Source organism: Phyllostomus hastatus, unplaced genomic scaffold (assembly GCF_019186645.2).
Source record: "Phyllostomus hastatus isolate PE091 unplaced genomic scaffold, TTU_PhHast_1.1 phas_contig_348, whole genome shotgun sequence".
Taxonomy (NCBI): domain Eukaryota; kingdom Metazoa; phylum Chordata; class Mammalia; order Chiroptera; family Phyllostomidae; genus Phyllostomus; species Phyllostomus hastatus.
Genome location: NW_025333860.1, coordinates 10,793,201 through 10,850,912, shown reverse-complemented (window position 1 = coordinate 10,850,912; position 57,712 = coordinate 10,793,201). Strand labels below are relative to the sequence as shown.

General features: G+C 39.5%; 1 protein-coding gene across 2 annotated transcripts; it reads left to right on the top strand.

Annotated features, from left to right (window-relative positions):
• Positions 1–2,136: 2,136 nt before the first annotated feature.
• LOC123820518 (E2F associated phosphoprotein) lies at positions 2,137–22,778 on the top strand. 2 transcript variants are annotated; one of them, XM_045841290.1, is made up of 6 exons: positions 2,137–2,306; positions 7,791–7,972; positions 9,652–9,747; positions 11,083–11,200; positions 15,921–16,031; positions 22,211–22,778. In XM_045841290.1, exons 1-6 carry the CDS (start codon positions 2,233–2,235, stop codon positions 22,485–22,487), a joined length of 858 nt encoding a protein of 285 aa, XP_045697246.1. In that variant the 5' UTR covers positions 2,137–2,232; the 3' UTR covers positions 22,488–22,778. The 2 variants fall into 2 exon arrangements, with proteins under 2 accessions (XP_045697246.1, XP_045697247.1); XM_045841291.1 differs by lacking the exon at positions 11,083–11,200 and having other exon boundaries at positions 22,211–22,347.
• The last annotated feature ends 34,934 nt before the right edge of the window (positions 22,779–57,712 follow it).

The following is a 57,712-nucleotide window of genomic DNA, read 5'->3' as shown; positions in this document are numbered from 1 at the left end:
TATAGTTTTCAGCAAGATTCTCAAGCTAGTCCACAATGGTTTCAGACCCAAACTTACATCCCAGACATGTGGTGTAGAGTAATCCTTGCCTAAATTGGAGATTTGTGATCAAAAGAGATAATTGTTTTTGTTTCAAAGTTCTTAATTTTGGGGGTAGTTTTTGTGCAGCAATAGAGGAATGGAACAGGGAGACCTAAGTAAGGGATGAAATATAGGTTAAGGGATAGAGAACATGGGATGGAGAGTAGGGGTTGGAGTTGAGGAGTTAAATTTTTTACAGTGTCAGGGAAAGCATCTAGACTTCTCTCTATCTGCTAGATATTCCTGCTTTTCTTTGCTTGCTTACCATCAGTACATAGAACCCTCAAATAGCCACCCCCAAATGGCAGCTTCAGTCTTTGAATTTATGTGTCCTGTTACAAGTCCTAAGATCACAGCCACTCCTTGGAATCTCTCTTAATTTTAATCTTATGAAAGTAGGTAATGTTCCTACTTTTGTGGAATAGAATGAACATGGATGTAAGGGCATACCCCTGAGGATGACCATGATTCCCTGAAAAGGAAAAAATTGGTTCCCCAACAAGGGTTTCCTTCACATTGGTGTGACTCATGGGAGAGTGTTGTATTTCTCAAAAGAGCTGGGTGGAAAAATAGTTGAAAATCAGAGAAATACATGACATGTGAGTGGTACATTATCCTACAAGAGTTCAAAGAGAAAGATTCCATGTAAAGGGAGAAACTGAAAAGGCATACTAGAAAAGGTACAATGTGAATTCCTGTAACTACAGCATCTCATGGCTGAAAGGTGTCCTAAAAGGGTTATTCTGTTTAGGTAACTGGCCCAACTACTCCTTGCAGATGGATTTTGAGTTAAAAGTGGGAGAAAGTGCTCCAGGGAACAGCATAAGCAAATACTGGTGGTGGATGGCACAATACATATTTCTGAATCAGCAAATTATGCTGGATATGTGAAGGGAAATCAGTTTGGCATGATGGGTTGAATCATGCTGCAGAGGGGTAAGAACACTGCAGGATAATGTGAACAGATCAGCAGGTACACATGAAATATTAGGACATTTCAAGAAGAAAAGCATGCAGAACAAAGCTGTGTTGGAAGAGGGTCACTGTGCCAGTAGAGGGTAACATGGATTGGAGAGGGAGCAAAAGCAAAACGAGGTTGTCAATAGCAGCCTGTGTCAATAGTCAAAGTGAGGAGAAGGAAGATGAGATGTGGATGAGGAAGGTGTTGCTAAGAGATCTACAGGACTTGGGAAGAGAGGGCTCACAGAGGCACAGAGAAAGGAGTCAATCAAGAGTCCAAGACTTTCAACCTATTGCAGTTGTAAGGATGGAGGAAGTGACAGAAATCAAGGGGAAAAAGTAGCTATTGGCTGAAGTATAGGAATGAGGTGAAAGATGTTCATTGGATCTGTTATATTGACTTTGAATTGCCAGTGGTGCGGCAGAGGGAGATATCTAGTCCAGGCTACTGGAAATCCGACACAGTACAGAGGAGAGGGCAAGGGCCAAATAAGATAGGGTAGTTATTTGAATGGGATCATGAAGAGGGGAGAGTTGTCCGCAAGGAGGAACTTGAGTATAGGCTGGCACAGAAACAGGGGAGAGATGGTGTCACAATCATGAGGCTGTCTGTCATCTGCCTCAGCTCAAGTATCGAGCGAAATTGGATACGGGCTGAGCAAAGGTTGAAACTGAGAGGAAAGAGGTCTAAAAAGGTAATTCAGAAGTAACTGGTGACAGTCGAGCAATTTTTTGGCAAAAGGTCAGGGCCGCTTTAAGACTGAGGAGTGAATACTGTGAAGGAGAGGCAGCCGCGCGCCTTGAGGCGACGGGGTTGGAGGGACGGTCGGGTGCCCGTGTCTGAGAACCTACAGGCTGCATGCCCTTCAACATCTAGATTTCTGCTTTTTACGTCACAAAATGAGACACTGTACGTGGATTGTTCAGCTCACAGATCTCCACTTAGGAAGGTTTCGACTATTATATCCAGTGTGAAAGTAGCTGTTTCCAGGGAAGCAGAATCAGCGGCGGTCTGTGGCTAAATACAACCCAGCTCCCCGCCCCCTCGCAGGGATAGTGTGCGCAGGCGCGCAGGGGCGGGGCGCGGAAGTGCGAGCGGAAGAGGAAACCGTAAACTTTAGTGAAGGGACCAGCGGAGGAAGTAGATACTGGGCGGACGCCTGTGGACGGCGTCGGAGGGTCCAGGCCACCATGAACCGGCTCCAAGATGACTATGACCCATACACAGTTGAAGAGCCTAGCGATGAGGAGCCGGCTTTGAGCAGGTGGGCCCCTGCGCGCCCCCGCCCCCGCGGCTTCCGGCCGCGGCCTGGCCTCAGCCTTCTCCCTTCGCTGTGCCTGTCCGGCCTGCGTGGACCCTAGGCCCAGTGGGTCCGGCCCCCGTTGCGCTCCATTGTCGCCTGTGGGACGCCGAGGGGAGTCTCGGTGAGGTCTCGCAGCCACGGGGGAGGTGGGGCCCACACCGGCGCGGGGAAGGGGGCTGTTCTGGAATCACACGCGAGCCTTGCAAAGCCGTACGACCGAATCCTGCCTCTGCAACTTACTAAGAGTGTGACCCAAGCCAAGTCGCTTATCCTCGGTTTCTCATCTCTCAACAGGAGATACGATAACTGTATCATAAGTGTGTTGTAAGACTCATGGGACTTGGTGTGAAGCGATGACCTAGAAGACTAATGTGCCATAAACAGAAAGAAGGGGATATTTAACAGACTTTTTTGGAGCACCTTTTCTATGCTTGCTGTGGGCCACAGAAGTCAGTCATAAAATTTTTGCCTTCTTCAGGCTTACAGAATGGTTGGGGAAATAAGATATATACCTCGAAAGGTATATATCTTGGAAATAAGTACGTATCTCTGAAGCATTGTAGACAACGGTGACCTGAGATACGCACAGGTGAAGTTCCGTGGGAATTTTCAAAAGGAAGGGCTTAATCCTACCTGAGAGAAACTTGCAATTATGTTGGCAAGAGATTTCTAGTCACATTTAGCCATTTTTAAAGCCGTCAGATCCTACTTGTAAGCTTTACAACATTCCGTCCGATTGAGCTTTCTGTAAAACTGTCCTACGTTTAATCACAGTATTTCCTTGCATTATCCTGGGGAGGAGTTGTAGGCATAGGAGATCAGGTTGCAGAGAAGATTTCTGTTGTGGGGAGTGAAGATGGCTTCCAAAAGTCCCTGTGAAAGAGTTTCAGTTAATGGGTCAGGTTTGTGAAAGGTATATTGTAGGTTTCGATTAGTAATTTGGTTTGATTGGAATATAGAAGTGTTTCCTGGGCATTTATATTCTGCCACTACTATCACCATATTCATCTGTGTTATTTAATCTTTAAGTCAGTTTACATTTTTGTAGTTAAGTATCTTTTTTTTAAAGGCTTTGTTTTGTTTACTTATTTTTAGAGCGAGGAGAAGGTAGCGGGGGAAAGGAGAGAAACATCAATATGTAAGAGACACATCCATCTGTTGCCTGTTGCATGTGCCCCAACTGGGGACCAGGCCTGCAACCGAGGCATGCACCCTGCTTGGGAATCAAACTGGTGACCTTTGGTTTTGCTGGTGGATGCCCAACCAGCTCAGTGATACTGGTCAGGGTTGTAGTTAAGTGTCTTAAAGAAAGCTTTATAATCCCTTTGAAGTTGTCAGTAGTAACGTAATAAAAGATAAATGCTGTGAAAACAAAACAATGCTTTAGGACAACTTGCCTGGCCAAGGCTCTGAATCTAATGCTTGTTGTTTTAAAAAGGGGGATTGATGTTAGAGAGGTAAGGGGTGTCTGTTAGGATTTGATTTTACCCCACTTAATATGCTAATATTTTATAGGCTGTTACTATTTTATGGAAGCTGGTAGAAGATCTGAGACTCCCAGATTACAGAAAACTCACAGCACAGGAGGTAGCAGGAGCATTATGTTTGTATTGATCCCTCTTCCCAACTTCTATAGTTGGTTACTCAGAGAGAGACCCAGATGGATGCTACACTTTCAGTGGGTTGACATGCTTTTGGAGGACCACTTGAGCTTGGAGAATCCACCTCTTTTGCAGCAGGCGGTAGATAAGCCTTCTCTTTGTTCTGGAAAGGTACATTACCTCATCCATCAAGGTTTTTTTACTGCAAACACAACCCTGAGAAATGGCCTAGGTAAAGAGTGTTGAGAACCTTGCAACCTTGGTGAACTCAACAAGAATATGCAGGGCCTATGATATATTTATTTCCCTGCCCAGCAATGCTAAATGCTGAGACTCTTTAGAAATAATCACAACTGAAGAAAATTTGAGAAATAACTCTCTTGCCTTGTGATTTAATTTTTTTGAATTATTTTTTAAAATTTTGACATTGATTCACATGCAGTTGTAAGAAATAGTACAGAGAGCCCTGGCTGGTGTGGCTCAGTGGATTGAGTGCTGGCATGTGAACTGAAAGGTCACTGGTTCAATTTCCAGTCAGGGCACATGCCTGGGTTGCTGGCCAGGTCCCTAGTTGGGGACGAGTGAGAGACAACTGATCGATGTATCTCTCACACATTGATGTTTCTCTCCCTTTCCCTCTCTCCTTCCCCTCCCCTCTCTCTAAAAATATATAAATAAAATGTTTAAAAAAACCCAGATATGTCCCTTTTACTCAGTTTCCTCCAGTGTTAACATATTGAAAAACTAGTATGATATCATAACTGGGATATTGACATTAATACAATCAAGTTACAGAACATTTCATCAGCACAAGGAACCCTTATATTCCCCACTTCCTGCCCACATGCTCTACTTATCCTCTGATAACCACTAGTCTATTCTCCATTTCTATAATTTTGTCGTATTCAGAAAATAGGTAACTGGAATCCTGTGGTTTATAACCTTTTGAGATTGGCTTTTTTGTTGTTAATTTATTTTTAGTTCACAGAACGATACCCAATTCCCTGAACCACATCAGTCAGGGCTTATTTCTTTATTTTTAGAGAGTGAGGAAGGGAGGGAGAAAAAGAGGGAGAGAGACATCAATTTGTGGTTGCCTCTCATGTACCTCCTACTGGGGACCTGGCTTGGAACCCAGGCATGTGCCCTGATTAGGTATGGAACCCGCGACCCTTTAGTTCATAGGCCAGCAGTCAATTCACTGAGCCACACCAACTAGGGAAAGGAATTGGTATTTTTCACTCAGCATAGTTCCCTGGAGATATATTCCCATTGTCATAGGTATCAGTAGTTCATATTTTCCTTATTGCTGAGTGATATTTTGCATTTAACCATTCACTCGTTGAAGGGCATCTGGTGGTTTCCATTTTTGACTGTTGTGAATAAAACTGCTATAAACGTTCATGTATAGGTTTTTGTGTGCCTGTACATTTTTATTTCTCTGGGATAAATGCTCAGGAGTTCAGTTGCTAGTTTGTATGGTAATTGCATACTAGTTTTATTTTAAGGAACTGCCAAAGCTGTTTTCCATGGCACCAATTTACATTTCCAGTATCAATAGCTTCACTGTTATTTAATGGGCTGTCATCTATTCTGCTACTCCTTAAAATAGTCTCCTACACCCCACACTTCAGAAACACTGGAATATAGAATAGATCAGAGAGTTTCTCAACCTCTGCAGCATTGACATCTTATGTCAGATATTTCTCTGCCGAGGGGGGCTGTCCTATGCATTGTAGGCTGTAGATGCCAATAGCTCCTCCTCTAGTCTTCAGTTATGACAATCATAAATGTCTCCAGGTATGCTAAATGATTCCTGGGGGGCAAAATTGCCCTAAGTTGAAGACCACTGAGATAGTTCAAGGTTGAAAGGATAAGCTGAAACTAAACTGTAGAAAGCTCTTTTGAATGTTGTGCTCAGAGGTTTGGCCATGGACAGTTTCTTTCAGAGCAGGGTAGTGGTGAGATGAGAGTTTTTTAGGAATAACATTCTGGCAGCAGGGTTAAGGGTGGAATGAAAAAGAAGAGTTTGGAGGCCTGGAGATCCTTAGAATATGGTGTAAATTTAAGGGGACCTGAGTAAATAGAGTGATGATGAAGAAAGAGGAAGTGCGCTGGTCAGGATGAAGAATGTCATATGGGAAATTTCTTGGAAGGAGAAGCCTCTATCATTAGCAAAACTGATTTTTGATTGTTGTGAATTGGGTTTTTCTGATTTCCCTTCTGCTGGAGGTTCTAGAAGACAAAAATAGAGAAACTAAAACCAAGAGTAGTCTGTAACTATATCAGACCATGAGTAATTGAGTATTACTTATGTACTATTGATTGTATTAGGAATGTCTTAGGCATTTCAGATATTCCTGCTGATATTTGGTGTAATTTTGTCATACTGTTATTGATGAGGAAATCCAGGCACAGCAGGCCAAGTAAATTGGCAGAAATTGCTCTGGAGAATTTAGATATATAATTTAGCTTTCTCTGTCTTTATAGTTCTCTGTAGCACTGTGCCTTTTAAATTGTAATGTTTAATTACTACCTGTTAACGTTTTATGTGGATATATTAGTTATATATTGATGGGGGGTATGCCTCCAGCAGAACTCTTCCAGGTCATTACAGATGAGAATTAAAATGCCCAACGTGTGATCTGCTTTTGGAGCAAAGGTGACCAGTCCCTCAAAGGAGAAAGGTCCTGAACACCTTCTTCCCTGTGTTTTTATTGAGTTCAGCTCACACAGAGATACAGAGTATGCACATAAAGCTCATCAACCAATGCTCAAAATGCTACTGACATGATTTACAGATAATAGTTGAAGAAACACAGGGATTGTCTCAGATCAAGGTTGGCTTTAGCTCAAGTGTCTGTTTCATAGCAACAGGGCAGAGCAAACTTCGAAGGAAACAATGTATATTCTTTCTGTGGCCAGATTTGCCCAGGGAGCCATCTGTTCCAGTACAAGGTCGCAGCTGCCTCTGGCATAGTTCCCAGGCTGAGTCAGGCAGGGAGAGCAAAGCAGCCAAGAGACTAGGAGACTTTTAAAGAAAGACTGAGGACTCAGGTTATGACAAAGCCAAGGGGTGAAGGTCTTTCTGCCCCTTCTCTGAAGACCCCTAAGTCCTTCCCTGATGGCCCATTGGGACTGTGCGACTGTGTCTTAGGTCATCCCTCCCTTGGGGTCTTACTGGTCGTTGGCTAACCTGTCACCCGCCCAGGCCAAGCAGGGGGAAGTGAGTGAGGCAGGGGCTGTGCTCCTGCCAGGAGGAAGTATTCTGTTTCCTTAGTGGCTCATGTTCCCAAGGCCTTTTCACTCAGCTCTAGCTGTGGGACCCTTATTGTTTGTTAATGAGGCTACAGTCCCTGAAACCAGGCAGGATGATTCCCAACAATATATTTTTAGGTTTTATTTAAGTGTCCAGAGTTTTAGAAAACTCCTAGTTCTGTGGAGTAAACTTTTCATTGCTGATGGAATTATGAATTGGTGCAGTACTTCTGGAAAGAGGTGTGGTAATTCAAGAAGTCAGAAAGAGGTTTATATCTAATTTTAGACATTTAGTCTGAGGAAATAAAAAATTGACATGTACAGAGATGTTCATTGTAGTGTTTAATTTCAAAGAGCTAGAAATAAATGTACAGTATTTACAAGAAGAAATGTTATACAGATATTAAAAAGTATATTTGGAAATATGCAGAAATGGTTCATCTAAGTGAAAGTAGCTCTCTAATATGCCAGATAAATCTAATGCAACCTTATAAAACTTAAAATTGTTGGGCAGTGAGATAAAGGGGGTTGTAAGTTATTTCAATTCTTTAATGATCATATTCTTTATGCTTCAAATATATATTAGTTCTGAAGATGAAGTGGATGTGCTTTTACATGGAACTCCTGACCAAAAACGAAAACTCATCAGAGAATGTCTTACTGGAGAAAGTGAATCATCTAGCGAAGATGAATTTGAAAAAGAAATGGAAGCTGAATTAAATTCCACTATAAAAACAATGGAGGACAAATTATCCTCCCTGGATACAGGTACACTAAGCTCCATATGGGCAAGAACCATATTTGTGCTCTTTTGGTCCCCAGCACCTTCAGGGTACTCAACAAATATTTATTGAGTGAATGAATAAATGTATTGGGCAACCTGAGTATAGTTTCCTTTGATGACTAGTGAAATTTCCTGTGTTGTTGGAGGTTATTTAGTACTGTTTACTTACATGATTTCCTTTTGTAATTTTTATCCCAGGATTAGCAACAACAACAAAACAGACAATCCTATAGAAGTATTTTTAGGGTTATGTAGCACTTATATGGCAGGTTGAATGATGTGTCTGCATAAATTCCTGCCTTGTTTTAGTAAGTAATGAAACATACTTCATTTTGATACTTGGTCTTTATGTAAAATGTACCTCACTCAGAAACTGGTTCATGATAGTAGGACTCCTCAGCATTGGTTTCCATGTTGATATGCTATGTATTAATTGTTAAGAATCAAACCATATATGATGATAATAAAATAAGCAAAAGTAGGTTTTTTTAAAAAAATTTTTTAGAGAGAGGGAGAGGGAGGGAGAAAGAGGGAAAAAGAGGGAGATAAACATCAATGTTATGCCCTGGCTGGTGTGGCTCAGTGGGTTGGGCACCGGCCTACGGACCAAAGGGTCGCTGGTTCAATTCCCACTCAGGGCACATGCCTGGGTTGTGGGCCAGGTCCCCAGCTGGGGGGTGCACAAGAGGCAATCATGCATTGATGTTTCTCTCCCTCTGTTTCTCTAAAAATAAATAAATATTTAAACAAACAAACAAAAATCATCAATGTTGTGAGAGAAACATTGATCATTTGTCTCTCGAATGTCCCTGAGTGGGGACCTGGACCGCCACCCTGGTATGCACCCTGATCTTTTAGTTTGTAGTCTATGCTCAACCCACTGAGCAACACCAGCCAGGGTGCAAAAGTGGGTTTTAATGAAGAAGAAAAATTAGCGGTGCAGGCATGTGACATAAGTATAGGTAAGATCATGGCATTGGGCACAAATGAGCTCTTGAGTCATTCTTCTGCCTCTGTGGAGCTCTTATCCTCTTTCCCCTAAAATCCCTTTAAAACAAGATGTTTATTGCACATTCTCCACAGTATATGGCATGGCTGAAAGGTAGAGATGTAAATATTGGTAACCTGAAAATATGGCTATTTTATTTAATTAGATTTGTGGGAAGAGAGAGAAAAATAATGTCATATTTTGGACTATTATTGTTTTAAATCCTCACTTGAGAAAATTTTTCATTGCTGTTTTTAGAGAGAGAGGATGGGAAGGAGAAACATTGATGGAAGAGAGAAGCATCAGTCATTGCCTCTTAATGTGTGCCTGTACCAGAGATCATACGCTCCCTGACTGGGGATTGAACTCACAACCTAGGCACGTGCCCTGACCAGGAATTGAACCCGCAACCTTTTGGTTAGAGGACAATACTCCGGCCAATTGAGCCACACCAGCCAGGGCATGACTTGGAACATTTAGTCAAGTAGGGGCAGTTCTCTGTAATTGCATAGGGCACCAATCCAGTAAGTTATTAATATGAAAGTATTTTTCTATCTGAATGTGATTGGGAATCAGTCAAAATTACTTTGAAGAGATGGAAGAATATATGGAGATTTTTTTCTTCTCAGTTATATATGGTTTAGTCTGTATAAACTTCCCTTGTGGTTTGAACAGGGTCTTCCTCAGGAAATGGGAAAGTTGGAACAGCTCTGACAAAGTACTATGATGATATATACTTTGATTCTGATTCTGAGGATGAAGACAAAGCAGGTAAATAAAATGTTTACCAGGCTTAGGAGTTATATTTTATGAAAAAAAGTTTACCTAGGAGTTACTTGGTATTAGGTTTTTCCTCTATGTTTGATTTTTTTAGAAAAGAAATTGCATTCTGTTGATGTGAAAACAAAAGCAGGACCAATGAATAAGAACAGATGTTTATAAAAATATTGAATGAATTATAGTGTTGTACACCTGAAGTATATATGACCTTGTATACCAATTTTACTACAAGAAAAGTAACAGAACAGACGGGAATGCATACATGTGAGGACATGGGACCAGCAATGGCACTGCATAGGCACAACTGGAGAGAGGGAGAGTATGTCCTGACTCAGTACCTATCTCCTCTGGGCTGGGCACTTGGCCCACCTCTTCCTTCAGATTCCTTTGCACAGCAACATTTGCTGTCACACCTGCAGATAGTTTCTATACTTTTACCCCTTGCAGAATTTGCCCTTACTTCTTGCTTTTTTAAAAAAAATAAGCCCCTCTATTCTTTGGAATTGATTTAATACAAAATCTGAGCAAAGTTGAACATGTTGACAAAGCCTAAAACTAATTTAATTATATCAGTTATTACACTGGGATACACAAATAACAAGTTTATATGGTAAAGAAATAATTTTATATTTTATATATTATTAAATATTCACCAGTTCAAGTACATTTTAAAAGTCTAGTGTATAGGGATGACCATAGGTTTTTTTCTTTTTTTAAAGATTTTATTTACTTATTTTTGGAGGGAGGGAGAGGGAGGAAAGAAAGAGAGGGAGAGAAACATCAACGTGCCAGAGAAACATCAATTGGTTGCCTCTCACACTCCCCCCCAAGTGAGGACCTGGCCCACAACCCAGGCATGTGCCCTGTCCTGGAATTCATCCTGTGACCTTTTGGTTTGCTGGATGATGTTCAACCCATTGAGCCAACCTAGTCAGGGCGATGACCATAGTTCTTTTTTTCATTCATTTTTGAAACATTTTCTTCTGATTTCAGTAGCATTTCATATATGGGAACTTGTGGAGACTTTAGATATCAAGCATAGTTTCTCTTCTTAGCTTGCTTTCAGTTTGGACTCTGAATTTCATTATGTAAACTCTTGAGATACCAGTTTTTGGTGAAAAAAAGTTTTGCCACTTTGGTCTTCTTCATTTTAACCCATTTTATTGTTAATTGGACAAGAAGTATACTTGGAGGAATAGTTAAAATATTTTTAAAGGAATATAAAAAAAGTATGTAGCTTAGGAAATTGGATTTTAGTTCTGTATTAAAAAAAGTGTGAACTTCAGGCATGACACTTAGCCATATCCTTAACATTTTTAAAATTAGCTCATGTGACCAAGAAAAAAAAGAAGAAACAACACAGGATTCCAACAAATGATGAATTACTATATGACCCTGAAAAAGATAACAGAGATCAGGCCTGGGTTGATGCACGGAGAAGAGGGTAAGAATTTAAATTTAATATTTAGAATCTTTAGAGAAAACGATTAAAAGACGATTTTCACCACATTCACATTTTGAATGCATGTGTATATGTTTGTACAGACATACATAAACAGGTTTGAGGAAAAACTGCTGAGTACTTTATTTTGAAAATAAAGCACATTTCATTCAGACAATTGATCTTTTAAAAACTTTTGAGTTCCAACTGTTGTAGTCAGTCTCTTCATTCAAGAACCAAAGCTGCATTAAAAAAAATAGACACAATTTAAAACTAGTTGGAGATTAAGAGTTCATGCAGAGGAAGAGTGGGTGTTATGTTTTACATTTAAATTGTTCTTTTTAACTGTGTACAAATTGGATTTTTAAACATTGAGGTGAAATTCCATATAAAACTAACCATTTAAATGTGAACAATTTAGTGCCAATTATTATATTCACACTTCTATTTAATTTCAAACCATTTTCATCATCCCAAGAGAAAACTCTGTACTCATTTGCATATTTGATTTTATAAAGGCTGGTACGTTAAAAAAGTAAAAACTGGGCAACTTGCCACTATTAAATTGTACTTCCTTAAGCTGGCTGTGCTTCATAGTCACTTGGGAAGAATGAAATGCAAACCCTTGAGTTGTACTCTAGGAGGTTTTGATTCAGGTAAGGTGGGATCCAGGAATCTGTATTTTTCAAGTCCAGATGTATTTTGATGTTGTGTGGGTCTTTATACACCGCCTTTCAGCCTTTATTCTCCCACTTTGTCCTTTTTTCCTCTTTGTTTCACCCATGTACACCATTTCATCCACCTATCTCTTATATTTATTTAATGAATATTTTTTGATCACCCACAGTGTGAAATGAACATTTAAAAAACCAGTTTTTTAAAAAAGAATATGCATGGGATTTGTAATTTTTAAAGATTTTATTTATTTGTTTTTAGAGAGAGGGGAAGGGAAGGAGAAAGAGGAGGGAAACATCAATGTGTGGTTGCCTCTTACATGCCCCCTACTGGAGACTTGGCCTGCAACCCATGCACGTGCCCTGATTGGGAATGGAACCAGGAGCCCTTTGGTTTGCAGGCCTGCGCTCAATCCACTGAGCTATACCAGCCCAGGGTCACAGTGTGAAATGAACATTTTAAGTGCTATGAGAGATATATAGTCAAGGAGTTTACAGTCTAGCTCCTGATTCTGGTGACAGAATTTGTCAGTGAAGAAAGATAGAATATATTTTCATTGTTACATAATTTTTAGAAGAAATAACATTTTCTGACTCATTGACATTCCTGCATTAAGTGGTAGTTGCTTTTTAAGACCATGGAAACCACTTTCAAATAATGAATTCCCTGAATTGTAAGCACCATGAGGGAAGTGTTCTTGTTCAATGCTTGTATCCCAAGCATCTTGCACATTGTTAAATTGGCACTTAGTAAGTGTCTATTGAATGAAAAAGTTACTTTCTTGAGGTTTGTGTTTTGAAATTTGCTAAACTTTGAAGAATAAAATGGGGGGAGGTGGAAAAGGGTATAAGGAGGATAAATGGTAATTGAAAAAATACACACAAAAAAGAATAAAATATATACCACATGTTTTCAGTATTTTTCCCCATAAACATTTTAAAAGTTTAGGAAGTTAATATTAAAGGATTTGCTTTAAAATTTATTTATTTATTTCTTGATTTGAGAGAAAGAGAGAAACAGAGAAACACTGATTTGTTGTTCCACTTACTGATGCATTCATTGGTTGATTCTTGTAAGTGCCCTGACTGGTGATCCAACCCACGACCTTGGCGTTTTGGGACAGTGCTCTAACCAACTGAGCTACTTGCCTTTTGTTGTTCACTTTTCAGGAGTTTACCATAAGCCCCTTTTAAGAATATATCCTTTAGCCCTGGCTGGTGTGGCTCAGTGGATTGAGTGCTGGCCCGTGAACTGAAAGGTCGCTGGTTCAATTTCCAGTCAGGGCACATGCCTGGGTTGTGGGTGACCTCCCCAGTTGGGGGAGGGTGAGAGGTAACGGATCCATGTTTCTGTCACACATTGATGTTTCTCTCCTTCTCTTTCTCCCTCCTTTCCCCTCTCTCTCAAGTAAATAAAATAAAAGAATATAGACTTTTGTACTTTAGTGCCTTGATAAGTAGATCCATGCTTTATTCTTTCAGTCAGCAAATATTTATTGAGTACTTACTGTTAGCCAGACAATGTTCTTGACTCTTGAAATACAACAGGGAACAAAACAGACAAAAATCCTTAGGCACTTAGAGCTTACTTGCTTCTTTTTAAATGTAGCTTTACTGTGTTTTTTAAAATTAATAGACTTTGCTTTTTAGAATAGTTTTAGATTTACAGAAAAATTGAACTCATAATATAGAGAGTTTCTTTTTTTTTTAAAGATTTTATTTATTTTTAGAGAGGGGGAAGGGAGGGAGAAAGAGGGAGAAAGGGAGAGAAACGTCAATGTGTGGTTGCATCATGCATACCCCCTACTGGGGACCTGGCCCACAACCCAGGCACATGTCCTGACTGGAAATTGAACCTGCGATCTTTTGCTTTGCTGGACAGCATCCAAACAACTGAACCACACTGGTCAGGGCTGACTTTCGTTGGTTTTGATGACCTTAACAGTTTTGAGGAGCAATGGTCAAGTATAGTTATGTGCCACTTAATGACAGAGATACATTCTGAGAAATGCGTTATTAGGTGATTTTTGTCGTATGTGAACGTCATAAAATGCACTTACACAAACCTAAATAATACATAACCTTCTGTACACTTAGGCTATAGAGTGTAGTGGTTACAAACATGTACAGCATGTTACTGTACTGAATACTGTAGATAGTTAAAACACAATGTAAATATTTGTGTAGCTAAACATATTTAAACATAGAAAAGTTACAGTAAAATACAGTATAAAAGATAAAATGGTACACTTGTATAGGCACTTATTACACATGAAAGGAGCTTGCAAGACTGGAAGTTGCTCTGGGAGAGTCAGAGAGAGCCTGGTGAGTGAATGTGAAGGCCTAGAACATTCCTGTACACTATATAAACACTGTACACTTAGGCTACACTAAATGTGCAAAACAACGTGACATTATATCAAGCACAAGAGAAAATGATACTATCAAGAGACTTGGTAAGCATGAAACAAATGAACAAACAAGACAAACAAACAAAAACCCATAGGCATAGACAGTATGGTGATTACCAGAGGGATGGGTAAAGATGGTCAAATACGTATATATTTTTAAAGATTTTCTTTATTTATTTTTAGAGAGAGGGGAAGGGAGAGAAACATTGATGTGTAAGAGAAGCATTGATTGGTTGCCTCTAGCATGCCCCCAGCTGGGGACCAAAACCCGCAATCCAGGCATGTGCCCTGATTGGGAATAGAACTGGTGACCTTTTGTGACCTTTTGGTTTACAGGGTGACGTCCAACTCACTGAGCGAAACCAGTCAGGGCAGAGATCAAATATATTGTGACAGAAGAAGATTTGACTTTGGGTAGTGGGCACACAATGCAGTATACAGATGATGTATCATGGATTGTACACTTGTAAACCTATATAATTTTACTAACCAATGTCACCCCAATAAATTTAATAAAAAAATAAAAAAGAAAAGACTTGGTAAACACAAAATGTATAAAGCTGTTGCCAACATAACACAGTACACTGTTTTACAGCATTGTATTTTTATAAGTAGAAAGAACAACTTGAAAATACTGATAAAAATATATAGTAAATACATAACCCAGTAACATAGCTACTTATTATTATCAAGTATTATGTACTGTACATAATTGCATGCACTATATGTTTATATGACTGTCAACACAATGGGTTTGTTTACAGCAGCATGACTACAAACTCCTGAGTAATACATTGTGCTCTGTGATGTAGCCATGGCTACAGTGTCACTAGGTGATAGGAATTTGTCAGCTCCATTATAATCTGTGGAACACATTGTATACGTGTTCTGTCATTGACTGAAACATTGTTATGTGGTACATGGCTGTGTATCATGGGAGGCTTCATTAATTGCAATTGTCTGATGTTTCTGTCATAATTAGACAGGGATTATTGGTTTTTGGGAGGAAGACCAAAGAGAGGCACAGTGACATTTTTATCACATTGTATCAAGGGCATTAACATAATTTGACTGTAAGTATTGGTTGACTTTTGTCACCTTGGTGAGGTCATGTTGGTCAGGTTTCTCTTCTATAAAGTTACCCTTTCCCCTTCTTTTCATACTATACTTTTTGGAAGGAAGTCACTATATACAGCCCAGACTTAAGGAGTGGGAAGTTTTGAGGGAGAATATTCTTCATAAATTATTTCTAATTCTTCTGTACAGGAGATTTGTCTGTTCTCCCCCATTTATTTGCTCAGTCATTTGTATCAGCATGGACTCATGAGTATTTATACTTTGGATTATAATACAATCCTACTTTATTTTGTTGTTCTGATTGTTTTAGCTTTGGCCATTGAGGACACATTTGTTTGGCTTCTGTGCCTGTTTGACATACCTACTTCATTGTTTGTTTTTTTTTTCTCAGCACATCTTTACTTTCTGGCACCACAAGATGCTCCAGGTTCATCTTGTATGTCCCATTTCTAGAGTCAACCATTTTTCTAAGGATTACTGATTACTTTTATTGGAGAATAGCATGAGAAATCAAGATTTGGCTTTAATGTGTCTCCCCCTCACTTTCTTTTTCTGTTTTAGCTACCATGGTTTTGGAAGACATAGGGCACGTCAGCAACAGCCTGTTCCAAATAGTGATGCTGTCTTGAATTGCCCTGCCTGCATGACCACATTGTGTCTAGATTGCCAAAGGTAACATAAAGGGTAACAATATACACATACACATAAAACAATAAAAAATAACCAACTTGGTGGGCTTTTTTTCCCCAAAATTCTCCCCTGAGGACATTTTTCCTTGCTTTGAGAGAGAGAGAGAGAGAGAGAGAGAGAGAGAGAGAGAGAAAACATCGATGTGAGAGAGAAACATTGACTGGTTGCCTTCTTGTACATACCCTGAATGGGGATACATGCCCTGACTGGGGACCGCACTTGCAACCCAGCTATGTGTGTCAACCAGGAATCGAACTCATGACCCTTTGGTCATGACACTCCATGACCAACCAACTCCAACCAACCAAGCCACACTGGTCAGGGCTTGGTAGGCTTGCTTGCTTATTTATTTATTTATTTATTTATTTATTTATTTATTTATTTATAAACAGATTTCTCTTTTTAAAAAATTTATTGATTTTTTTTAGAAAGAGAGAGAGAAACATTGATTTGTTGTTCTACTTATTGATGCATTGGTTGGTTCTTGAATGTGCCCTGATCAGAGATCGAACCCACAACCTTAGAGTATCAGAATGGCACTGTAACCAACCCAGCCAGGGCCTTGGCGGGCCTTTTTAAAAGTCAGAAGTAGATTTTTGAGGTACTTAAGAATTCTGATAAGTTTCTGTTCTCATATATTCTTGGTGCTACCATTATTTATGGTGCTATCTTTATTTATATAAAGATCAGCCGATCTTTATATAAATAATTTTGTTTATACGTAGATTCTTTCACAAGTAGTTTAAAGCACTTGCCAGTAGTGACAAGGATTCAGTGAAACTATATTGTGGAATGATATCCCTCAAGTATATATTTTTTTGATTGTGATAAAATACGTCTAACAAAATTTTCTATTTTAACCATTATAAAAATTTGCTGTTGAAGAATACTTCATTTGACTATTCAATTTATTGTCAACTAAACTATTAAAAATTTTTTTAATGTAAAATTTTTTCTCAGCTTTTTTGACTAATGAGATATGATTAACATTGTGTAAGTTTGAGGTGTATAATGTCCTTTGATATATGAATATATTACAAAATTATTACAATAAGGTTAGTTAACATATCCATTACCTCACATAATTACTTTTTTTTTTTTTTTTTTGGTAAGAACTTAAGATCTACCTCTTAGCTATTTAATACTTTCAAGTACGCAGTACAGTATTGTTAACTATAGTCATCATGCTGTATGTTACATTTCCAGAACTTGCTCACCTTATACCTGGAAGTTTGTACCCTTTGATGTTTTCACTCATCCACTCTTCCCCACCAATCTGTTCTCTGTTTCTATGAGTTCAGTTTTTTTAGATTCCACATATAAGTGAAATCGTACAGTGTTTGTCTTTCTGTGTCTGATTTATTTCACTTTGCGTAATGCCCTTAAGGTTCATCTATGTTGTTACAAATGGCAGGGTTTTCTTTTGCTTTTGATGGCTGCATTCCATTGTGTATATTTAACAGATTTTTTTATCCATTCATCTCCATTCAATCTATTGGTGGATACTTAGATTGTTTCCATGTCTTGGCTATTGTAAATAAATGTTGCAGTAGGGTTTTTTGGGGAAGACCACAGAAGTGTCATTTTGATCATATCAAGGGCACAGTTTATCAACATGATTTATGACTTAATTTTGACCATGATCACCTACCTGACTGTGATGGGGATGCAGATATCTCCTTGAGATAGTGATTTTATTACTTTATTTTTAAAAAAGATTTTATTTATTTACTTTTAGAGAGGGGGGAGGGAGGAAGAGAGAGAGGGAGAGAAACATTGATCGGTTGCCTCTTATACGCTTCCTGAGTGGGGACCAAACCCACAATTCAGGCATGTGCCTTGATGGTTTCTTTGCCAAGTAGAAGCTTTTTAGAAAGTTTGATGTCTCACATGTTTATTTTTGCTTTTGTTTCTTGTGCTTTTGCTGTTACATTCAGAAAACATTTCCAAGACCAATGTCAAGGAGCTTTTCTCCTGTTCTAGGAGTTTTACAGTTTCAGGCTTTACATTTAAGTCTTTAATCCACTTAAAATTAATTTTTGTGAGTGGTATATGATAGGGGTTCAGTTTCATTCATTTGCATGTGAACCTCCAGTTTTCCCAGTACTGTTTACTGAAGAGACTATCTTTTCCACATAAAATATTCTTGGCTCCTTTGTCAAATATTAGTTATGTGTTGTGGGTTTATTTCTGGGCTCTTGCTCAGTTCTGTTCTCTTGATGTATACGTCTATTCTTTCGCCATTTCCATACTCTCTAGCTTTGTATTATAGTTTGAAATCAGGGAACTGTGATGCCTCCAGCTTTGTTCTTCTTTCTCAATATTGTTTTGACTATTTGGGATCTTTTGTGGTTCCATGTAAATTTTAGGATTTTTTTTTCTATTACTGTGAAAAATGCCATTGGAATTTTGATGGAGATTGCATTGACTCTGTAGATGGCATTGGGTAGTATGGACATTTTAACAGTATTCTTCCAATTCATGAACACAGGGTATAATTATAATTCCATCTTTTGGTGGTTTTTCTTTTCAATTTTTTTCATCAGTGTATTATAGTTTTCAGTGTACAGGTCTTTCACCTCTTTGGTTAAATTTATTCCTAAGTATTTTATTGTTGATGCTACTATGAACAGAATTGTTTTCTTAATTTCTTTTTCAGATAGTGTATAGAAACAACAGATTTTTGTGTATTGATTTATATATCCTGCAACTTTACTGAATTCATTTATTGTCACATTGTTTTTGGTGGAGTCTTGAGAGTTTTATATATACATGATTATATCATCTGCAAACATATAATTTTACTTCTTCCTTTTTAATTTGGATGACTTTTATTTCTTTTTCTTGCCTGATTGCTCTGGCTTGTATCTCTAGTACCATATTGGTTAGGAGTGGTAACAGTGGGCACTCTTATCTTGTTTCCTATTGTAATCATTTTATTTTATTTAAATTATTTATTTATTTATTTATTTTTAGAGAGAGGGGAAGGGAAGGAGAAAGAGAGGGAGAGAAACATCAATGTGTGGTTGCCTCCTATGTGGCTCCCACTGGGGACCTGGCCTGCAACCCAGGCATGTTCCCTAACTGGGAATCAAACTGGCAACCCTTTGGTATTGTAATCATTTTAGGTGTACAATTTGGTGACATTCACTACATTCACAGTATTGTGCAGCCATTACCACTGTCTGTTTCCAGAACTGTTTTGTCATTCCAAACAGAACCTCTGTATCTATTAGGCAATAAATCCTCATTCTTCACCCCCACTGCCCCAGCCTCTGGTAATCTCTGTTATACATTCTTTTTGGGTTGTTCTTTGCCAGTATACAGAAGTGTAGCAGATTTTTGTGTGTTCATTTCGTACCCTATAACTCTGCTGAATTAGTTTATTACTGCTAATAATTTTTCTGTGTAAACATTAGAGTTTTCTATTGGGTTGGTCAAAAAGTCTGTATGTTTTTTTCCATAAAATAAAAGATAGATTTTTCATTTTCAACAGTTAATTTTATTGACTTGGATATTTTGAGTATGTCAGCTATCTCCCACGTGGTATAACGTTGATTGTTCTTAATTAATGTCTTGATTTGATTGCTGTCAACTTCAACTGGTCTACCTGACCATGGAGCATTGTACAGAGAGAAGTCTCTAGTATGAAACTTTGCAAACCACTTTTTACACATTTGATTAGTCACAGCACCTTCTCCACACGCTATATAAATCTTTTTTTTGCGTTTCAGTTCATTTTTACCTTTCTTGAAATAATAAAACATAATCTGAAAATGTTGCATATTTTCTATATTAAAGTGGTTACTTAGAAATTCACCAATTTCTGTAATTTTTAAAAAATGCACACTGATATATGACAGCTGTCACAATACAGTCTAACAAAATTGTTTCAAGTGAAGTTAAAGACAACCAAGTGGTATTAGAGCCATCTTACAGAATAAAACCAAGTGAACTTTCTGGCCAACCCAGTGTACATGTAAGATCACATCTTACATGTCAACAAAAATAATTTTCTTCCTTCCTTCCCTCCCCTGTCTTTTTTCCATCCTTTTTTCATTCCTCCTCCTTCCCTTTCCATACTCCTTCCCTCCTTTCCTCCTTCCTTCCTTATCCTCACCATGCTTTTTGATTTGGGAGAGAAGGGAAGGGAAGGGAAGGTGAGAGAGAGGCAGAGAAACATGATGTGAGAGACAAAAATCATTGGTTGCCTCTGTCAAGGGCCTGACTGGGGATGGAATCCACAGCCTGGTTGTGTGCCCTGACCCTGATAGGGAATCAAAAACCTGTGACCTTTTGGTTTATGGGAAGATGGTCCAGCCAACTGAGCCACACCAGCTAGGGCTAATTTTACTCCTTCCTTTCTGATTTGGATGGCTTTTATTTCTTTTTCTTACCTTATTGTTTTGATTAGAACTTCTAATAGTCTGTTTAATAGAAGTGGTGAAAGTAGACGTTTTTGTCTTTTTGTTGATCTTAGAGGAAAAGTTTTCAGTCTTTAATCAGTAAGTAAATTATTGTATTGAGGAAGTTTTCTTCTATTCCTAGTTTATTGGGTGTTTTTATCATGAAAGCATGTTGAATTTTTTCAGTTGCTTTTTCTGCATCAGTGGAGATGATCATGTTTTATTTTTTCTTCATTCTATTAATCTGAATACAGTTATCCCTTGGTATCAGAGGGGAATTGGTTCCAGGACAGTCCCCCACCTCCTGCCCCGCAGCAGATACCAAAATCCATGGATGCTCACATCCCTTATACTACAGAATGGCAGAGAACAGTGCATATATTTGACCCTTGGCATTATGGATTTCTGAGTGCAGATTGAAAAATATCATTTTCTATCTGTGATTGATTGAATCTGCGGATGCAAAACTGGTAGATATGGAGGGTTGACTATATCCTCTCTACCTTTTTCTTCTTTTTCTTTTTTGGTGGCCTTATAAATGCATAGCTTAGTCCATGTTTTGAATCAGGTTAGCTGGAACTAAATGATGTAGTGGTGGATATGTTAGTAGCTTGATGTAATTTATTCTTATTGGCTAGCTTGAGGTTTCTGACCTGCAACAATTTATTTATCTACTTCCCATATGAATGCTTAAACTTTTTATCTCTAAATTGACACCTAGAATATGTATGAAATGAAGAAAAAGTAAAATATACTTAAGTTGTTTCTTTCAAATTAAACCATGTTACAGGGTTCCTATACTCAAAAGAAATTGTTTCAGATCTAACAGTAGAAATTTTCCTTGGTAAAAATTGTATTCCATATTAATACAGAATTCCAATACAGTGGAATATAAACAAAATTTTATAGTCTTGCCTGGAGAAGCACCAGCTTGCACAGTCTTAAGTTATTGGTGGTGGTGGTGATGGTAGAGATCAACATTTGGAACTAATGAAGGCATAACTGGAGTTCACTGTTTTTAGCCAGAAAGATATTTCTGTTACATGAAGCTTAAAGGAAAATAAAGTAAAGCAACCCACTAAGTAGAGAAAGAAGTAGGAAAATATTAAGCACATGAGGAGAAAAAGGAAGCGTTAACTATTTAAAAATATTTATTTATTTATTTATTTATTTATTTTTTGACAGGGCAAGGGAGGGAGAAAGAAAGGGAGAGAAACACTGATGCAAGGAAGAAACACTGATTTGTTGCTTCTTGCATATGCCCTGACTAGGGACTAAGCCTGAAACCCAGGCATGTGTCCTGACTGGGAATCAAACCAGTGACCTTTTGCTTTGTGGGACGACAACCAACCAACTGAGCCACACTAGTCAGGGCAAAGTTCTTCCTATTCTTAAAGTAACTCTAGCCCTGGCTGGTGTAGCTCAGTGGATGAGCGCAGGCCTGTGAACGAAAGGGTTGCCAGTTCGATTCTCAGTCACATGCCTGGGTTGCAGGCCAGGTCCCCAGTAGGGGGTGCGTGAGAGTCAAGCACGCATTGATATTTCTCTCCCTCTCTTTCTCCTTCCCTTACCCTCTCTCTCAAAATAAATAAAATCTTTAAAAAAACCTTAATATTTTTGTAAATTTCCCATTTTGTTCTCATGTCTTTACTTTGGTTGGTATTTCAGTAAGTTTTTGGTGTTCTCAAATTTTATCTAAGTGGATAATTATTAAAATAGAACATAAACACACATTCTCCATTTTATTTCTTTTAGGCATGAATCATACAAAACTCAGTATAGAGCAATGTTTGTGATGAATTGTACTGTCAACAAAGAGGAGGTTCTAAGATACAAAACCCCAGAGAATAAGAAGAAAAAGCGAGGCCGTAAGAAGATGAGGTCTAACCATGAGGATGCTGCAGAGCAGGCAGAGACAGAAGTGGAAGAAATCTATCACCCGGTTATGTGCACCGAATGTTCCACTGAAGTGGCAGTCTACGACAAGGACGAAGTCTTTCACTTCTTCAACGTTTTAGCAAGCCATTCCTAAATAGCTAAGTTGGCATTTAATTGCCCAGTACTGTATATAAGGCAAATATGGATAGTTATTTTCCTCTTGCCTATTCATATCAAGTGACATTCTGAGTGGTTGGAGAAGCAGTGTTTTATTCTTTTTGTAAGAGAATGGTTACCAACCTTCATCCCTCCCCCTTCTCTAGAAAAAATTAGTCTCAGATCTGTTGGGACTAATTCATTCCCTTTTTGATGGACATTTGGAAACTTGGGGCTTTTTATTTATTAAAGCTCGTTAGAATTAAAATGTTCTGGAGTTATAAGTAACCTCTGTTTCAGATTGTTATTTTTATTTTTAATTTAAGATATACCCTTGGTTTGAGTAAGCTAGAAACTGTTTCCTGACTTCTATCTGTTGGTTTTGCTAAGAAATATCTTTATTTCTCTTCTACACCCTAGGATGGAGTGACAATATTTAGCAACTGTTACAGTGACATGGAGTTTGTATTGCTGGGTGCCTTGAATAATTAATGTAGGTTTTTCCTTAAAAGGATTGTACTTACTAATATTCTAAATTTAACAGCCCTGGCTGGGTGGCTCAGTTGGTTAGAGTGTCATCTGGATACATGGAGATTGTGGGTTTGACCCACAGAGCACATACAAGAGTCAACCAATGAATGCATAAATAAGTGGAACAACAAATTGATATCTCTCTCTTTCCCCTCACCCCTTCCTCTGTACTCTAGAATCAATTAAAGAAATTAAACTTAATGAATTAACATAGTGAAGTAGAAATTTGTAACGAGGAGGACCAACCTCACCCTCCAGCCTTAGACTTAAAAATCCTCTTGCTGCCCTGGCTGGCGTAGCTCAGTGGATTGAACGCGGGCTGTGAACCAAAAAGTGTCGTAGGTTCGATTCCCAGTCAGGGTACATGCCTGGGTTGCAGGCCATGACCCCCAGCAACCACACATTGATGTTTCTCTCTCTCTCTCTCTCTCCCTTCCCTCTCTAAAAATAAATAAAATCTTAAAAAAAAATCCTCTTGCTGCCCCTTGTGTTTACTATAAAAATTTGTTTTCTTTTATTGATTCTAGAGAGAGGAGAAGGGAGGGAGAAGGGAGGGAGAAAGAGAGAGAAAAACATCAATCAGCTGCTTTCCACACACATCCCAACCGAGGACTGAACCCGCAAGCCAGGCGTGTGCCTTGACCAGGAATTGAATCCCCAACCTTTTGGCTTGCAGGACATCATCCAACCAGCTGAGCCACACGGCCAGGGTGTTGTGTCTACTATTCCAGAATTTCTGTTGCCAGCAATGAAGATTTCTTTTTTTTTCTGTTAAGCACATGAGCAATTTTCAACCTTTTTTATCTCATGGTACGTAAAAACTACTGAAATTGTGTCATACCAAAAAATACTTTCAGATGATCCAACAAAAAAATTGGTGTAATTTTGATTTCGTCACACTAGATGACTATTGTGTTGGCTGTTGTTTTTTTACTTGACAATTTAAGGAAAGAGATCAGTGCCTCTGACTAAACACATTTAAAAATATTTTATTTATTTTAGAGAGGGGAAGGGAGAGAAAAAGGGAGAGAAACATCAATGTGTGGTTGCCTCTCATGTGCCTTCTACTGGGGACCTGACCCTGGAACCCAGGCATGTGGCCTTGACTGGGAATCAAACTGGCCACCCTTTGGTTCACAGGCCAGCACTCAATCCACTGAGCCACACCAGCCAGGGCGATACTGCATGTTTTAAATTCTTGGGATATATCAGTTGAAAATCACCGAAGTTACATAAAAATCAGTGGCAGCTGGGAGGAAATTACATTGTAGGCATCTATATTTTAGCTTTTTGAAAGAGTGATATGACTGGACTGTTTCCAAAAACAATATTGGGAAACTTAGGGTCCTCTTGTAAATCTAAAAGATATGATACAGTGGAAAGAAGTCAGGAATTATGTTTTAATTCAGGTTTTACCATGATAACCTTGGGCAAATCTGTTCCTTTGAGTCCAGGTTTCTCATCATTGATATGAAAAAATTGGACGAGGCAGTGGTTTCCCACAGAGGTCAGGGCTCAGTAGAGCTGAGCATACTTCCTCAGTGAGCGATGCACCTCCAGAGGGAACATACATCTTTCTCCCTGCCTGCCTTCTGTGCTTTCTAAAAGCTACATGTTAGGAAAGCTGGAATCAGTGATGGTGTGATGTCTGTATGAATTGGGTGGAGGCAGAAAAATGATAAAGAATAATAGGCTGATAAATGATTAGAAGCATTATGTATACTTTTAAATGTTTTAACATATTGCCCAATGATACCTTATCTAATAACACTACTAGTCTATTTATTTTAAACTTGTGTTTGCCATGTTATAGTTTTGCAAGGTTTCTTACTGTCATTACAGACCTTTCTTCCCGGATCTTACAGGTACCCCTCCAGTGTACCCTCCTCTCCACTTCAGTGGGAGTTTCTCAGTGGTCTTTTTTTTAAAAAATATTTTATTGATTATGCTATTATAGTTCTCCCATTTTTTTCTCCCCTTTATTCTCCTCCACCCCGTACCCCCCTCCCTCCAACATTGCCCACCTTAGTTCATGTCTATGGGTCGTACATATACGTTCTTTGGCTTCTCCATTTCTTATACTACTCTTAACTGCCCCTGTCTGTTTTGGACCTACCATTTATGCTTCTTATTCCCTGTACTTTTCTCCACATTCTCCCCCTTCCCCTTCCCCACTGATAACCTTCTATGTGATCTCCATTTCTATGATTCTGTTCCTTTTCTAGTTTTTTGCTTAGTTTTTTTTTTTTAGGTTCAGTTGTTAATAGTTGTGAGTACATTGTCATTTTACTGTTCATAGTTTTGATCATCTTTTTCTTAGATAAGTCCCTTTAATATTTCATATAATAAGGGCTTGGGGATGATGAACTCCTTTTTAACTTGACCTTATCTGAGAAGCGCTTTATTTGCCCTTCCGTTCTAAATGATAGCTTTGCTGTATAGAGTAATCTTGGATGTAGGTCCTTGCCTTTAATGACTGAATACTTTTTTCCACCCCCTTCTTGCCTGCAAGGTTTCTTTTGAGAAATCAGCTGATAGTCTAATGGGAACTCCTTTGTAAGTAACTCCGTCCTTTTCTCTTGCCATTTTTAAGATTCTCTCTTTACGTTTAATCTTGAGTAATGTAATTCTGATGTGTCTTGGTGTGTGCTTCCTTGGGTCCAGCTTGTTTGGGACTCTCTGAGCTTCCTGGACTTCCTGGAAGTCTGTTTGCCTTGCCAGATTAGGGAAGTTCTTCATTTTTTTTCAAATAAGTTTTCAGTTTCTTGTTCTCCCTCTTCTCCTTCTGGCACCCCTATGATTTGGATGTTAGAATGTTTAAAGATGTCCTGGAGGTTCCTAACCCTCCTCAGTTTTTTTAAATAAATAAATAAATAATCTAAAAAAAGCAATGTCAATAATTTTTAAGTAGTATGACAGATTTTACTATTCCTTAATAGATTTTGGTTTATGGGGCTTAGGGAAGTACAGGAAAATTTTTCTTCATAATGAAGCAACTCTAGGCAAAGTACGTTTCATTTAGATTGGTGTATTAGTTATCCAAGGCTGCCATAATATCACAGTGTGGCTCAGTGGATTGAGTGCCGGCCTGCAAACTAAAGGGTCGCCAGTTCAATGCTCAGTCAGGGCACATGTCTGGGTTGTCCAGGTCTGCAGTAGGGGGCATGTGAGAGGCAACCACACATTGATGTTTCTCTTCCTATCTTCCTCCCATCCCCTCTGTCTAAAAATAAATAAATTCTTAAAAAAAAACCCCCAAAACAACAATAGAAATTTATTCTCTGACAGATCTGGCCTGCAGAAGGTTGTACCCTTGCTGTGTCTTTACGTGATCTTTTCTCTGCACACATGTAGGTACCCTAATCTCTTAATAAGGATACTAGTCACAGTGAATTAGGGCCTGTCTATATGACCTCATTTTACCCTAATTACCTCCTTAAACACCCTGTCTCCAAGTACAGTCACACTCTGAGGCACTGGGCGTGGAGTGGGGGGGCGGGTTAGGACTTCAACATGAATTTTGGGAGCATGCAATTAAGCCCATAATAACTGTCATCCTGTATTTTATGAAATAGCAAAGTTGACAATAAGACACATTTCCATAAGATGAGTGCTATTTTCCACTGTCTTCCAATGGGAATATCTTATTCCCTGCACCCTCCCCCCCAACTGATGAAGCCTATCAGTAGTGGGAGCAAGAGCTTAAGCTAGAAAGGAAATACTTCATGTATTTATTTTTATCCTCACCCGAGGGCACTTTTTTTTTCATTATTTTAGAGAGAGAGGAATAGAGGAGGAGGAAGAGAAAGAGGGAGGGAGAGTAAAGAGAGAGATTGATAAGGCCGTCTTGTACGTGTCCCTACTGGAATTGAACCTGCAACCTGGGTATGCTCTCTGACTGGGAATCAAACCCTGCGACGTTTCCGTCCACGGAATTACTCTCCAATCAACTGAACCACACCAGCCAGGACGAAAGGGGTCACTTTTGTAGAATCTCAGTACCCTCCAGCTTTTCTCTCCAAATCTTTTTTTTTGTTGTCTTTCTCCAATCCTTCCTCAAACCGTGACCATACCTTTCACACATGGAGTTGCTCCATTCCGTGTGTGTAGATTCTCTGCCTTGGCTTCCTTTCATCTGAGACCTCAATGACCTCCTCCTTCAACCACCTTGCCCTTCAATCACCTTGCCCTTCCCCCTCTTTTAATTTCTTTTTCTCCTTTTGATTTTCAGTGTTACTAGGTGCCTAGGCCTAGAGGTACAAGTAAGAAGAGCCATGATGTTCTTTTCATGGAATTTACTGTCTAGTGGGGAGAAGACATACCTTGAAAAAAGTGCATTGATTTCAGATAAGTGACTGCTGTGTCTTGATGTGAAAGAAGAGAATGACTGAGTGTGTGTATGTGCATGTTTTAAATAGAGATTGGAGAATTTCTAAGGAAGGGACATTTGAGCTAAAACCTGCCCACTGAGAAGTTATTTTCCTGCTGATGGATATTTGGTTGTTTTTCTTATGTTTATTTTGCTGCTATACACATTGATACTATGATTACTCTTTTTTTTTTAATAGAGAATATTGTGATAGAGAAATTCTTTTTTTTCTCAAGATTTTTTTTTTATTTATAGAGAGGGAAGGGAGGGAGATAGAAAGAGAAACATCAATGTGCAGTTGCTGGGGTCGTGGCCTGCAACCCATGCATTTACCCTGACTGGGAATTGAACCTTTGACACTTTGGTTTGCAGCCCACGCTCAATCTACTGAGCTACACCAGCCAGGGCGCAATGATTATTCTTATACATGTTTCTTGATGTATGTTTGCAGGAATTTCTTAGGGTATGAATTCTCCTTCCCTGCTTCTCCCCTCTCTCTAAAAATAAATAAAATATTTAAAAATAAAAAAAAAGGAACTGCTGTTTTTACTTCTGCCTTTTTTCTCTTTGTTTTAAAAAATAAAAGATTTTATTTATTTACTTTTAGAGAGAGGGGAAGGGAGGGAAAAGACAGGAAGAGAAACACTGATGTGTGAGAGAAACATCAATTGGTTGCCTCTTTCACGTGCCCCAACCGGGGACCATCCCGCAACTCAGACATGTGCCCTGACTGGGAATTGAACTAGCAACCTTTCGCTTTGTGGGACAATGCCCAAACAACTGAGGCACACTGGTCAGGGCTTAAGTTTGTATTTCAAAATAATTACGGTTGTAGGAAATTGCAAAAATAATACATAGAGTTCCATGTACTCTTCACCCAGTTTTCCATGATCCTACCTTATATAAAACTATAGTATAATATCAAAACCAGAAAATTGACATTGATACAATGTATGTATATAGTTCTGTGCCATTTTATCAAGTGTGTAGATTTATGTAACTAACACTGAAATGAAGATACAGAACTATTCCTTTACCACAAAGATCTTTTTCATGCTACGCCTTGATAGTCGTATATACCCAGCATTCCACCACCATTTGTAAATGCTGGTAATGGATAATCTGCAACATATCTGCAACTTCATCATTTTGTGGATTTTATTTAGATGGACTCATATTGAATTGACCAGAAAGTTCATTCAGTGTTTTTCTGTAATATGGCTCTAGTAGTGCTTGGTTGGGTAGACCAATTGAAGTTGATAGTGATCAAGTCAAGACATTAATTGAGAACAATTAACATTATACAACACAGGAGATAGTTGACATACTCAAAATATCCAAATCAATAAAGTTATTGGTGATAACAAAAAATGTGTCTTTCATTTTATGGAAAAAACTATGGAATTTTTGGCCAACCCAGTACAATATGTAGCCTTTTGAGACTGGCTTTTTTTACTCAACATAATGCCCATAAGATTCATCCAAATTGTTGCATGTTTCAATAATTCATTTCTTATTACTGTAGGATTCCATTTTCTATGTGTATTACACTTTGTTTAACCATTCAGTTATTGAAGGTGCAATTACTTTTCAATAGAAAGCAATTTTAATTATAATTCTGAATTGCTTATTTTTGTGTTATCCATTTTTTATAAAGCACAATAAGCTAGGTATTATTAATTTTAATGGTAAGTAAAATTTGAAATGTATGTATAATATGCTATATACAAATGATATATATGTTTATAATTAGCAGGTGATTAAAGTTCACACCTTTATATAAATGTTTATAACTCTACTTATGATCAATTTAGATCTAAGCTTCCTTAAAAATTGGTATTACCTGACATAATTGTAGGGCTCACTAAGTACTTGAGAACTACTTCATATATCATTGATTTAATACAGTGATTTTTCAACCTTTTTCATCTGATGGCACACATAAGCTAATTATGAAAATTCTGTGGCACACCAAAAAATATATTTCTTTGCCAATCTGACAAAAAGTAGGTATAATTTTGATTCATTCACACTGGACAGCTATTTGGCTGTGTTGGCTGTTGTCATCTTTTCATTTGACAGTCTAAGGAGAAAGGTCAGTGCACCTGACTAAGTAGTCAGGTGCTGCATGTTGTAGAAGTTCTTGTGGCATGCTGGTTGAAAATTGCTGCTCTATGCTCTTAACACTTTTGAGGACTCCCAAGAGCTTGTTGTCTATGTGGGTTATCTGTTGAAAATAAAGAAATTGAAACTTATAATTTAAAAAGTATTAATTCACTTAATAAACCTGTTATATGTTACATATTTTATATAAAAATATTTTCCAAAACAAAATTAGTGGCATTTTTTCCCATTTTTGACATTCTAATAACTGCCTGACTTAATAGAAAATGGCTGGATTCTCTTATCTGTTTCTGCAACCAATCTATTTTTTGGATGAAGTATGTGAAGAAAATTTCACTTCACATAGATGTCAGGTTGTAAAAAAGTATATTAATAGCTTTTCAGATAATTGTTGATATTCTTCTTTGATACAAATAAAAACTTGATGAGTATTAGCCACTTTAAGATTAGATGCAATGTGTAATCTAAAACAGTATCAATGAGTGTTTCATATTCTTGCCCTTTGAATGAATCTTTTCTCTTTGCATATTTTCTGCATAACAAATTCCCCCCAAATTCAGGAGACCAAATATGTTTTATCTTATGGTTTCTGCAGGTCAGGAATTTGGAGACAAGGCTTAGCTGGGCAGTTTTTGCCATAAGTCTCAGTGGTTGTAGTTAGGGTGTTGGCCGAGGCTGCAGTCATTCGAAGGCTTGGCTGGAGCTGATTTATCTGCTTCAGAGATGGCTCAGCCAACTGGCTGGTGAGTTGGTGTTGGCCATTGGAAAGAGGCCTTAGTTCTTTGCCACATAGACCACCTGTAGGACTGCTTGAGTATTTTTACTGCTGGCTTCCCCTGGAATGAGTGATTTAAGACTAAGACTAAGTGTACACTGCAGTACCTTTTAGAACCTAGCCTTGGCAGCACACACTGTTACTTCTGCCTTATTCTATTGACAAATAGCCCATCCATGACTCAGAGTGGGAAGGTATTGTACATACAAATATGCGAATACCAGGAAGCAAGGATCACTGGGGCCATCTTGTAGACTGGCTAACTGAATCTTTTAGTTTATCTAAATGGAAAGCTGTAATGACTCTTGTAAATCTTATCTAAAAGTGTAAATTACCCACTGCCTTGGAAATGCGATATGCTGATGCTTATTCACTGTAAGAGGAGTCTTCCATTTGTGGTAGGTTTGAAGTTAGTGTGAAACCCGAGTATTTAAAAATGAGTAGAAATTTAATGGAGCCATCCTTTGGCTCTGTGATGCAGAACTAGTCCTTGACAGGATGCTACTTTAATGTGTAAGGACTCAAGAAATAGATCTGATGGAACTGTGTCTTTAAAGAGGGTCCAGTTTATAATCACTGTGGAAGAATTTCAGACATGTGTGCTGCCTTAGGAAGCTCCCTATAGAAAATCTAACATAGAAAACAGATAAACTAGGAATGGTGTTTGAAATTCAGGACGTTTTAATTCTTTTAAATTTGAGAGTAATCTTTTGTACTTATATATTTCTTTACAGATAAAGAATTTCTAATTCTAGTGTTTAGCATCAGAACAAATTAAGAATTAATGTTGTAGATAAAGACTTTGGGGATTCAATGCCTAGAGAAGAGAAATCCAAATTAAAGCATCAAGAGATTGGAACATCCTGACCTTGGAGAGTCTAGTAAATTTATCTTGGGTTCTGCTTGGGCCAGCTGGAAATATTTCCCCAGCTCAATGAACTTCTGGCATTACTGCCAGAAACAAAACATGCTTTTGTTTCTACCTCTTGGTTTGACTCTGTGCGGTTCTACACACACACAAGCACACGCACAAAACCTTGACTCAAATAAAGCATTTAATGAATTTATCAAAGTTATGAATTTAGTAACTTTGCTAAGGTTTAGTGTAGAGTGTTTATGAGAAAGGAATTCTGTTGCAGGGATCCTGCCAGGCTTGCCTACCCTCTATGTAGTCTAGGTCTCCAGCTGCTTCTGTCCAAGGATTTCTTTGTTAAAAGTAGAGTCAGCAGTTTCCTTTTTGCTTTCCTCTCAGGTCCACACTCACTCTCACAAAAGCGCAGAGAAGTAGTTCCCACACCAATAGAATCATCGTGATCTGGAAACTTGTTAGAGGTGCAAATCTTCAGGTCCTACTCTAGGCCAACTAAATCAGAAACTCGGGTGGGAGTGGGACTCAGCAATCTTTTTAACAATCTCTCCAGCTAAGCATGCCAAAGTTTGAGAACCAATGGAAATTAAAAAAATAAACAAACAAAAAACATGTCAAGGGAAAATCAAGCGAGAGAACATTTAAACATTCCCCCAAATACAGACACTTGCTATTACCTTTGCTCTGCTCCTGCTGGGTGCGAGTGTTACTCCTACCTTCAGGGCCAGAACAACCCCAGCCCTAAACACGCTCATGTTGTGGAATTTTGGCTTTTGGCTGATCAGCACCAGCCATGGCCTGGTTATTTTTTTTTTTTTAAGATTTTATTTATTTATTTTTAGAGAGGGAAGGGAGGGAAATAGAGAGAGAGAAACATCAATGTGTGGTTGCTGGGGGTTATGGCCTACAACCCAGGCATGTACCCTGGCTGGGAATCGAACCTGCGACACTTTGGTTTGCAGCCTGCACTCAATCCACTGAGCTACGCCAGCCAGGGCTCGGGTTATTCTTTTCTCTTCATCCCATTTCTCAGCCAGGGGTAAGGACTAGCTGTATATATTATTGGGCTGGCCAAAAAGTCCAGTTAGTATTTTTCGTAAAATAAAAGATATTTTTTTTTGTTTTCACCAATAACTTTATTGAGCTGGATATTTTGAGTATGTCAACTACCTCCCACTATTGGCTTCTAGTGAGTAGAGGCCAGGGGTGCTGCTAAACATCTTTCAATGCATAAGACAGCACCACAGCAAAGAATGATTTGGCCAAAATGTCAATGGTACCAAGAAACTTCACAAACCATTTTTGACACATTCAATTAGTCACAGCACTTTCTCCATACATTGCAAAAATCTTTTTTTTTTTGCATTTCAGTTGTGTTTTTACCTTCCTTGAAATGATAAAGCCTAATATACTGAAAATGTTGCATATTTTCTTCCATTTTTAATGTTAAAATGGCTTCACAAAAATTCACCAGTTTTGATAATCTTTTAAAAATGTGCTCTGATATGACAGCTGTCACAATACAATCTAACAAAATCGTTTCAAATGAAGTTAAAGAAAACTAAGCACTACTAGATCCATTATACATGGAAACCAAACAAACTTTTTGGCCAACCCAATACAAGGCTTTGAGAGAACTTGTGGAATGTGAGAATCTGCAGGATAGATTTCCCCACAGTGAGATTGTGGAGATTGCTGATGAATACTGACAATGATTTGTTTGAGTGGGAGATGGAAATATCTTGAGCTAAAAGGGAGGAAATTGCATTGGCCTTGTCTCAGATCCAGGGACTGAGGAGGACATTTTAAAGGACTGAACTGTGCCATAGGAATCAGGCTAGTTCAGAATCATACCTATTTATCATTTTCTTTATTGTCCTGTTTTTGGGATTGTGCCTAAAATACTATCTTCCTTCTTTTCTATACCTCTTCTATGTGTCCCTCCCCCCCATCAATCTCATTGGTCTGCTTGGAATTTATTTTGACTTGAAATTTAAAAAAATGTATTCATATAGATGGCCAATAGACTTATGAAAAGATGCTCAATCTTTTGCATCAGAGAAATGTAAATTAAATTACTTGCATCAGAGAAATGCAAATTAAAACCACAAGGAGATATCATCTCATACCTGTCAGAATGGCTCCCATCAATAAATCAACAAACAACAAGTGCTGGTGAGGATGTGGAGAAAGGGGAACCCTTTGCACTGTTGGTGGGAATGCAGACTGGTGCAGCCACTGTGGAAAGCAGTTATGGAGTTACCTAAAAATATTAAAAATGGATCTGCCGTTTGACCCAGCTATCCCACTTCTGGGAATATATCCAAAGGAACCCAAAACACTAATTCTAAAGAACATAAGCACCCCTATGTTCATTGCAGTGTTATTTGCAATTGCTGAGGTTTGGAAGCAGCCCAACTGTCCAATGGGTGAGTGGGTAAAACAACTGTGGGACATTTACACAATGGAATACTACTTGGCTGTAACAAAGAAGAAAACTTTACCCTTTGCAACAGCATGGATGGACCTGGAGAACATTATGCTAAGTGAAATAAGCCAGTCAGAGAAAGACAAATACTGTATGATTTTAATCATATGTGGAATGTAATGAACAAACTGAACTAACAAGGAAAGTGGGGACAGACTCACAGATGGAGAGCAGATGACAGCTAGCAGTGGTGGTGGGGGTTAGGGGGTGGACAGATTGAGCAAAAAGGAAAAAGGACTCATGGACATAGACAACAGTATGGTGATTGCTGAGGGTAGGGGGTATAAGGGGACTAAATGGTAATGGAAAAAATACAATAAATAAAAAAGATTTTATTGATTTATTTTTAGAGAGAAGGGAAGGGAAGGAGAAAGAAAGGGTGAGAAACAGTGATACCTCTCATATGTACCCCAACTGGGGACTGAACCTACAACCCGGGCAAGTGGTCTGACCGGGAATTGAACCAGTGACATCGTTCTGTTGGCAGGACAGCATCTAATTAACTGAGCCACACTGCTCAGGGCTGGCTTGAAATTTTGTTAACTGTATAAATTTGAGGTATGCTGACACCTCCATATCATTTCATGCTTCTAGCTCCAAATATTAAAATCTTCTGTCTTTCAGTTTTTGTAGTTTTGTAAAAGTACCACACATTTTCAAAGTTTGACCCTAGATATTTTTTTTTGCCATTGCAAATGGCATCTTTTGTCCATTATTTTTTCTAAAAGGTTAGAGTTGGAGCAAAGCCAATGGTTGTTTCAAGCAATTACTGCTATTTTGAAACTCACCACTTTGTCTAACTTTGAGTTCTGAGAGTTTTCAGGTGATTCTGAGTTTTCCCTCACTCACCTGTAGGCAGTGCTGCTTCACTCGTGCTTAGGATTTGGCACTCCTTTGTTCCTGCATGAACACACTCTTCTTCTTCTTTTCCTCTAGACCTTTGCTTTCTCCAAGTTTCAGTCCTCCAGCCACTCAATGTATAGTCTCCTTCTCAAAGAGTTCATTCCCTTTTTATTTTTTTTTTTAATTTATTTTTTAGAGAGAGGAGAAAGAAGGGAGAAAGAGATGGAGAGAAACACTTCTGTGTGAGAGAAACAGTTGCCTCTTGCACGCATCCCGTCTGGGGATGGGCTGCCAACCCATGCCCTGATCAGGAATGGAACTGGTGACTCTTTGTTTTGTGGGACAATGCTCAACCAACTGAGCCATGCTAGTCAGGGCTCATCCCCTTTTAAAAAGTTTCAGTCTAGCCAAGATGGAGGCATAGGTAGAAACCCTTCACTTCCTTGCACAACCAAAAGGAGGAAAACAACCAATCTAAAAATCAATAAACAACCAGAAGTGCCAGAAAATCAAACTGCATGGAACTCCAACAACCAAGGAATTAAAGAAACAGTCAAACAGAACAATCAGACTGGTAAGGCAGCAGATGAAGAGAGACCTCGGGGAGATGGTGGACCATAGGGGTGGGGCTGGCTGTGGGGAGTAGGCAGGCTTTGAGGGAGGGGCTGCCTTAAGGAGAAACTGAGACTCAGAGGTCGCTGTGGACTACTGCTGGGGTTGCCATGGTGGGAGAAACCCAGTCTTACATGAGAGTCAGAGTCCATTGAAAAGTGCGTTACAGACAAGCAGGCAAGCTGCACTGTTTCCTCTCTGGCCTCTCCCCTACAGGCAGTGCGGCCAGAAGAGTTACCCTGCCTGGGTGAATACCTAAGGCCCCGCCCCCTTATAAATTAACAGAGGCCCTGAAAAAAGACATAGGGCCAAAATGAAAGAACAGAGCAAAACCTCAGAAAGAGAGCTAAACGATGAGGATATAGCCAACCTATCTGATTAAGAATTTAAAGCCCTGGTAATCAAAATGCTCACAGAACTGATTGAGCTTGGTCAAAAAATGAAAGAATAAATGAAAGATACCCAAAATGAGATAAAGCAAAATATTTAGGGAACCAACAGTGACAGGAAGGAAACCAGGACTCAAAGCAATGATTTGGAACAAAAGGAAGAAGTAAACATCCAACCGGAACAGAATGAAGAAATGAGAATCCAAAAAAATGAACAGTGGCTGAGGAACCTCTGGGACAACCTGTAATGTTCTAGTATCTGAATTATAGGGGTACCAGAAGGAGAAGAACAACAGCAAGAAATTGAAAATTTATTTGAACAAATAATGAAGGTAAACTTCTCCAATTTGGTGAAGGAAATAGAATTCCATGAAGTCCAGGAAGCTCGGAGAGTCCCAATGAAGTTGGACCCAAAGAGGAACACACCAAGGCAGATCATCATAAGTTACCTAAGATTAAAGTCAAAGAGAGAACCTTAAAAGCAGCAAGAAGAAAAGAAAGAGTTACGTAGTACAAAGGAGTTCCTATCAGACTGTCAGTTGATTTCTCAAAAGAAATCTTACAGGCAAGAAGGGGCTGGAAAGAAGTATTTAAAGTCATGAAAGGCAAGGACCTGCATCCAAGATTGCTCTATCCAGCAAAGCTTTCATTTAGAATGGAAGGGCAGATAAAGTGCTTCCCAGATAAAGTCAAGTTAAAGGAGTTCATCTTCACTAAGCCCTTATTATATGAAATGTTAAAGGGACTTATCAAAGAAAAAGAAGATAAAAAATATGAACAGTAAAATGACACAAACTCACAACCATCAATAAATGAACCTAAAAAATAAAAGAAAAACAATGAAAACAAAAACTAAGCAAACAACTTGAACAGGAATAGAATCAGAGAAATAGACATCACATGGAGGGATTTCAATGTGGGGGAAGGGAGCAAAGGGGGAAAAAGTACAGGGAAGAAGAAGTATAATTGGTAGGCATTAAATAGATGGGGAGAGATAAAAATTGTATAGGAAACAGAGAACTCCCTGGCTGGCGTAGCTCAGTGGATTGAGTGCGGGCTGGGAACCAAAGTGTCCTAGGTTCGATTCCCAGTCAGGGTACATTCCTGGGTTGCAGGCCATAACCCCCAGCAACCGCACATTGATGTTTCTCTCTCTCTCTCTCTCTCTCTCTCTCTCTCTCTCTCTCTCTCTCTCTCTCTCTCTCTCTCCCTCCCTCCCTCCCTCCCTCTCTCTCTCTCTCTCTCCCCCCCTCCCTCCCTTCCCTCTCTAAAAAAATAAATAAATAAAATCTTAAAAAAAAAAAACAGAAACAGAGAACTCAAATAACATATATGTACAACCCATGGACATGAACCAAGTGGGGGATACTGGAGGGTTGGGGGTGCAGGATGGAGGGGGGATAAAGAGGGAAAATTGGGAAAACTGTATTAGCATAATTAATAAAATATAATTAAAAAATAAAATAAAATTCAGCCTCAATGCAATGGCTCCCAAGTCTGTTTAGGGCCTTGACTCTAATTCTTTAAAAAAAATTTTTAAATTGATTTTTGAGAAAGAGAAACATCTATTTGGTGTTCCGCTTATTTATGCATTATTTGGTTGATTCTTGTATGTACCCTGACCAGGGATCGAATCTGCAGTCTTGGCACATGGGGACAACATTGTAACCAGCTGTTACCTGGCCAGGGCTTCACTCTAATTTTGATTAATGTCCAAAAGCATATTGGGATTCCCCGAGACCTCACAAAATCTGCTTACCTAAAGCAGAACAAGTTGGCTGCTCCAGGATTCCTTCATGCCAGTTTTGGTATATACACTTCAAGCTGTGTAGGCTCAAAATTTAAAATTTTTCTGTGATTTCTTTTTCTTTGTTTCCCATCTCCACTTAGTTATTATGTCTTTCTTCTTCCTCTCATGTGTCCTATACTCATCTATCTTTTCCTTCTAGTCATACTCCAGGTCATTTTCATCTCTCATGGACCAGTGCAACCACCTTCCAGCAGGGTTACTGGCGCCCAATCTCCCCTTCATTGATTGGTTCATCTCTTCAACATTAATTGAGCTCCTCTTACGTGCCAGGTGCTAGAAATGTACAGATGAATGATGGGTCCCTGCTCTCAACAAGTGGAGCTGAATACACAAGGCAAACAGGTAACCCAGTGACCACAGCATTGTGTGGTGTGTGCTATGGCACCCCTGCAACACCAGGTGCCACCAGAGTATAGAAGGGGAAGGGTTAGGGAAAAACTTGGGAAAAGAGGTGTTTGAGTTGGGTCTTACAGGAACTTAGCCCTCTGATTTTAACTCTCTCTCTTTTTTAAACAAAGTCTTCATTGGGAAACTTTTTTCTCTAAATGCAAATTTTCCACATATTCTTTTTTAATAGTAGACTTTAAAGCTCTTAAAATGCTATTTTCACATTTCAATCATTGTGCTTTAAGCACAGAATCTAATTTCAAGCTACCAAATAACTATATTTACTAAGAAACTAAAGCTCAGGTATAAATTTGCTAATCCTTTGCCCTGCCACAGCTGTCTAGTCATGCCCCCCATACTACAGTATCTAGTTTGTTAGGTAGCATTTTGGAGATCAAGGTGTTCATAGATTTGATGACATCCCAGCCCATCTACAGACCTGTAATCTGATCAAGTCTGGTTTATTAACTTATTACAGTGAGGGAGGCTACACACTAAAGGACCAAATGAAGGATAGAATTAGTATAAGATTTGGGGAAAGGGGAGGGATAAAATTTAAACGAAGCTGTATTTTGACAGGCTAAAGGCCAAATAGGGCTCATGTAAAGGAGCCAATATCAGATCTAAACTATGAAGTGGCCCCAGAGTGTTGTTTCCTTAGAAATGACAGAGTTTATTAATTTATTTATTTTTAATTTTTAATTTATTTTTAGAGAGAGGGGAAGGGAAGGAGAAAGAGAGGGAGAGGAACAATAATGTGTGGTTGTCTTTCATGTAGCCCCCACTGGGGACCTGGCTTGCAACCCAGGCATGTGCCCTGACGGGGAATTGAACCGGCGATCCTTTGGTTTGCAGGCCCGCACTCAATCCACTGAGCCACACCAGCCAGGGCAGAAATGACAAAGTTTAGATGTGGAACGCTGCTTTTCTGAAGCTTTGCACACCTGGATTGTACATCAAGACTGCTTCTCTTTGTCAAAGTGACTTGGATTCTTTAGTCAGGAGTGGAATGTTTCATTTTTACTGATATAATATCAAACGGCAAAATTTCTGATAGTCTATGAATTTAGGGAATAAAAACTTTTGGTGAGTTAGAAAATAGTCACACAGAGAAAGGGTTGATTTTGATACTATATAGCTGTAATGTGTCATTGGAGAGTTTTTAAATTTTTTTAAAATTTAGCACCTAACTTTATCTGTACCAGTTATCCTAGCCTGGGAAATGGCAAGGCAGATTTTTAATTTTCTCAGTCCTACCACCATTTGACCTTTTCAGTGCTTACATTACAGTAAAGCAGGATCTGTAGACCAAAGGCAGAGGGTCCTGATGAAGGCGAGTGCTCCTCAGGGAAGCCTGTGGGTGGTGCGCCTGTACTCCCGGCATCAGCTGCTTACGCCTCAGTGGTAATGGAATTGTGTGGATCCTGTTATGCATCTGGTCTAGGAGCTTCTTGAGAGCTGCTGAGCCTTTCACAGATTCCCTTTGTACTGCCAGTTCCTGTCATACAATGTTGAGTGAACTCACAGATGAGTCATCTGGGTTGCTCACCCCCAAGTTTTTATAATCTGCCACTCTTCCAACACATCAAAGGAAGAGGTAGTAAGTACCACCTTTCTCCAGAATCCCAAGGTCTGTAAAAGTGCTGGGGACTCCTGATGTTGCTTGATCAGTGAAGAATGTGGAGCGGGAATGGTGGAGATGGGGGGAATTTGCATATGTGTCAAAGTCAGCTAACTCAGTCTTCATTCAGAGCCTTACGTCATATTCTGAGCTTCTTGCAGAATCTCTGGCCCAGTGTGTAAAAACCAGGCTTCTCCTTTAGCTGTGGAGGCATGGAAGCAATGTCCCTCCCAGTGCAGCTGCCATGGGAAAGTGCAATGATGTTCTTCTGGCACATCCTTAAGTCAAATGCAAACACCTGAGCACCAGTCATGGCATTCTCAACTGACGGAGTTTAAAAGAAGCAGTATCATATTTAGTTGAACTCTTAATCTCTTAACTACCTTCACTGGTGTGCAGTCCATCTGTGTTGTCATAAAAGTAGCCAACATGAGTCACTTTTTCTTGGATTTTTAAATTGCCAGATTGGATTTGATTAATAAGGATACTTAGGCTCATGCAGATATGCCAGCTTTTGCAGGACTGTAGGTAGCAGAGCCAGAGTGATCACCTTTTTCCTTTTACTTTAGTAAGCTGCTTTATAGGGTAACTTTGGCTTTTAAAGTTCAGCTTCTGGTTCAGAATTATTTTATTGAATCATATAGTGGTTCCGCATCCACAATGTAACCATAATATACCAGTTGTCAAGGCAGTTTTCTGTTATGTAACGCATTATGAATAATTCATAGAGAGGATAATAGTCTGTCAGAATATACCTTATGTCAGTTGCCTTTACCTGAAGATCTTGAGAGGGATCACAAGCGGTCCAGACTTACATGGAGAGTGCCCTCTGCCAATGAGTCTTGAATAAAAGAATGATTTTCGTCTTTAGGTAATGCATAAAATTTTGCCCTTCATCACTGAAAATATCTCATAATTTTTAAATTTTAATTTTATGAAGTTAATATATAAACCGTTTTAAGAATAAAATAGTACTAAAATGCAACAAAACAGCCATGATTCTGCTACCGAGAGGCATCTCCTTCCAATTTAGTTATTTTTTCTAGTATTCACTTCCTCTTATCTAAATAATATGCTTAATACTGTGGATTTTTGATTCATGAACTTTAGATAATCATGTTTATCTATATGGTCAATAAGGACCTAGAGGCTTTCTTAAACTCTGCATCCTCTCAATATGAATATAGCACAGACTTTCTTTTCAAAATCATTATTAAGTAGTTACATTATTTAATCATTTAATAATGTTGCCCTGGCTGGTATGGCTCAATGGATTGAGTGTGCAAGCCTGCAAACCAAAGGGCCACGGGTTCAATTCCCAGTCAAGGCACATACCTGGGTTTTGGGTTTAGTCCCAGGTTGAAGCACGTATGGGAGGCAACTGATTGATGTTTCTCTCTTGTATCAAGCTTCTCTCCTTCCCTTTCTCCCTCCCTTCCCTTCTCTCTAAAAGTAAATAAAATCTCTAAAAAAAAGAAAAAGAAAAATGAGTAAATTTTTTTAATGAGATATAATGGTCACTAAGAAAATAAATGTATTGCTCACTGCATTCTAGTATCCTGGGTTGCTATCAGAAATCTGATGCCATTGGATACCTTTTCTTTATACATGACAGAAGCAGAGACTGTTCGTGCCCATCCATAGCCCCTTCTCAACCTTCCATTCCCTACATGCCAAAGTCTTCTTACTTTAAATGCTCAGGAAACTTGGCCCAAGGGCTTTCTCTAGCCCAAGGAGCCTTTAAGGGTAATGCTCACTACACAATGCAGTTCTAGGCAGCTTCACAGTAGTCCTCAGATAAAGATGAAAGGAGGTGGTGGTTGATACCCCTTGGTAGGGCGACTGTGAGGTGTGTTCTACACTGCCTCCCAAAGGTCCCTTGTGGGACTGAGCCCCAGCCGCAGATACTAAAGCTTCTTTCTTTCTCTGTCTCACTTACCACCTTTCTACTGAAGATTTTTTGGAATCATCTCCCAAATAAATCACTTATATTCAAATCTTAGATTCAAGGTGTGCTTCTGGGGATACCTAACCCAAAATAGGGTTAGGTATTTTGGGTTGGGTTAGAATGAAATGCTAACCCTGCATTTCATTCCTCTTCTCTTTTTCCTCTATGTTCTGAAATTTCATAATGATGTGTCTTTAATTTTTTTTTTTGAATTCATACAGTGGGTCACTCATATGGCCCATTCAATCTGGATCCTCAATTGCAGAGCATTTTCTTAATTTCTTTCAATTTCCTTCTCACTAGGCTCTGTTCTCTTTTAGGATTTCTTGTCAGATGTAGAAACTTCTGGATGTATTCTCATTCTCTGAGGTTCTCTTGAGACAATTAAAGGATAAGATTTTGCTCATATGTTTGTCTTCTTTTTTCTTTTTCATATTCTCTTTTTAAAAAAATTTTAATTGTTGTTCAAGTACAGTTTTCTTCTACTCCCATCCCAGCCCAGGCCCCGCCCTCCCCACCTCCCTCCCATTTCCACCCACCCTAGTTTTTGTCCATATGTCCTTTATACTTGTTTCTGTAGACCCTTCCCCATTTTCCCCTGAAATTCCCTCCCCTCTCCCCTCTGGTCACTGTAAACCTGTTCTCTATTTCAGTGTCTTTGGCTATATTTTGCTTGTTTGTTTGTTTTGTTGCTTAGGTTCCTGTTAAAGGTGAGATCATATGGTATTTGTCTCCCACCGCCTGGCTTATTTCACTCAGCATAATGCTTTCCAGTTCCATCCATGCTGTCGCAAAGGCTAGGAGCTCCTTCTTTTCATATGTTTATCTTTATTCCAGCCAGATTAACTATTGCACAACTCTTTGTCATTTTGTTCTTTCTGGGAGATTTTTTCAAGTTTATCTCCTGGGACACTTATATTGTTTTTTCATTTGTGCTTTTTTGTTCATTTATTACATAGATATTTTTCCCCAATTGTTACTTTTATAATATCCTCTTCTTGTTTTGTGAATGTTATTTCTTTCATGACTGAAGGTTTGAAGTTTTCTTCTGTTTTGAGTTTCTTCTGTTTGCTTTGGTGTCCAGCTTTCATGTAAGAAGCTTTTGACCTGCGTCTCACTATTCACCCTGAAGCATGAGGCACCACGCCAATTGTACATTCAGTGTGTCTGGGTGGGGCTTGTGCACTGGTAAGTTCTACTATGGTCTAGGGGCAGAAGAGTCCACTATTTAGAATGATAAGTTTTGTTTAATACCTTTGTTTTGAGTGGTAGCATCTGCACTGTGCCTAGTATCCTAAACCTTATAGCTTCATTATCTCCAGAGAGTTAACTTGTTTCCTGCAGAGTGAGGGAAAGGAAAAGTCACACGGTTTTCCAGGTGGTGATAATATCTAGTCTCAAAGAGCTCCTTATGTAGCCTTTCAGCCAATTCTCTTGCTCAACATCACTAGTTATCAGAGAAAACAAAAATTAAAAATGCAATAGCTCAGTAGGGATTGTCTGTGGGAGAGGGAGGGTGGGTGGGGCAGGGGAGAGCAACAGGGAAAACAGTGGGACAGCTGTAACTGAACAACAATAATAATAAAATAACCAAACAAGCACACAATAAGATAGTACCTCACACCTGACAGAATGGTTATCATCAATAAACCAATAAACAACAAGTGCTGGTGAGGATGTAGAGAAAAGGGAACCCTAGTGCACTGTTGGTGGGAATGCAGACTAGTGCAGCCACTGTGGAAAACAGTATGGCATTTCCTCAAAAAAATTAAAATACAGCTGTTTTATGACTCAGTGATTCCACTTCTGGGAATATACCTGAAGAAACCTGAAACACTAATTCAAAAGAACAATGCGCCCCTATGTTCATTGCAGCATTATCTATAATCCCCAAAATATAGAAGTAACCTCAGTATCCAGTAGTAGATGAATGAATAAAAAAGTGGTTATATATATATATCAGCCATAAAAAAGAATGGAATCTTAACATTTGTAGCAACATGGATGGACCTAGTGGGTATTAGGCTAAGTGAAATAAGTCAGTAAGAGAAGCACAAATACAATGTGATGTCACTTATATATGGAATCTAAAGAACAAAATAAACAAACAAACAAAACAGAAACAGACTCATAGGTACAGAGAACAACCCAATGGTTGCCAGAGGGGAGGGGGTTGGAGGCTGGGTGACAAAGGTGAAGGGATTAAGAAGCACCAGCTGGTAGTTACAAAATAGTCACGGGGGTGTAAAGTACAACATAGGTAATATAGTCAATAATATTGTAATGACTATGTATGGTGCTGTGTGGGTACTTGAAATACCAGGGAATCACCTGGTAAAGTGTATGATTGCCTACGCAGTATGCTATACACCTGAAACTAATACAAAATAATGTTGAATATAAAGTCTATTTGAAAAATAAAATTTAAAAAGACAAACTACAACAAAGAAGGTGTTATGGGTAAATAAGTTTAGGATACATTGGGTTGAGCAAAGTTTCATTTTTACTGCAGGACTTTGAAGAACAGCAACTGTGCACTGTAACTCTCCGAGAAGACCCCTCTCCCTTTCCTTTGAAAATACCAGTGTTGGGCAGTCCTTAAGTGGCTCATTTCAATAACTTCCTAATGGGGGTTTTCTTGTCTCCAGTCTCTCTTACCTTAAACCCAAGGTACACTTCTATGTCTAACTCACAAAGCCAGTCTTGGAACTTTAGTTCTAAGTTTCTACATTTTCATAAAAAACACAATTCATACTCAAGGTCCTCAAGAGCTTCCATTTTGAAAAAAGACCTTGCATGTTTTGATCCTAGCAGATCTCCTACCCACTCTTCCAACGCTGGCCTCACGCTGCCAGCGTGTTTCTGACAAATCAATCACAGGTCATACCGGGACTCACAGAGTAACTGAACGGTCCTGCTCCCGCTTGTCCTTTACCTGAAATGCTCTTCTCTTGCCTGCCATCCTCCTCTATGCCTTTCCCAACCCACTTCCTTCCCCTGTCACTGCACATGCTAGAATGACTTACTCTCTCCTCTGTGCTTCCACCATTTTGTTCATTATTTTTCATGACTTAATTGGACATTTATTTATTTATTTATTTAATCCTCACCCAAGGACATGCTCATTGATTTTAGAGAGAGGGGAAGGGAGGGAGAGAGTGAGGGAGAGAAACATCAATGTGTGAGAGAAACATGGACTGGTTGCCTCTTTCACATGCCCAGAATGGGGACTGAACCCTCAACCTTCGGTTTATGGGAGGGTGCTCCAACCAACTGAGCCACACCGGCCAGGGTGTATTCAGCCTTTTACCTTGTTGTCTCACTGGTAGAGTCTAAGACCCCTTGGGGCAAAACAATATATTTTTCATCTCATAATTTTAGCATGTGCTTTGTATTGAAATGTAATGAAAACTTACTCTACAAGAGTTAGAAATTGAAGCACTCTTTGGGGATCTTATCTGAAACAATGAGAGGCAGCTGTAGTTAACATTATTGAGGAGTTAATTTATCAGCTTCTAGGTTATCTGGGCACCTTATTAATTTCCCCCCATTTAGACTGCTTTTTAGCAACTTCATCTCTTCCAGATCAGTGTGAAAGGAAACGGAAGGTGAGATTAATGTAAGATTTGTTGCTGTTTAGTAAATACTTTTTAAAAATTAAGTGTTTAACTTAAAAAGAAAGGATTGAACTTGGGTTTTAGATTCCATTAATTTTATCCATGTATTGCTACCTTTCACTGGTGTAAATAATCACAATCTAAGTGCTTGTTGCCAGATGCATCTCTTGTTTATGAAGCCACTGAGAGGCTGGCTCTAAACTCTTCCTCAATGACACCCTGAACTGGTGACACTAAGACCTAAAAGGAACCTAGAATTAGGTAGAGTTTATCTCTTGAAATGAATATGATATATTTGAGTGTCATAAATGGAAACACAAAATCTTACTTTTCTATTCAGTTCAATGTGCTTAACTTTGAAGTAGAAAGTTTATCAGAAAGGAAGATTTTATGCTAATTCAAAATGCAAAAATAGTAGTTTGTTCATTCTTTAGGATTCCTGTATAATCGGTCCATGACTCTCACTTCCCAGCACAGAGGAGATGTGGATGGCAAACTGGCTGGACTCTTCTTGAAAAGCTTCCTACTATGACACACCTTTCCTGGTTTTCTGCCTCTGTCTCCAGCCTTTCCTCATCAGTCTCTTGTTGGTTCTTCTTCCTTTTGCAGACTTACACATTGCTGTTGGAGTTCCTGGGTGTGGTCCTGACCTCCGTCTCTGGGCTCCAGCCCTGTGTGTCCAATGGCCCACGAGTTTTCTCTACCTTGATGTCTCATGGGCACTTCAAACTTGTCGTCACTTGGCTCCCTGCTGTCCCCTCCCACCTCTGAACACTTTACTTAGATAACGTCTCTTTATCCATCAGCCTTCCCCTTTATACTGACTGAATGCCTAGTATGTGCTTCAATGTCCCATCCTCAGGGAAGATGTGGCTGATGCCCCAGATCAGGCTTAGGCCACCCTGGGTAAACCATGCTCTTCCCATTAGAGCACTAACCACAGCAGAAGTTATGTGAGTTTTTAGTGTGTCTATTCCATTAAGCTTAATTCATAAGAGCAGGGATAATGGCTATCACTGCAACCCAGTGCCTAAGATAGTGCTTGGTATATACTTGTTGCTCAATAAATGTTTGTGGAATGCATGAACAGGAAAGGATTTAATGGAATTGCTTATAATCCAGTTGAGGAAAGACAACTTTTTTACATGCAACAGATGTTTACAAAGCAATGTTGACAAGAAAGTGGTTAGACTACATGACTTTTAAAGTCTTATCTGCTGCTGACAGTCTGATTCTTCACATCTAAGTTAACACAGAACGCTCTGTGCATTCTGAGGAAATACAAAGCAAAGGTGTGATCAGAGTTCGGGATGGTTAATTCAGGAATATTTCCTAATACAAACAGATGAACTTAAAGCTCAACTTAAAGCACATTTCCCAACCTGGGTGCTATTGACATTTTGGGGCCAGATAACTCTTTGTTGTGGGGGCTGTCCTGTGCCTTGTCGGGTGTTTGGCAGCATCCCTGACCTCTACCCTCCAGATGCCCATAGCAGCCCTCCCCGTGCCCCCACCCACTTTCTGACACCTACAGTGTCTCCAGACACTGCCATCCCCTCCCTGGCAGGGGGGGCAAAATCAACCCTGGATGGGAACCACTGACTTTCGGGAGGAGAACAAATTGCACTGCCTGAGGGAGAAGCTTCCTAGAGGATGGCATTTACAGAGGCACGAAGCTGGGAATGAGAAAATCATGCTGAGGAAATGGCAAGATTCTCTTGGTTGGAATGGGAAGGACTGGGGTAAAAAGCGCAGAGAGAGATGACTTCTGTTCATAAAGGGTGGTTTGGGGGCATCGTTATATGTTTAAAAAATGTCTGTTCTGTGGAAGTACAAAGTGTGAAAAGTCAAGGGCAGCCTACCGATGAAATGAAGTGACAAAATGCGCTCCTTGGGGAAAGGGTGTGTTCCTCCCTGGGCTGGATGCCTCCTGTCTGAGCTCCTGCGGCCCGAGTGACTGACGCTTCCTCAGAGCAGCTGCACCGGGAAACTGGCTCTGACTAGACCGAGACTGAGTGTTCTTAAGGGCCTGCTGAGGCTGACCTACCAGAGCACCTGCCCAGTGCACTGGTGGAGCCCATCAAACCAAATGAGCTCTTAGCTGGACTGACCTGAGAAGAATGAAGGAAAAAGGGTACAGGAAAGGCAAAAATCTTCTCGTTTGTTGGTGTGATGTCTATCCTATTAAGTACTTAGAATGATATCAGTAAATCAGACACTTGCTTTTTTTTTAAATAAACAACTCCTTGTGAGTCATCAGATTTTCATACCTTCTGATTTTTATCTCTATCCCAGGCTGAAACAGGAAAAGGAAGGTGAAAATTTCTGGCTTAATTAGTCATGACTCTTAGGTGTGTATCTATGACATGTTTGAAATCATTTTTAAAGTCTGAGGATTATATCACTAAAACTTTCATATTTTCAAATGATTTTCCCCCTACAGCAGCAAGATAAGTATAACATGGCACTAATTTTTAAAATTAATTTTATTCCTAATAGTAGTGGCTTTGGGAAACTGGGTGCTTATTTTTCTGATGCTATTGCTGCCAAAGTGTTCTAAGGGTCTTCTTTCTTTAATGTATTCCTTCAACAAATATTTGCTTAGAATCTAATTTGTCCCAGGCACTGCTGGGACATAAAGAGGAAAAGGCCTAGGGCTTGTGGCCCAGGAGCTCTCTGTGTGGTGGGGTGACAGTGACAGTGCAGGTAGCAGGTGCCCTGGGGGGGGAGGTGTGAGCGAGGGAGGTGCTGTGTCCTCAGTGGGGGGTGGGGGGCAGAGGCTTGCTTGGGGTCCGAAGGAGGGAGTGAAGGCAACATGGAGGGGGTCATGGGGCTGATCCTTGAAAGGCCAGCTGGGGTTCCCCAGGAGGAGCAGGAGTAGGACTCAGGCACTTCCCAGGAGAAGGAATAGTAGTCCATTTTTTAAAAAATATATTTTATTGATTATGCTATTACAGTTGTTCCATTTTCCCCCTTCACTCCCCTCCACCCTGTACACCCTTTCCCACCCATATCCCTCCTTTAGTCATGTCCATGTGTCATACTTATAAGTTCTTTAGCTTCTACATTTCCCATACTATTCTTACCCTCCCTCTATCTATTTTCAACCTACAATCTATACTACTTATTCTCTGTCCCTTTTCCCCTTCTCTCCTCCTCCCACTCCCCTGTTGCTAACCCTCCATGTGATCTCCATTTCTGTGGTTCTGTTCCTGAACTAGTTGTTTGCTTAGTTTCTTTTGGTTTTGCTTTAGGTGTGGGTGTTAATAATTGTGAGTTTGCTGTCCAAGACACATCATAATAGTAGTCCTTTTATGCAGCAGAGAGAGGCTGTGCTCCACAGGATGGGAGTAATTGTTCATAGTGCTGGGGTGGGGGGCGGGGGGCGGCGGGGAAGGCAGAGCAGAAGTGTGGATAGCCCTGCTCATCAAGCTGAGATGGTAAAAAATCACAGTAAGGTTCTTAGAAAGTTCACTTCGGCAGTAGTGAGGAGGGGTTGGGTTTGGGGACAAAAGAGAAAGACGAGGTAGGAGGCTGATGCTGCTCATCTGCACAACAACCGTGGGAGGTGCCTGGGAGAATGTGCAACCCCTTCCCCCCCCCCCCCCCAATTCCTAGAGGGCATGGAAAAGCTTTTAGAAGTCTCAACCTGGTGGAACTAACCAATATATGAACCATATATATACATGGTGAAATGCAGCCCACATTTGCACGTGGCCTGCAAGAACATAACAATTGGATATTTTTCATTGGGATAGAAAATGACAGCCTGGTTTTTTCCACCTTCCCTCTAGCCAACGAATGTGTTAGTCATGCTGCACCTTGAATTCACCCAGGTGAGGATCAGTGGTTAACCTAAGTTAGGGACTGGGAAGGAAAGGACTGGGGTGGCCAGGACAATGAAGTCATTCAAGGGCTAGGGAAATGATTATGGAGCTTGGTCAGTAATTTAAGGTGAGGGCAGGAGCTGAGGGAGTAGTAGTCTAAGACAATTTCTTTATTTCCAGTTTGATCACTAACATATTTATTTATTTAAAAATATGTTTATTGATTTTTTTAGAGAGAGAGGGTAAGTGGAGGTGGGGGGAGAGAGAGAGAGAGAGAGAGAAACACTGATGTGAGAGAGAAACATCCATTGGTTGCCTCCCGTATACACCCCCATTGGGATTGAACCTGCAACCTAGGTATGTGCCCCGACAAGGAATTGATCAGATGACCTTTTGGTGTATGGGATGATGAATCAACCAACTGAGTCACACCAGCCAGGGTGGGTCACTAACTTTAAAAATCATCTTCTGAATCTCTTTATGACCAAGAAGATCAACTTTATTACTTTCTTACTCACTCCATGGAGCATGAACCAGTTTGGTAACCTACATGAATCACTAGAGTCTCCTCTAACTGCCTTTGGGATATTTACAAAGTAGAAAAAGGATCTATTTTCAAAGGATAAGGTTTATCTCCAGTAAGGAGAACATACACACCCAAGCTCTGTCCTAGTATTCAAAGTGTTTCTTCTTTTATCTTCAGCTGGGAAGACATCTCATAATTGGAAAAATGTAGGGACAGCTCAGTCGTTAACTGCACCAGTGTGCTTGCTATGTTAAGAGGCCGGGACTTCCGTGTCCTCAGTGTTTCTGGCTCAGGCAGTCTCCGATGTCTGGAATATGTCCACATGGCTCCCTCCGCCCCATTTCCAATTTCAAGCTGGAGAATCATACATGGCCTTTGAGGTCCAGGTCAAAGCTCACCTCTTTTGCTTTCCTGACATCCTCACATCACAGGGAGGGAAAACCTGCCTCTTCTCAACTGTTTTCTCCAGTGGACTGTGCACTGTGTTCATGGAGGCCGTGCATGCTCATCTTGGAGTCACCTGTATGCTCATCATTCGCACACTTGGATACAACATAAGTGTGATTCGTTTGGTTGGGTTGTAGAGGATTCAGAAATGAAGTAACCAATGTTCCATCTGCCTAGGAAGGTTGGAACCCAGAGCCCACCATGAGGACATGAGGATGCCCAGTCAGAGGGCAGGATCCCCAGGCACCTGGTAGCAGCAATAGTGAGCATCAGGGAGGACTGACATGAAAGCAGGATGGGGCAGGGGTTCATGGCCAGAATGATTGCCTCGGGAAGGCCTGGAGGGATGAGCTGGATAGAGGCCAGGATAGAGACGAGGCATGGAGTTGGGGAAGCCCAGGAAGGAAAGTGGCTATCGGGATGGTTTAGGAGTGGGCTTAAGGACCACAGCTAAGGTGTTATCCAAACATGTAAGAAAAAAAATTAAGCAACAAGCAAAATTGTTGGCACCAACAAGCTGTCACTATATTTGGAAGAGAGGGAATTATTAAATTTGAGAAGGAAAATCTTTTTATTGTATTTATTTATTATTATTATTATTTATTTTTTAAAAGATTTTATTTATCTATTTTTTTTAGAGAGGGAAGGAAGGGAGAAAGAGAGAGAGAAACATCAATGTGCGGTTGCTGGGGGTCATGGCCTGCAACCCAGGCATGTACCCTGACTGGGAATCAAACCTGCCACACTTTGGTTTGCAGCTCATGCTCAATCCACTGAGCTACGCCAGCCAGGACTCTATTTATTATTTTTTTAAAAAATATATTTTATTGAATATGCTATTACAGTTGTCCCATTTTCCCCCTTTTATTCCCCTCTGCCTTGCATACCCCCTCCCACCCCCGTCCCCCCCTTTAGTTCATGTCCATGGGTCGTACATATAAGTTCTTTTGCTTTTACATTTCGTATACTATTCTTAACCTCCCCCTGTCTATTTTGTACCTACCATCTATGCTACTTATTCCCTGTACCTTCCCCCCTCTCTCCCCATCCCACTCCTCTGCTGTTAACCCTCCATGTGATCTCCATCTCTGTGATTCTTGTCCTGTTCTAGTTGTTTGCTTAGTTTGTTTTTTTAGGTTCAGTTGTTAATAACTGTGAGTTTGTTGTCATTTTACTGTTCATAGTTTTTGATATTCTTTTTCTTAGATAAATCCCTTTAATGTTTCATATAATAAAGGCTTGGTAATGATGAGCTCCTTTAACTTGAACTTATCTGGGAAGCTCTTTATCTGCCCTTCCATTCTAAGCTTCCAAAATGATAGCTTTGCTGGATAGAGTCATCTGGGATGTAGGTCCTTGCCTTTCATGACTTTGAAACCCCTTTTCCAGCCCCTTCTAGCCTGCAAGGTTTCTTTTGAGAAATCAGCTGGCAGTCTCATAGGAACTCTTTTGTAGGTAACTGTCTTCTTTTCTCTTGCTGCTTTTAAGATTCTCTCCTTATCTTTCATCTTGAGTAATGTAATTCTGAGTGTCTTGGTGTGTGCTTCCTTGGGTCCAACTTCTTTGGGACTCTCTGAGCTTCCTGGACTTCCTGGAAGTCTATTTCCCTTGCCAGATTGGAGAAGTTCTTCATTATTTTTTCAAATTAGTTTTCAATTTCTTGCTCTTCCTCTTGAGAAGGAAAACTTGAGCTGAGTCTGGAAGAACATGATTTGGACATTTAGAGGTAAGTGGGAAATAAATTCCAGGCATAAAGGTGGGAGCAAGCATGCAGCATTTATGAATGGAGAGACCCTTTGTGAGTGTGGGGCCACCAGCAGGGGTGGCGACCACAGTAACCAGAAGGCTGCAGTCCAGCTGTGGATATTCTAGCCGAGATATAGAGGCAACCTGAGCTCACCAATTAACAAGTGAATAAAACAGTGATGGTATATAGATACACAATAGAATGTTGCTCAGTCATAAAAAAGAATAAAATCTCATTTAGAATGGAAGGGCAAATAAAGTGCTTCTCAGATAAGGTCAAGTTAAAGGAGTTCATCATCACCAAGCCCTTATTATATGAAATGTTAAAGGGACTTATCTAAGAAAAAGAAGATAATAAACATGTATAGTAAAATGACAGCAAACTCACATCTATTAACAACCACACCTAAAACAAAAAGAAAAACAAACTAAGCAAACAACAAGAACAGGAACAGAACCACAGAAATGGAGATCACATGGAGGGTTATTAGCAGAGGAGTGGGAGGGGGAGAGAGAGGGAAAAGGTACAGAGAATAAGTAGCATAGATGGTAGGTAGAAAACAGAGAGGGGGAGGGTAAGAATAGTATGGGAAATGTAGACACTAAAGAACTTTTAAGTATGACACATGGACATGAACTGAAAGTAGGGACTGTGGGTGGGAGGAGGGGCAGCGTGGAGGGGAGTGAAGGGGGAAAATGGGACAACTGTAATAGTATAATCAATAAAATATATTTAAAAATGAAATCTTACCATTTGCTACAGATGGATGAACCTACAGCAGAGATTTTCAACATTTTTTTATCTCATGGCTCACATATATATACTAATTACTAAATTTCTGTGGCACACCAACAATATATTTTGCTGATCTGACAAAAGTATATAATTTTGATTCATTCACATCAGAATGGATATTGTTGTGTTGTCTGTTGTCATTTTTTAAATTTGACAATCTAAGGCAGGGGTGTCAAACTCATTTTCACTGGGGGCCACATCAGCCTTGAGGTTGCCTTCAAAGGGCTGAATGTAATTTTAGGACTGTGTAAATGTAACTACTATTTAATGAGGGACAAGGAGCTCAGTGCTGCCACTGGGTAGAAACAAGGTGTCGGGCCAGATGAAACAAGGTAGATTCGGCCCTTGGGCCTTGTGTTTGTCACCTGTGCTCTAAGGGAAAAGAGGTCAGTGCCCCTGACTAAATAGTCAGGTGTTGCATGTTGTAAAAATTCTTGCAGTACACTGGTGTGCCATGGCACACCTAGAGGGTATTATGCTAGGTGAAATAAGTCAGTCAGAGGAAGACAAATACCATGTGATTTCACTTATATGTGGACTCTAAAGAACAAAATAAATGAACACACAAAATAGAAACAGACACATAACAGAGAACAGACTGATAACTGCCAGAGGGGAGAAGGTCTGGGGGACTTGGTGAGAAAGGTGAACGGATTCAGAAGTACATTTGATAGCTACAAAATAGTACAGGGATGTGAAGTACAGCATAGGAAATACAGTCAATACTATTGTAATAACTATGTATGGTGTCAGGTGGCACTAAAAATGTCAGAAGGACTACTTTGTAAAGTATGTGATTGCCTAACCACTATGCTGTACAGTTGAAACTAACATAAAATAATGTTGAATGTAAACTGTAATTGAAAAATAAAATTAAAGAAAAGTTCAATAAACCTAAAAAAAACACCTCTTTCATTTTGTACAGCTCATGGGTGCTCCCCTCTAGTTTCTATATGAAATGCTAGAAAGGAGAAACACTAGAATGGAAGGGCAGATAAAGTGCTTCCCAGATAAGGTCAAGTTAAAAAGAGTTCATCATCACCAAGCCCTTATTGTATGAAATGTTAAAGGGACTTATCTAAGAAAAAGAAGATCAAATCTATAACCAGTAAAATGACAATAAACTCACGACTATCAACAATTGAACCTAAAAAAAAAAAACCCAAAAGCAAATGCCTAGAACAGGTACAGAATCACAGAAATAGAGACCACATGGAGGGGTATCAGTGGGGAGGGGGAGAGGGAAGAATGGGGGGAAAAGGTACAGGGAATAAGAAGCATAAATGTTAGATAGAAAACAGAGAGGGGGAGGTTAAGAATAGTATGGGAAATGGAGAAGCCAAAGAACTTATATGTATGACCCACGGACATGAACCAAGGGAGGGTAATGTTGGAAGGAGGAAGGTACAGGGCAGAGGGGGATAAAAGGGAGAAAAATATTAGGACAACTGTAACAGCATAATCAATAAAATATACTTAAAAAGAAAGCCCTTCTTCCATCCCCTGCCCCACCTATGACACCAATGACTACTTATCCATCCTTTTCCCCTTTGTCAATCTAATATGGTGAATATGCCCTAATCATTGCTTTAATTTGGAAGACTTTAATTACTGCTGATGTCAAGCATCTTCTCATATTTATAGGTTGTATTTCTTTTCTTTAAAAGATTTTATTTATTTATCTACCTATTTATTTACTTTTAGAGAGAGGGGAAGGGGGCCTCTTGTGTGCCCCCTACTGGAGGCCTGTTCCCCAACCCAGGCATGTGCCCTGACTGGGACTCAAACCAGCCATCCTTTGGTTCTCAGGCTGGCACTCAGTCCACTGAGCCACACCAGCCAGGGCCACTTGTTCATTCTTTTGCCCATTTAAAAAATACAGTTTATCTTCTTCCTTTTTTTAGGAGTATGGTATATTTTACTAAAGATTCTGTAGAGAGGCAGGAAGATTTATGTTACTAGCATCTTTTTTATTATTGACTATTAGAAGTTCTTTGTATATTATTAGACATATTGGCTCTTTGTCATATATGCTGCAAATCTGATGAAGGCAAATTATATATGGCTAAATCAGATTATTTTAATTAGTAGTCTCTAGTTTCTTTTCCTTTTGTGTAAAATCCTCAAGTTGCTATGTAAAAATAAAGGCTACACTTTGTCAGGCTCTGTCTTGGATTCATATTTTAAATTACATAAGGTCTTTAGGAATACAATATTTGCATAGAATGCAATACCCTGTATACTACATCAATTTTTTAAAAAAGGAATTTCTTATAAATTTCTGAGGCTTTTCTCATTTTTAATTTTGGGATAGTGATTTGTTTACTTAATGTATTTTATACTTAGCCCTGGCTGGTGTGGCTCAGTGGATTGAGTGCCAGCCTGAGAACCAAAGTGTCTCGGGTTTGATACCCAGTTAGGACACATGCCTGGGTTGCTGGCCAGATCCCCAGTGGGGGACAAGAAGCAACTACAAATTGATGTTTTTCTCCTCCTCTTTCTCCTCCTTTCCCCTCTCTGTAAAGAATAAATAAATAAATAAAATCTTTAAAATATTTTATATTTAATTTTAGAGGGCGGTGAAGAGAGGGAGAAAGAGAGGGTGAGAAATGTTGATGAGAGAGAGAAACATCGATTAGCCACCTTCCGTACATGACCTGGGGACTGAACCTGAAACCCAGGCCTGCCCCCCAACCAGCAATCGAATCCATGATCCTTTGGTACAAAGGACAATGCCCAACCAACTGAGCCACACGAGCCAGGGCAGATTTATCTATCTTCTTATCTTACACTGACACTGGCTGAATTTCGGTGTTAGTAGTCAGCTAGCATAGTGATTTATTTTGGGAGAGTATTAGAGATACCAGTCCTAGAACTTGTTAGGGCAGTGTCAGTTGACCCAGCTTTTATTGTATATAGCATTTATGAAGTTCTATTGAGAGAACATATTGTGTGGTTTAGTGATGCAGGGGAGCTGCTCCTAAATCCCTGGACAGTGTCCCATGTGCTCCAGATGGGATTGCAATTCAGCAATAGAAACTGCGGCATTCTGGCATTAATAACAAAAAACACTAGTTAGCTTTAAAAAGCAGAAGTGCAATTTAAGTAGAGTTAGAAACCACTTTTACCTTAAGTTTTGAGCAAGTCCTTCCAAGACCTCAAGTTAATTTAATTTTGTCTACATTTAATTAGCACAGTCCAAACCTACTTGATATAATTTTCAGTCATAGAAAAGTTATTTTACTTTACCAAATGATTATTTTGTGGAATTCTGTCTCACAGGTGAACTGCTAATCAGTGCAAATATCTCCTTAAAGTAGCCAAATCTCCTGCATACAAATTTTATTTATTTAGTTATTCAATGTGTCATCCAGTTTCTATTCGCAAAGAAAAAGCTCCAGTGCATCTTTTAATTTTTTTTTGAAAAACTTCTGACATTACAGAACTAAACTGAAATGTATTAATATTCCACTTTTACATTTCCATGACAAACAGAAAAAAAACTTAGGAGCCAACCCCCCCATCCTCCAAAACAAAAACCAACAGCTTATAAAACTAAATGTGGATTTCAGCATTAACAGCTGAACAGAGAAAGGAATTAAAACATTTTAATTTTTTAAAAGATTTTATTTATTTATTTATTTTTAGAGAGAGAGGAAGGGAGGGAGAAAAACATCACAGTGTGTTTGCCTCTTGGACACTCCCTACTGAGGACCTGACCTGAAACCCAGGCGTATGCCCTGACTGGGAATCGAACTGGTGACCCCTTGGTTCTCAGGCCGCCATTCAATCCACTGAGCCACACCAGACAGGGCAAAATGTTTTAATTTTAATTTAATTTTATTTTTATTACATTTTTTTATTGTTGACACGACTGCAAGTGTCCTCCATTCCTCCCACCCCCCTCCATAAAATGCTTTAATTAAAAAATCACGGGTAGTTGATAAAATTGACAGAAATTGAAACTTTAGAAACTGTTTAAAACCTGGGATTGCCAACTGTTCAGAAACTACACAGATGGATTGTGGATGGTGGTGACCAGCAGAAAAGGATTATGGATGAATCTGCATTGTTCTAGCTGCTCCCCATGCCTCTTGTCTCGAAGAAAGCCTGACATTGATTAGACATTGAGCCAGGCTAATACTGACAGCAGATCCAAGGATGGTAGCCTGCCTATCAGTAGATCCTTCCACTGGGTTCGCAGTTTTGATCTGAGCCCAGACTTCTGATGGATCTCTTTGATTTTGGTGACCTGACATCTGATTATGCAGCCAATCAAATCATTTGGAATGGTGAGTTTATGAGAAGTAGTCTGAGCAGATGTATCCAAACTGATGTGGGACTCAAGAGTTGGAAAATTTTAGTTTAGGTAATAGCTAATAAGCTTAGTAATCAATGCACGTAAAAGCTATTGTTCCAGGAACTGAAGGTATGACTCACCCTGACTCCAAGAGACCAATAGCAGTTCCACCTTTGCGCCTCAGGAGGACTGCAAGCAATTAAGATGCTATTTGAGCCATTGTGCTCCAGGGTGATTTAAGGCTGGTCTGTTAGGGTACATAACCTGCTGTCTTCTCAGATCGCTGCCCATCTGAATAAAGTGCCCGTAAAGATTCAATCCCTGCCTCTGCTTATTGGTTCTGCTAGTGACAGGCAGCATGAATGCCAGCTTTTCTGTTTTCATATTCTGGCGACTCCTTTCCAGACAGACTTTGGGACTCCAGTAAGTCTGAGTATTTGGCTGGGAATCCCGTTGGCTGCCTGGACTGGGGGACTCTGGGGTGTGGATTTGGAGACTCCCTAGCAGCTGCCAAGTGATTTCACTTGGGGTCTCTCCTTCTCTGACTCTCAGCACCTCCTATTGTCTTCACTTTTTGATTGAACCACTGCGCTTTCTGGTCTAGGTTACAATTTGGGTCGTGACTTACATGACCCAAAATTAAGGTGCCTTGTGGTTTACAGAGCTCTGTCTGGTGAAAAGGTATCTCCTTGTTTAATTAAGGTGCCTTCTGGTTTTTGTGACATTACAGAGCTCTGTCTGATAGAATGGGGGCAGAAGCCTCCATTCAGGGAAACGGCCCTTTGGGTGAATTTTGGCTGATAGATTGACCTATGCTGATAAACCTACAACTGAAAAGAAAGTGGATTTTATTGTAACACTGTTTGGCTTATATATCATACAACATAGACTCAGTAGAGTGCTGGCTGTAGCATAGGTCTTTAAATTACTGTATTATACTGCAATTAGAGTTGTTCTGTCAAAAATCAGGGAAGTGGGACAAAATGCCTTAACTAGGAACTTCCATGAGTTTACATAATCAGGATGCAGGATTAAAAGGAAATAGATTAATGGTCCAGAGAAAAGGGACTTTGCCTGGGAAAGACAGCAGAAGCTCAGAGGAGAGGGCCCTGGAAGATCTAGATATTATGGCTGCTGTGAACATGGTCAGGGTTTCCATGGCCCCTCCAGCCCTGGGGGATCTACCAGGCTGAAGGAAC

Coding starts and splice junctions, on each gene's coding strand:
- LOC123820518 (XM_045841290.1), top strand. CDS start 2,233: ATGAACCGGCTCCAAGATGACTATGACCCATACACAGTTGAAGAGCCT. Junction 7,973..9,651: donor ATTATCCTCCCTGGATACAG/GTACACTAAGCT, acceptor TGGTTTGAACAG/GGTCTTCCTCAGGAAATGGG. Junction 11,201..15,920: donor GTTGATGCACGGAGAAGAGG/GTAAGAATTTAA, acceptor TTTCTGTTTTAG/CTACCATGGTTTTGGAAGAC.